We start from the raw sequence: 72,089 nt of genomic DNA, 5'->3' as shown, positions 1-72,089 counted from the left end.
ATGGCAACCGGGACTGCAGTAGCATCCTGGTTGCCATGGTTACTGATCAGAGCCCCAGCAATTAAACTGGGACTCCGATCGGTACTCTCCACTGCCACCAATGATAGGGGGGGAGATTTTAATTAGGAGGGGGAGGGAGGGGAGAGGGCCCACAGGCCACCAACGAGTTAACTACAGGGGAGGGAGGGGGGGCTGGCCACCAACGAGTTAACTACAGGGGAGGGAGGGGGGGGCCCACTGGCCACCAATGAGTTAACTACAGGGGAGGGAGGGGGGGGCTGGCCACCAACGAGTTAACTACAGGGGAGGGAGGGGGGGGCCCACTGGCTACCAACGAGTTAACTACAGGGGAGGGAGGGGGGGGCTGGCTACCAACGAGTTAACTACAGGGGAGGGGGGGGCCCACTGGCTACCAATGAGTTAACTACAGGGGAGGGAGGGGGGGTGGCCACCAACGAGTTAACTACAGGGGAGGGAGGGGGGGGCCCACTGGCTACCAATGAGTTAACTACAGGGGAGGGAGGGGGGGGGGCGGCCGCACTGGCCACCAATGTGTTAACTACGGGGGGGAGGGGGGTGTCTGCCCCCTGCTGCCTGGCAGCACCTGCCAGGCAGCAGGGGGCAGTCATGTACACAGTTCTTTTAGTATATTCTAACCTGAAGCGTCCCCATCACTATGGGAACGCCTCTGTGTTAGAATATACTGTCGGATCTGAGTTTTCACGAAGTAACCTACGGCCACGTATCACGGACACGGATGCCAATCTTGTGTGCATCTGTGTTCTTTCACGGACCCTTAATACAGGTTATATTAATCGCATTGCGATTACAACTTAGAGCTGGGTTCCTAATGGTTATATTGATAGAATATAACGAAGATTGAGAATATAGTGCTATATTCGTTGTCAATTCTAGCAATACAACCATTAGAAACTCAGATCTAAGTTGTAATCGCAATGCGAATAATGCAGGTTATATTAATCGCATTGGGAATTCAAGCTAGCGAATGCAAGCTAAGTTCCTAATGGTTGTATTGCTAGAATTGACGAATATAACGAATATAGCACTATATTCTCAATCTTCGTTATATTCTAGCAATACAACCATTAGGAACCCAGCAGCTCTAAGTTGAATTTGCAATGCAATTAATATAACCTGCATTAATCGCATTGCGATTACAACTTTCTCAAATCCAACAGTACATTCTAGCATGGAGCCGTTCCCATGGTGATGGGGACGCTCCATGAGCACGGAAGTCGGCAGAAGCTCTAAGTTGAAATCGCAACGCGATTAATAAAAGTTCTATAAATCGCATTGCGATTTCAACAGAACTTCTGCTGACTTCCGTGCTCATGGAGCATCCCCATCACCATGGGAACGACTCCATGCTAGAATGTACTGTCGGATTTGAGAAAGTTGAAATCGCAATGTGATTAATTCAAGTTCTATAAATCGCATTGCGATTTCAACTTACCACACTCTGCGTCAACCACGTAATTTTCCATGGGAGTTTTGCCATGGATCCCCCTCTGGCATGCCACAGTCCAGGTGTTAGTCCCCTTGAAACAACTTTTCCATCACTATTGTGGCCACAAAGAGTACCTGTGGGTTTTCAAATTCGCCTTCCTATTGAAGTCTATTGCGGTTCGCCCGGTTCGCAGATTCACGAACATTTGCGGAAATTTGCGTTCGCCGTTCACGAACGGAAAATTTTATGTTTGCGACATCACTACTGACTGACTGCTACCGCTGCTAGTTCCGTGAACCCCTGCACCACTACTTCCCGGGTAGGTAGGCTGCTTGCTTTCAACACATATAACCGCCGCCGATGTGAACTGACAATTTATTTTTTCTGTTTGTACTGAAATAGGCCACTAAACGCTTTCAACACATCTAACCGCCGCCGACGTGAACTGAGAATGCATTTTTCTGTTTGTACTGAAATAGGCCACTAAACGCTTTCAACACATCTGACTGCCGACGCCGGGAACTGAGAATGTATTTCTTTGTTTGTTTGGAAATAGACCACTAAACGCTTTCAACACATATAACCGCCGCTGACGTGAACTGACAATTAATTTTTCTGTTTGTACTGAAATAGGCCACTAAACGCTTTCAACACATCTAACTGTCGCCAACGTGAACTGACAATGCATTTTTCTGTTTGTACTGAAATAGGCCACTAAAAGCTTTCAACACATCTAACCACCGCCGACGTGAACTGAGAATTAGGGATGAGCGAACTCGAACTGTATAGTTCGGGTTCGTACCGAATTTTGGGGTGTCCGTGACACGGACCCGAACCCGGACATTTTCGTAAAAGTCCGGGTTCGGGTTCGGTGTTCGTCGCTTTCTTCGCGCTTTTGTGACGCTTTCTTGGCGCTTTTTGAAAGGCTGCAAAGCAGCCAATCAACAAGCGTCATACTACTTGCCCCAAGAGGCCATCACAGCCATGCCTACTATTGGCATGGCTGTGATTGGCCAGAGCACCATGTGACCCAGCCTCTATTTAAGCTGGAGTCACATAGCGCCGCCCGTCACTCTGCTCTGATTAGCGTAGGGAGAGGTTGCGGCTGCGACAGTAGGGCGAGATTAGGCAGATTAACTCCTCCAAAGGACTTGATTAACTGATCGATCTGCAGCTGTGGATCATTGAGCTGCTGATCCTCAATTGCTCACTGTTTTTAGGCTGCACAGACCGTTTGTCAGTCTCATTTTTCTGGGGTGATCGGCGGCCATTTTGTGTCTTGTGGTGCGCCAGCACAAGCTGCGACCAAGTGCATTTAACCCTCAATGGTGTGGTTGTTTTTTGGCTAAAGCCTACATCAGGGTGAAGCTGTCACACCAAGTGCATTTAACCAGCAATAGTCTGTTCATTTTTTGGCCATATACAAAATCAGGGGCAAGCTGCGCCTGTCACCAAGTGCATTTAACCCTCAATGGTGTGGTTGTTTTTTGGCTAAAGCCTACATCAGGGTGAAGCTGTCACACCAAGTGCATTTAACCAGCAATAGTCTGTTCATTTTTTGGCCATATACAAAATCAGGGGCAAGCTGCGCCTGTCACCAAGTGCATTTAACCCTCAATGGTGTGGTTGTTTTTTGGCTAAAGCCTACATCAGGGTGAAGCTGTCACACCAAGTGCATTTAACCAGCAATAGTCTGTTCATTTTTTGGCCATATACAAAATCAGGGGCAAGCTGCGCCTGTCACCAAGTGCATTTAACCCTCAATGGTGTGGTTGTTTTTTGGCTAAAGCCTACATCAGGGTGAAGCTGTCACACCAAGTGCATTTAACCAGCAATAGTCTGTTCATTTTTTGGCCATATACAAAATCAGGGGCAAGCTGCGCCTGTCACCAAGTGCATTTAACCCTCAATGGTGTGGTTGTTTTTTGGCTAAAGCCTACATCAGGGTGAAGCTGTCACACCAAGTGCATTTAACCAGCAATAGTCTGTTCATTTTTTGGCCATATCCCAGTCTAATTCTGTCACTAAATCCATACCGGTCACCCAGCGCCTAAATACTAGGCCTCAAATTTATATCCAGCTAAATCTGTCCCTAGTGCTGTAGCTGGGCGAGTTATTTAGTGTCCGTTCAAGCACATTTCTTGTTCTGGGTTGAAATACAATTCCCAATTTAGCAATTTCATAATTTAGTGGTTCCTGCTATATCAGAGCTCTTTGAAATCTATCCCAAAAAGGGTATATAATATTGAAGGTGCACATAGGGTCATTCAGAGTAACTTCACACACACCCGCTACTGTGTATTTCCAAGTCTAATTCTGTCACTAAATCCATACCGGTGACCCAGCGCCTAAATACTAGGCCTCAAATTTAATTCCCTCTAAATCTCTCGTTACCCACCGCTGTACTGTTGTTGCTGGGCAAGATATTTAGTGTCCGTCAAAGCACATTTTTTGTTCTGGGTTGAAGTACAATTCCCAATTTAGCAATTTCATAATTTAGTGGTTTCTGCTATATCAGAGCTATTTGAAATCTATCCCAAAAAGGGTATATAATATTGAAGGTGCACATAGGGTCATTCAGAATAACTTCACACACACCCGCTACTGTGTATTTCCAAGTCTAATTCTGTCACTAAACCCATACCTGTCACCCAGCGCCTAAATACTAGGCCTCAAATTTAAATCCCTCTAAATCTCTCGTTACCGTTGTCCTGTTGTAGCTGGGAAAGTTATTTAGTGCCCGTCAAAGCACATTTTTTGTTCTGGGTTGAAGTACAATTCCCAATTTAGCAATTTCATAATTTAGTGGTTCCTGCTATATCAGAGCTATTTGAAATCTATCCCAAAAAGGGTATATAATATTGAAGGTGCACATAGGGTCATTCAGAATAACTTCACACACACCCGCTACTGTGTATTTCCAAGTCTAATTCTGTCACTAAATCCATACCGGTGACCCAGCGCCTAAATACTAGGCCTCAAATTTAATTCCCTCTAAATCTCTCGTTACCCACCGCTGTACTGTTGTTGCTGGGCAAGATATTTAGTGTCCGTCAAAGCACATTTTTTGTTCTGGGTTGAAGTACAATTCCCAATTTAGCAATTTCATAATTTAGTGGTTTCTGCTATATCAGAGCTATTTGAAATCTATCCCTAAAAGGGTATATAATATTGAAGGTGCACATAGGGTCATTCAGAATAACTTCACACACACCCGCTACTGTGTATTTCCAAGTCTAATTCTGTCACTAAACCCATACCTGTCACCCAGCGCCTAAATACTAGGCCTCAAATTTATATCCAGCTAAATCTGTCCCTAGTGCTGTAGCTGGGCGAGTTATTTAGTGTCCGTTCAAGCACATTTCTTGTTCTGGGTTGAAATACAATTCTCAATTTAGCAATTTCATAATTTAGTGGTTCCTGCTATATCAGAGCTCTTTGAAATCTATCCCAAAAAGGGTATATAATATTGAAGGTGCACATAGGGTCATTCAGAGTAACTTCACACACACCCGCTACTGTGTATTTCCAAGTCTAATTCTGTCACTAAATCCATACCGGTGACCCAGCGCCTAAATACTAGGCCTCAAATTTAATTCCCTCTAAATCTCTCGTTACCCACCGCTGTACTGTTGTTGCTGGGCAAGATATTTAGTGTCCGTCAAAGCACATTTTTTGTTCTGGGTTGAAGTACAATTCCCAATTTAGCAATTTCATAATTTAGTGGTTTCTGCTATATCAGAGCTATTTGAAATCTATCCCAAAAAGGGTATATAATATTGAAGGTGCACATAGGGTCATTCAGAATAACTTCACACACACCCGCTACTGTGTATTTCCAAGTCTAATTCTGTCACTAAACCCATACCTGTCACCCAGCGCCTAAATACTAGGCCTCAAATTTAAATCCCTCTAAATCTCTCGTTACCGTTGTCCTGTTGTAGCTGGGAAAGTTATTTAGTGCCCGTCAAAGCACATTTTTTGTTCTGGGTTGAAGTACAATTCCCAATTTAGCAATTTCATAATTTAGTGGTTTCTGCTATATCAGAGCTATTTGAAATCTATCCCTAAAAGGGTATATAATATTGAAGGTGCACATAGGGTCATTCAGAATAACTTCACACACACCCGCTACTGTGTATTTCCAAGTCTAATTCTGTCACTAAATCCATACCGGTGACCCAGCGCCTAAATACTAGGCCTCAAATTTAATTCCCTCTAAATCTCTCGTTACCCACCGGTGTACTGTTGTTGCTGGGCAAGATATTTAGTGTCCGTCAAAGCACATTTTTTGTTCTGGGTTGAAGTACAATTCCCAATTTAGCAATTTCATAATTTAGTGGTTTCTGCTATATCAGAGCTATTTGAAATCTATCCCTAAAAGGGTATATAATATTGAAGGTGCACATAGGGTCATTCAGAATAACTTCACACACACCCGCTACTGTGTATTTCCAAGTCTAATTCTGTCACTAAACCCATACCTGTCACCCAGCGCCTAAATACTAGGCCTCAAATTTAAATCCCTCTAAATCTCTCGTTACCGTTGTCCTGTTGTAGCTGGGAAAGTTATTTAGTGCCCGTCAAAGCACATTTTTTGTTCTGGGTTGAAGTACAATTCCCAATTTAGCAATTTCATAATTTAGTGGTTCCTGCTATATCAGAGCTATTTGAAATCTATCCCAAAAAGGGTATATAATATTGAAGGTGCACATAGGGTCATTCAGAATAACTTCACACACACGCTTCTGTGCATTTCCAAGTCTAATTCTGTCACTAAATCCATACCGGTGACCCAGCGCCTAAATACTAGGCCTCAAATTTAATTCCCTCTAAATCTCTCGTTACCCACCGCTGTACTGTTGTTGCTGGGCAAGATATTTAGTGTCCGTCAAAGCACATTTTTTGTTCTGGGTTGAAGTACAATTCCCAATTTAGCAATTTCATAATTTAGTGGTTTCTGCTATATCAGAGCTATTTGAAATCTATCCCTAAAAGGGTATATAATATTGAAGGTGCACATAGGGTCATTCAGAATAACTTCACACACACCCGCTTCTGTGCATTTCCAAGTCTAATTCTGTCACTAAATCCATACCGGTGACCCAGCGCCTAAATACTAGGCCTCAAATTTAAATCCCTCTAAATCTCTCGTTACCCACCACTGTACTGTTGTTGCTGGGCAAGATATTTAGTGTCCGTCAAAGCACATTTTTTGTTCTGGGTTGAAGTACAATTCCCAATTTAGCAATTTCATAATTTAGTGGTTTCTGCTATATCAGAGCTATTTGAAATCTATCCCTAAAAGGGTATATAATATTGAAGGTGCACATAGGGTCATTCAGAATAACTTCACACACACGCTTCTGTGCATTTCCAAGTCTAATTCTGTCACTAAATCCATACCGGTGACCCAGCGCCTAAATACTAGGCCTCAAATTTAAATCCCTCTAAATCTCTCGTTACCCACCGCTGTACTGTTGTTGCTGGGCAAGATATTTAGTGTCCGTCAAAGCACATTTTTTGTTCTGGGTTGAAGTACAATTCCCAATTTAGCAATTTCATAATTTAGTGGTTTCTGCTATATCAGAGCTATTTGAAATCTATCCCTAAAAGGGTATATAATATTGAAGGTGCACATAGGGTCATTCAGAATAACTTCACACACACGCTTCTGTGCATTTCCAAGTCTAATTCTGTCACTAAATCCATACCGGTGACCCAGCGCCTAAATACTAGGCCTCAAATTTAAATCCCTCTAAATCTCTCGTTACCCACCGCTGTACTGTTGTTGCTGGGCAAGATATTTAGTGTCCGTCAAAGCACATTTTTTGTTCTGGGTTGAAGTACAATTCCCAATTTAGCAATTTCATAATTTAGTGGTTTCTGCTATATCAGAGCTATTTGAAATCTATCCCTAAAAGGGTATATAATATTGAAGGTGCACATAGGGTCATTCAGAATAACTTCACACACACGCTTCTGTGCATTTCCAAGTCTAATTCTGTCACTAAATCCATACCGGTGACCCAGCGCCTAAATACTAGGCCTCAAATTTAAATCCCTCTAAATCTCTCGTTACCCACCGCTGTACTGTTGTTGCTGGGCAAGATATTTAGTGTCCGTCAAAGCACATTTTTTGTTCTGGGTTGAAGTACAATTCCCAATTTAGCAATTTCATAATTTAGTGGTTCCTGCTATATCAGAGCTATTTGAAATCTATCCCAAAAAGGGTATATAATATTGAAGGTGCACATTGGGTCATTCAGAATAACTTCACACACACCCGCTACTGTGTATTTTCAAGTCTAATTCTGTCACTAAACCCATACCTGTCACCCAGCGCCTAAATACTAGGCCTCAAATTTAAATCCCTCTAAATCTCTCGTTACCCACCGCTGTACTGTTGTTGCTGGGCAAGATATTTAGTGTCCGTCAAAGCACATTTTTTGTTCTGGGTTGAAGTACAATTCCCAATTTAGCAATTTCATAATTTAGTGGTTTCTGCTATATCAGAGCTATTTGAAATCTATCCCTAAAAGGGTATATAATATTGAAGGTGCACATAGGGTCATTCAGAATAACTTCACACACACGCTTCTGTGCATTTCCAAGTCTAATTCTGTCACTAAATCCATACCGGTGACCCAGCGCCTAAATACTAGGCCTCAAATTTAAATCCCTCTAAATCTCTCGTTACCCACCGCTGTACTGTTGTTGCTGGGCAAGATATTTAGTGTCCGTCAAAGCACATTTTTTGTTCTGGGTTGAAGTACAATTCCCAATTTAGCAATTTCATAATTTAGTGGTTTCTGCTATATCAGAGCTATTTGAAATCTATCCCTAAAAGGGTATATAATATTGAAGGTGCACATAGGGTCATTCAGAATAACTTCACACACACGCTTCTGTGCATTTCCAAGTCTAATTCTGTCACTAAATCCATACCGGTCACCCAGCGCCTAAATACTAGGCCTCAAATTTATATCCCGCTGAATTTGAATACAATACATTGGGCCAAATAATATATTTGTTGTTGTGGTGAACCATAACAATGAGAAAAACATCTAGTAAGGGACGCGGACGTGGACATGGTCGTGGTGGTGTTAGTGGACCCTCTGGTGCTGGGAGAGGACGTGGCCGTTCTGCCACATCCACACGTCCTAGTGTACCAACTACCTCAGGTCCCAGTAGCCGCCAGAATTTACAGCGATATATGGTGGGGCCCAATGCCGTTCTAAGGATGGTAAGGCCTGAGCAGGTACAGGCATTAGTCAATTGGGTGGCCGACAGTGGATCCAGCACGTTCACATTATCTCCCACCCAGTCTTCTGCAGAAAGCGCACAGATGGCGCCTGAAAACCAACCCCATCAGTCTGTCACATCACCCCCATGCATACCAGGGAAACTGTCTCAGCCTCAAGTTATGCAGCAGTCTCTTATGCTGTTTGAAGACTCCGCTGGCAGGGTTTCCCAAGGGCATCCACCTAGCCCTTCCCCAGCGGTGAAAGACATAGAATGCACTGACGCACAACCACTTATGTTTCCTGATGATGAGGACATGGGAATACCACCTCAGCATGTCTCTGATGATGACGAAACACAGGTGCCAACTGCTGCGTCTTTCTGCAGTGTGCAGACTGAACAGGAGGTCAGGGATCAAGACTGGGTGGAAGACGATGCAGGGGACGATGAGGTCCTAGACCCCACATGGAATGAAGGTCGTGCCACTGACTTTCACAGTTCGGAGGAAGAGGCAGTGGTGAGACCGAGCCAACAGCGTAGCAAAAGAGGGAGCAGTGGGCAAAAGCAGAACACCCGCCGCCAAGAGACTCCGCCTGCTACTGACCGCCGCCATCTGGGACCGAGCACCCCAAAGGCAGCTTCAAGGAGTTCCCTGGCATGGCACTTCTTCAAACAATGTGCTGACGACAAGACCCGAGTGGTTTGCACGCTGTGCCATCAGAGCCTGAAGCGAGGCATTAACGTTCTGAACCTGAGCACAACCTGCATGACCAGGCACCTGCATGCAAAGCATGAACTGCAGTGGAGTAAACACCTTAAAACCAAGGAAGTCACTCAGGCTCCCCCTGCTACCTCTTCTGCTGCTGCCGCCTCGGCCTATTCTGCTGCTGCCGCCTCGGCCTCTTCCTCCGCCTCTGGAGGAACGTTGGCACCTGCCGCCCAGCAAACAGGGGATGTACCACCAACACCACCACCACCACCTCCGTCACCAAGCGTCTCAACCATGTCACACGCCAGCGTTCAGCTCTCCATCTCACAAACATTTGATAGAAAGCGTAAATTCCCACCTAGCCACCCTCGATCCCTGGCCCTGAATGCCAGCATTTCTAAACTACTGGCCTATGAAATGCTGTCATTTAGGCTGGTGGACACAGACAGCTTCAAACAGCTCATGTCGCTTGCTGTCCCACAGTATGTTGTTCCCAGCCGGCACTACTTCTCCAAGAGAGCCGTGCCTTCCCTGCACAACCAAGTATCCGATAAAATCAAGTGTGCACTGCGCAACGCCATCTGTAGCAAGGTCCACCTAACCACAGATACGTGGACCAGTAAGCACGGCCAGGGACGCTATATCTCCCTAACTGCACACTGGGTAAATGTAGTGGCAGCTGGGCCCCAGGCGGAGAGCTGTTTGGCGCACGTCCTGCCGCCGCCAAGGATCGCAGGGCAACATTCTTTGCCTCCTGTTGCCACCTCCTCCTTCTCGGCTTCCTCCTCCTCTTCTTCCACCTGCTCATCCAGTCAGCCACACACCTTCACCACCAACTTCAGCACAGCCCGGGGTAAACGTCAGCAGGCCATTCTGAAACTCATATGTTTGGGGGACAGGCCCCACACCGCACAGGAGTTGTGGCGGGGTATTGAACAACAGACCGACGAGTGGTTGCTGCCGGTGAGCCTCAAGCCCGGCCTGGTGGTGTGTGATAATGGGCGAAATCTCGTTGCAGCTCTGGGACTAGCCAATTTGACGCACATCCCTTGCTTGGCGCATGTGCTGAATTTGGTGGTGCAGAAGTTCATTCACAACTACCCCGACATGTCAGAGCTGCTGCATAAAGTGCGGGCCGTCTGTTCGCGCTTCCGGCGTTCACATCCTGCCGCTGCTCGCCTGTCTGCGCTACAGCGTAACTTCGGCCTTCCCGCTCACCGCCTCATATGCGACGTGCCCACCAGGTGGAACTCCACCTTGCACATGCTGGACAGACTGTGCGAGCAGCAGCAGGCCATAGTGGAGTTTCAGCTGCAGCACGCACGGGTCAGTCGCACTACAGAACAGCACCACTTCACCACCAATGACTGGGCCTCCATGCGAGACCTGTGTGCCCTGTTGCGCTGTTTCGAGTACTCCACCAACATGGCCAGTGGCGATGACACCGTTATCAGCGTTACAATACCACTTCTATGTCTCCTTGAGAAAACACTTAGGGCGATGATGGAACAGGAGGTGGCCCAGGAGGAGGAGGAGGAGGATGAGGAAGAGGGGTCATTTTTAGCACTTTCAGGCCAGTCTCTTCGAAGTGACTCAGAGGGAGGTTTTTTGCAACAGCAGAGGCCAGGTACAAATGTGGCCAGCCAGGGCCCACTACTGGAGGACGAGGAGGACGAGGATGAGGAGGAGGTGGAGGAGGATGAGGATGAAGCATGGTCACAGCGGGGTGGCACCCAACGCAGCTCGGGTCCATCACTGGTGCGTGGCTGGGGGGAAAGGCAGGACGATGACGATACGCCTCCCACAGAGGACAGCTTGTCCTTACCCCTGGGCAGCCTGGCACACATGAGCGACTACATGCTGCAGTGCCTGCGCAACGACAGCAGAGTTGCCCACATTTTAACCTGTGCGGACTACTGGGTTGCCACCCTGCTGGATCCACGCTACAAAGACAATGTGCCCACCTTACTTCCTGCACTGGAGCGTGATAGGAAGATGCGCGAGTACAAGCGCACGTTGGTAGACGCGCTACTGAGAGCATTCCCAAATGTCACAGGGGAACAAGTGGAAGCCCAAGGCCAAGGCAGAGGAGGAGCAAGAGGTCGCCAAGGCAGCTGTGTCACGGCCAGCTCCTCTGAGGGCAGGGTTAGCATGGCAGAGATGTGGAAAACTTTTGTCAACACGCCACAGCTAACTGCACCACCACCTGATACGCAACGTGTTAGCAGGAGGCAACATTTCACTAACATGGTGGAACAGTACGTGTGCACACCCCTCCACGTACTGACTGATGGTTCGGCCCCATTCAACTTCTGGGTCTCTAAATTGTCCACGTGGCCAGAGCTAGCCTTTTATGCCTTGGAGGTGCTGGCCTGCCCGGCAGCCAGCGTTTTGTCTGAACGTGTATTCAGCACGGCAGGGGGCGTCATTACAGACAAACGCAGCCGCCTGTCTACAGCCAATGTGGACAAGCTGACGTTCATAAAAATGAACCAGGCATGGATCCCACAGGACCTGTCCGTCCCTTGTCCAGATTAGACATTAACTACCTCCCCATAACCATATATTATTGGACTCCAGGGCACTTCCTCATTCAATCCTATTTTTATTTTCATTTTACCATTATATTGCGATGCTACCCAAAGTTGAATGAACCTCTCCTCTGCCTGTGTGCTAGGCCTAAATATATGCCAATGGACTGTTGCAGTGGTGGCTGACATGAAGCCTGATTCTCTGCTATGACATGCAGACTAATTCTCTGCTGACATGAAGCCAGATTGTCTGTTACGGGACCTCTCTCCTCTGCCTGGGTGCTGGGCCTAAATTTATGACCATGGACTGTTGCAGTGGTGGCTGACGTGAAGCCTGATTCTCTGCTATGACATGCAGACTGATTCTCTGCTGACATGAAGCCAGATCGTCTGTTACGGGACCTCTCTGCTCTGCCTGTGTGCTAGGCCTAAATATATGCCAATGGACTGTTGCAGTGGTGGGTGACGTGAAGCCTCATTCTCTGCTATGACATGCAGACTGATTCTCTGCTGACATGAAGCCAGATTGTCTGTTACGGGACCTCTCTGCTCTGCCTGTGTGCTAGGCCTAAATATATGCCAATGGACTGTTGCAGTGGTGGGTGACGTGAAGCCTCATTCTCTGCTATGACATGCAGACTGATTCTCTGCTGTCATGAAGCCAGATTGTCTGTTACGGGACCTCTCTGCTCTGCCTGTGTGCTAGGCCTAAATATATGCCAATGGACTGTTGCAGTGGTGGGTGACGTGAAGCCTCATTCTCTGCTATGACATGCAGACTGATTCTCTGCTGACATGAAGCCAGATTGTCTGTTACGGGACCTCTCTGCTCTGCCTGTGTGCTAGGCCTAAATATATGCCAATGGACTGTTGCAGTGGTGGGTGACGTGAAGCCTCATTCTCTGCTATGACATGCAGACTGATTCTCTGCTGTCATGAAGCCAGATTGTCTGTTACGGGACCTCTCTGCTCTGCCTGTGTGCTAGGCCTAAATATATGCCAATGGACTGTTGCAGTGGTGGGTGACGTGAAGCCTCATTCTCTGCTATGACATGCAGACTGATTCTCTGCTGACATGAAGCCAGATTCTCTGTTACGGGACCTCTCTCCTCTGCCTGTGTGTGTGCTGGGCCTAAATATATGCCAATGGACTGTTGCAGTGGTGGCTGACGTGAAGCCTCATTCTCTGCTATGACATGCAGACTGATTCTCTGCTGACATGAAGCCAGATTCTCTGTTACGGGACCTCTCTCCTCTGCCTGTGTGTGTGCTGGGCCTAAATATATGCCAATGGACTGTTGCAGTGGTGGCTGACGTGAAGCCTCATTCTCTGCTATGACATGCAGACTAATTCTCTGCTGACATGAAGACAGATTCTCTGTTACGGGACCTCCCTCCTCTGCCTGGGTGCTGGGCCTAAATATATGCCAATGGACTGTTGCAGTGGTGGCTGACGTGAAGCCTCATTCTCTGCTATGACATGCAGACTAATTCTCTGCTGACATGAAGACAGATTCTCTGTTACGGGACCTCTCTCCTCTGCCTGGGTGCCGGGGCCTAAATATCTGAGAATGGACTGTTCCAGTGGTGGGTGACGGGAAGCCAGATTCTCTGCTATGGAACCTCTCTCCAATTGATTTTGGTTAATTTTTATTTATTTAATTTTTATTTTAATTCATTTCCCTATCCACATTTGTTTGCAGGGGATTTACCTACATGTTGCTGCCTTTTGCAGCCCTCTAGCTCTTTCCTGGGCTGTTTTACAGCCTTTTTAGTGCCGAAAAGTTCGGGTCCCCATTGACTTCAATGGGGTTCGGGTTCGGGACGAAGTTCGGATCGGGTTCGGATCCCGAACCCGAACATTTCCGGGATGTTCGGCCGAACTTCTCGAACCCGAACATCCAGGTGTTCGCTCAACTCTACTGAGAATGCATTTTTCTGTTTGTACGGAAATAGGCCACTAAACGCTTTCAACACATCTGACTGCCGACGCCAGGAACTGAGAATGTATTTTTTTGTTTGTAATTAATTAGGCCACTAAACGCTTTTAACACATATAACCGCCGGCGACGTAAGCTGAGAATGCATTTTTCTGTTTGTACTGAAATAGGTCACTAAACGCTTTCAACACATCTGACCGCCGCAGACGGGAACTGAAATGGAGTTTTTCTGTTTGTACTGAAATAGACCACTAAACGCTTTCAACACATATAACCACGGCTGATTTAAACTGAGAATGCATTTTTCTATTTGTACTGAAATAGGCCACTGAACACTTTTTCCACAAATAAGTGCACCAGTGAAATGCCTATAGATTTTTCTTTTTTTACTGTAATACGCCCCTATACGCTTTCAACAGAAATAACTGCAGAATTGAACTGAGCATACATTTTTCTTGTTGGACTAAAATAGGCCACTATACACTTTCACCAGAATTAACTGCAGAAATGCACTGAGAATATATTTTTCTTTTTTTACTGTAATACGCCCCTATACGCTTTCACCAGAAATAACTGCAACAGTGCAGTACGTATATATATTTTTCTTATTTTACTGAAATATGCTCCTATCTGCTTTGACCAGAAATAACTGCAACAGTGCAGTGTGTATATATTTTTCTTGTTGTACTGTAGTACGCCCCTATACGCTTTAAACAGACATAACTGTAGAAGTAAAATGCGTATATACTTTTCTTGTCGTACTGAAAAGGATACTAAGATATAAGCCACTAAAGGCTTTCCAACATAACACTTGCAGACCAATAACAAAAAGCTGCAATGATAGAGATGTCTAATGACTATTTGGATCCCCAAATAATCGTTCCCTGCACTTGTAAATCACTTTCCTATCAATGTCCCTAGCACCTCCTGATGTCTCTCCCTGCACTAAGATGCTGTGAAATGATTCCTCCCTACCTTTCCCTGCACTTATAAATCTTTTTTTCAGTTTTTTTTAAACATAGAGGTTTTTCCAATAGCTGTCCCTAGCGCCTTTACACGTCTGTCCCTGCACTCTGAACTCTGGAAAATGGCAGAATCTAAAATGGCTTCTATATTTTTAGGGCTGTGGCATCACAGGGCTGGCTGGCTGCCGATTGGCTGCATGCAGGCATGTCAATCTGGGTGATCCCGCCTTCCCAGAGTTCCTTTGCCCATGTCCTCAGTCCTCACACGTGTAGTCGCCATTTTAGGAAAATTGTGATTCATTACCACGAAGCACAAGGAAATTTGCATTAGTTGCGAATCAAAGTTTTCCTGAAATTCTGATCAAATTCCACTTCGTCAGCTTCGATTCGCTCATCTCTAACCACCCGCCTCAAAAAAAATCACAGACACATCTATTTTTTGTAAAAAAAAAGTTGCCTATTTTTACGAACTGTCCAGATATTTCTAGATGGTTGGCAACCCTGGTTATGACCCTATTGCATTGAGTGTGTGTTCCTTTTTTGCCATAGTGGCCCCTTGATGAACCCGTTTTGGGGAGAAAAACATTGGGGTGGTAATTCTGCACATTTCATCAGCGTAGGGTAAACTAAGGCTAATTAGGGGCAGTTTCCTGTGCTTTGTGCACCCACCATCAGGGTGTTACTCCATGGCTACGGTAGTTAGAGGTATAGGTAGGGACAGGATTCCTTGCTCCCTTCTGTCTTTTCCTACCTCTTGCCCTATTTTACAGTAGGTTGTTTTTGTTCTTTTAGGGACCCTATTTTTAATAATGTGATTAATTATGGTCCAATGTGACCTTTTTTATCTGATATTTATTAAATGTTATGTTTTATACTGCACAATTTCAGTGATATGTGTTCTTCAAGCATTGTCTCAAAAGCCACATGTAGCACTCAGGCCGCTAACATGTGGCTCCTCAGCTGCAGATTCTATTGTACTAGTGTCACCGTGGAGGTTAAAGTATAGCTAGAACTACAGTATATTACTGGATACAGCACTAGGGTAAGAGCCATTACTCTGTCATAATCTTAAATATGTTTTTTGATTATTTTAATAGTCAGTGTGGGTCAACATTTCCTTTTGTATTGTAAAGTGGCTGTCGATTTACAGCAGGTTGGGGATATTTACCGCAACGGCTACAGGGCTTCAAGGGAACCTGCTGGCAGGCACTGTGCTCTTCCAATGGGCACTCCATCACATCTTTAGCACCTTACAAGCTAAATGCAGACCCACAGGTAATTCCCTTTAATAAATATTGTACAAGGGATATGAGAACTATTTCTCAATAGGGATTTTTACAATTCTACAAATGAAATATCGTATTTACTGTTGCGAACCTTACTAATTTTATATTCTAGTGTTGTAGGGCACATATAGTCCTGCTGTTATATTTACACTTTTTAGAAGCAGTTTTTAGGAAGTTACATCTGTTGTCTCAGTGGATATATTTATACACAGGCAACGTCCTGGGAGTTGAAAGAGAAAATTGAACTTTCCTATCAGTTCACACTGTAGGGTTTATTATCATTTAAATACATGGTCTAATACATTTAGAGTTTTGTGCTACATTTAACAAGATTAAGCGATCACACACTGTTTCATCTCAACCCTTTTGGAAATCAGACGACAGGCTTCATTCCAATGAAAGCATCCTCCTGCGGTTTCTATTCCTATCTTAATCGTGTATCAGATCACCCGGGCGGAAATAAAGTATTGGAATGAAATGTGAAGATAGATAATACAGTATGTAGAGATAAAAGCAGAAAGAAATAGGGCGATTGATAAATAGATAGACAGACAGATATGATAGATAGATAGATAGATAGATAGATAGATAGATTAAATTAGATACTCTATGTGCACCTTTTTGATCAAAAATGCATCAGGCCCATTTACCAGCAACAAGATAGTTTCCAACAGACGGGACCTACACTAACGGACTTACCTCTCTTGGGCTTTTGGCCAACAAATTTTAGGGCAATGTATAATTCAGATATGTGATACTCTGATTAGAAGCACTAGGCAGATGGGCAGGAGTGCACAGTCTATGTAGGGGAATCCACTCCCCCAAATGAACAATGCAAAAAATAGTTAAACCAGCACCTCCAAAGTAAGGCAAGTCCAAGAAAGGCAAGTCTTTTAGGACTTACATAGGATTAGAACTCAGCATAACATTAAATTCTAACAGTTATCTGCTGGGTCACCACAAATACTAAAAATAATAATAATAATAATAATAATAATAATAATAAATAAGCCAGCTCGATAGCCGGGTAGAGGAAAGTAGAAGATGGAAGTGGTAGTTGTGACCAGGAGAGTGGTTGTTGTGCTCGTAAATCACAGTGGCTCATTCTGGGGTCATGCAGTGATAGAAGTGTGCACCTTTCTTCCCTTGGTGCATGGCCTGATGTTGGAGCTCCTGTCTGGAGGTAGTTGGGGTGCCTTAGTGTTAAGTGTTGTTCTGAGTGCAAGGCAGGAGGGCAAGTGAAATGGCTGGCAAATGGCAGAGTCATTAACCAGGGCAGTTGGTGTAAGTAAAGAAGTCCCTCTTTACTAAAGTGCAGAATCGGAGCAGTAGCACATCTAACAATGACAGGGCATTGTCAGGAAGTAGATCACAGTGCAAATCCTTCCCAAATACAGATGTATGGATGACAGCAATGAAGGGGGTTATAGTACTCACCAGGCATGGACCCAGGTCCATCTCCTGGCATCTTAAGGGGATGGGCCAAGGACTTAACCCTTAGCTGTACATTGTCACGGACGTACCGAGACATACGGACGTTCCCGCGACAGGTGGCAGGAGGTCTGTTAGACTGGCAACACGTGGTTTGATCTGACATGTTTTCCTTTTGGATCAAATGACGTCTGTGTTGTTTCTGGTGCTTGCCAGACCTTCTTTCCCCAGGTGTGGGGAACCTTCTCTATTTATTGTTGTTTCTTCCACTATGCTATGCGATTTATAGCTTCTGTTGGACTTGTGGTTAGCTTGTGTTTGGTTCTCGGCTGAGTTCCTGGTGCTACCAAAGCTTCATTGAAGATAAGTATTTCCTTTCTCTTTTGTATTTTTTTTTATATGTGTGTGTGTGTGTGTGTGTTGCCTTTCCCTGTTGTTTGTCATTAGGCCTGAGGGAGACTCCTGTTCATCCTTCCCTTTGGAGGAACAGGTAGACTCCTATATAGCCATCAATGAACACAATGGGCAATCTAATGATTGGCAGTTATTGTCACCCAAGGTGACTTAAAAAAAACACGTTTTTACAAATATAAAAATAAATTAAAAAAAACATAAGTTTAAAATCACCCCCCTTTCCTTAAAATAAAAATACTTAACCAATAAAAAAAAATATATCACGGGCATCGCCGCGTGCGAAAATGCCCATTTTATTAATATATAACAATATTAAGGGCTCACGACAAATGGTGTAATGGGAAAAAAATGTAAAACAGCCAATTTGCCATTTTTTGTCACTTCAACTACCCAATAATTTTTTTATAAAGAGTGATCAAAAAGTCGCACACACTTCAAGTTGGTATAACTGAAAAGAACAGATTGTCCGCAAAAAATGACACACAGCCCGGTACACATAACTCCAAAAAGTTATAGGGGTCAGAATATGGTTATAAAATGTATAATTTTTTTTCCTCAAACTTTTAAATGTTTTTTTCAGTATTAAAACGCAAGAAAAATTATACAAATGTGGTATTGTTGGAACCGTACTGACCTGGAGAATGAAGATAACAGGTCAAATTTACCGCATAGTGAACAGTGTAATAAAAAAAAAAAAAAACCTTTATCAGAATTGTGTTTTCTCCCAATTCTACCTCATTTGGAATTTATTTTCCGCTTACCACTACATGGTATGCAATCGTAAATGGCGGCATTAGAAAGTACAACTTGTCCCTCAAAAATAAGCCCTCATAAGGCTATGTGAATGGAAAAATAAAAAAGTTAGGACTATGGGAAGACGGGGAGTGGAAAACGAAAACGCAAAATGAAAAATGGCTCGGGCCTGAAAGGGTTAATGGATGTGTTCCTGGAGGTAATGGTAAACTGGTTAAAGTGTAAATGTCATGTTTTCCCAAAAAATTATCTATTTTAGCTTATGTTACTGCTGCAGCATTATGCATAAAGCAATGAGTAGTTTCTTCACATACCATATATGCTTGGAAGTTTGGATGTAGAAGCCCTCTACAGCAACATTTCCCATGATTTGGGATGTAGAGCTATGGAAACAACATAACCAGCCTTGCAACCGTACAACACTCAAACAAATCATAGTCACACCCTTTTTCCAATGGGATTACAATAATTAGAAAATTCCTTATCGTGCAATCCCCAAACACTACAACATGTTTAAAAGGTCACTAAGGTGGTCACTTATTCACACCAGAGTTTTAGATGCAGGCCTTAATAACGTCTATAGCTGGTGGTGGATCGGCCGAAGTTATGAAAAGGCGTAGGCCTCTACATAACTTTGGCGCATCCAGCACCAGTCTAAATGTAAGACAGGTTCCTAGCTGTCTTACATTTAGACCATTTTCTACACCTAAAACAGGCATAGAAAATGATGAATTAGATAGGCTTGCCTGCCTGTCCTCATCAGCACCCACCCGCTCCCACTTTCTTTGACCTGGCGTGAGCGGGGAAAAGTTGCACTGCAATCTGCGCCATAAATATGCTTAATATAGGCGTATTTCTGGATAATAAATGATGCCCTAAGTTCTCAGAAAACTTTTGATATGTCATCATAAAGACAAAAGTTTTTATCTGTGGGGGTCTGAGTGCTGAGACCCCCACTAATCACGAGAATAAACTTCACTGCAGGAAACGTAATTGAGGCAGTCCCATAAACTGTCTTGCTTCCTCTCCTGCAGCAAGTTGAGAGAGAGAGCACGTTATGCGCGTGCTTCTCTTTCCTCGTTCTAGCGATCAGTGGGGGTCTCAGCACCTAGACCCGACCGAACAAAACGTTTGCTATGTCTCTATGATCATACCAAGTTTTCTGAAAACTCAGTGACCTTTTTAAAATGGCTCCAAACCAGAGCCTCCCTCTAGCAAATAGTAGTTACAGTACTATGATTAGACTGGATAGATGTCATTTTGCTGATATTCCGAGTATTAAATTCTAGGTTGTGGTATGCCGGCGTGTGTCCCATCAGAAGGAGATATACAGGAGAAAGGCAAACGACAAAAGCAAATGACATTTATGTTGTGGAATCAATCCGGAAAGTTGGCCTTCCAGTAATAACTATTAAGCAATAAATGTCAGATGGCTTTGAAGTCTCACAGTGGGATTACTGAATACTACACAGATGATTAAATCCAATCACTATAAATGCAGAGTGATACAGAGATTCTGCAAGAAAATTTACAAAATTACCTTCCCATCTTGTTCTCAGTACCCTGAACGTGTAACAAAGTGCCCATATCAATCGCAGAATTAAAGTATCAGCTCCACCAAATGCCACTGACAATTGCTCATGAGATGTTATGCTGGATGAAGAAACTAGTGTGCAAGGGTTCTTCTAGTATTATAGGAGGCCCCCTTAGTGTTCACGCACATGGACGCATTACGGCTTCAAGTCTTCAAACCTCAGAGTTGTGCAAAGCTGTAATATATACCACCAATAGCAGTCTATGCACCACATAGTACCCGCATACATATGCCTTTCATATGAATCTGAAAAAAAAATCTACACTAGAGATAGGCAAATTGATTCTAAGTTTCAGAAATTTTCATAATTTTTTTTTCTCCAAGTTAATCTGAAGTTTTTCAAATTCACTTTGGACAAATCACGTGAAAACAGCGCCAAGCTCCATTTTACTATGAAAGTTGGCAGGGAAAACCAGGAGGGAGGAAGAAGGTAAGAGATCACATGGCACTGGGAGGAATTGGGGGGAGAGCTTGTCCTGATTGTCTCAGAGACTGAAAGATAGCCTGATTAACCAATCAGGAGGCTGTAGGCAGGAAGATCCTTCTAAAGGGATATAAGAATTCAGCCTGGTACATCAACGACATTTTCATCATCTGGAATAATACTAAGGTGGCATTTGCTGAGTTTGTGGACAGGCTGAACTGTAATGCAATAGGCCTGAGGTTCACCCATGAGATAGAACGGAGGTCATTACCATTTTTAGACATCTGCATTTCCAGGGGTGAATCAGAAGAACTAAAAACTACAATATACAGAAATCAGTACTTCACTGGTCCAGCGGACACCCTACATCACTGAAGATGGGTATTCCCGGTGGACAGTATTTACGCCTGCGCCGAAATTGCTCTGACCACAAAGAGTTTGTGAGGCAGGCCAAGGACCTCAGACAGAGGTTTCTTTCAAGAGGTTATCCCGATAAAGTACTGCGACAGGGCTATCAAAAAGCTTTGGCATTGCCTCGTGCTAATCTTCTGTCACCAAAGGCAAAAACTGTTGGAGATCAGAAGATTTGCCTCATTGCCACCTTTGATAGGATGTCAAACAGTGTTAGAGAAGTTCTATATAAACATTGGTCCATTCTTCTTAAGGACCTGGACATCCGAGACACTGTACACGAGTACCCTCAGATCACGTTTAGAAGAGGACAGAGTCTGAGGGATACTCTGGTCCACAGTCACCTCCCTTTGGCACCAGCATCAGGCACCTGGTTAAATCGTAGGCCATTAGGTTGCTTTAGGTGTGGCGGTGGCTGCGTGGCATGTGGCACACTTAGACCCTGCAAGACTTTTGAGAGCACAAACCTACAGCGCTCATTCGAAATCCGTGACTTCATTAATTGCCGCAGCGTTGGCGTAATTTACCAGCTAACATGCATATGCAAAATGGAGTACATAGGAAAAACTAAAAGGGAGTTGCGTAGACGCATAGGCGAACACCTGGGAGACATAGCAAATAAGAGAGACACAGCAGTCTCCAGGCTTATACACGAGGTTCACAACGGGAATCCCAAATGCCTGAGTGCCACAGGGATAGAACTGGTGAAACAACCAATAAGAGGAGGCGATTGGGACCGCATACTTTTGCAGCACGAGACCCGATGGATCTTTAGGCTGCGTACAGTATCACCTACCGGTCTGAACGAGCAACTTAATTTTAGTTGTTTAGTTTAAAATGTTCCAGTCAATCCCACAAAACTGAACAGCATGTTGAACCATGCCTCAAAAATGAGGCATATAAAAAGATGAGGCAATATAAAGCACGTATTATTATTCTACATATCTCTTATTTACACTAGAAGTGCTAATATGTCATTATCCCAGTCAATCCCACAAATAAAATTGAAATGCATTTTTGAATCATGCCTCAAAATTGAGGCATCAAAAATAAGGCATCATAATGCACGTATCATTATCCTACATACCCTTTATTTACAGTAGACGTACTTATATGGTATTATCCCCCTTGATAAATGGATAATATATTGTGCGATTATAATTTATATCTAGAAGTGCTATGTTACTGTGCCCCAATTTAGGCTCTGCCCTCCCTAGGATCTGAGCTTTTAACACCGGATCTTAATCCTTTTTTTAATCAAAATGCTATAAATGCCTTTTCCTCAGTATGGTCTATATCATAAGACCATCTAGCGACTGGTTGCTGGGGACACGCCCGGACTCCTGGTAACCAGAGTCAGCTGACCGCTCACGTCATCTAGTTTGAGCGGCGTCCCTAGTGATCCCTGCCGAGCGGGGGGGGGGGGGGGGGTCAGAGCACATGCGCCAAGTGGCCGGAGCGTGCGTGCACGAGCACCTAGACAGTGAGCATGCGCATAGGTCTTAGCTTCGTCATATGCATCGAATAGATGACGCGGCACGCCGGACAGGTGACAGTCTCATCTGGCATTTAAATACTGGCGCGAAACTGAGCGCGGGTGCGATCTATTGCCTGCGGCTTATCTGAGGATGCCCGTACTAAGGAAGAGGAGCATTATCCAGTACTCCATCCAGTAGTCCATTGACGATTATTTGGGTGTGTTATATTTGATATCACCCGATCGTCTCAAGTAAATGAGTCCTAGCTATATATCTCCCCTGATGATGATTTTTGCTGAAACGTGCATGTAGGGAGCGGGACTAGATTAGGGCCTCATAGGGCCAGGTCACAGGGAGAGGTTCCGGACGAGGTCGCCCTTATAAGGACGAGTGCCCTGTGGTTAGGCTGCTATCCCTTATAAGTAACAGGGCAAGCCTTAGACCACTTAACAGGGCCAAATTAGGGTTGAACTTGAACCCCGCCGTCCCTAGCAGCTGAGCGTCCGCTATTGGAGTCAATCACCTTGGTGTCATCTGGACGCATCCTGCACCCTGGACGCAGACGACAGAGCGGTAGGAGTACAGGTTTCTTTTTCAGTGCCGCCGAGTACCTTTTTTCATTGTTTGGGTGCCGCCGTGCACATTGACCTGTTATACCGCCGCCCTGACTATTCAATTTATTTATGTATTTTGGGCCTATTTATTTTAAATTCTTTAGTAAAAGTTATGTTTTACTACAACCAAAAAATCACTAATCCTGTAGTTATTGATATAAGAATCCCCATTCTGTGTTCAATTTGTGCTAGAGATGGCCTTGCGGTCGTTACGCAGCAAACTTTGCTCGTTCGCGGTTCGCCAAACGGGCGAACATATGGCTATGTCCGCCGGGCCATATTCTTTTACATTGTGAAGAACTTTGACCCATTACACATACATCAGGTGGTATAGGACAGCCAATTGAGACATTTCAGCACATGGACATACCGCCTACCTTATAAATAAACCTGATCTGGCCGCCATTTTAAATTCAGTCTTTTACCAGTGTAGGGAGAGGTGGCTGTGTGGAGCAGGGACAGACTGTTAGGGGCATCAAACGCTAGCTAATAGGGACACAAAAGTCCTTTTAAGGACTGGTATAGGTGTGCTATCGATAGGTGGGATATACTGAGGGGTGTAATACACTTATAATATACTTTCTAACATAGAAAGTATATTATAGTGCATTTGTATTGTGCAGCAGTTGTGTGCGGTTCTGTTGAAATACTGCAGCTACACAAAGTAACAAACGCTATTGGAACAAATAATTTCTACTGGTGTGATATACCAGTTGCCCCCCAAAAAATGGGATTGAAGCAGGGGTGTTATATACCAATAATCTGCTTTCTATATAGTGCATTTGGGTAGTGCAGCATTTGTTTGCGGTTTTGCTGCATTATCACAGCTACAGATAGTGACAAACGACATTGGAACAAATAATTTGAACTGGTGTGATATACCAGTTGCCCCCCCCCCCCCAAAAAAAAAAAAAGTCATTGAGGCAGGGGTGTTATATACCAATAATATACTTTCTACAGTATATAGTGCATTTGGTAAGTGCAGCATTTGTTTGCGGTTTTGCTGCTGTAAAATTGATATCCAATGACCATGTAATCTATCTCCAGCCACATACTTACTTGTTCTTTTCTGTACGGTGAATGCCTAATAGTTGGGGCCTCGGAGTAATTCAACACCAGTGACGACCATGTGTTTTCGAATTTCAACTATTATCATTAGGTTTTTTTTCAAGGGGGGGATTTAGTTACCCATGTTTTTAATCCAATTTTATATTTTTAGTTCTTTTAAACATGTATTTGACCTGTATTTGTACTGGCCTGCAGTAAAATTGATAACCATTGAATATGTAATATACCTCCGGCCACATAATCACTTGATCTTTTCTGTCCGGTGAATGGCTAATGTTTGGGGCCTGTAGTCCAGTGGCCTACAGTAAAAATGTTATCTATTGACCGCATAATGTACCTCGAGCCACATAATCTGAATTTTTTTATGTCAGGTTAATGCCTAATTTTTAAGGCCCGTACTCCTGTGGCCTAAAATAAAAAATTGCTAGGCTCCAACAGGGCACATTTCAGAGAATTTCTCTTTAAGACGCATAAAAATGTCCCCTGATTAAGATAAATATTTTTTGTTGGAATTTTTGTCATTGATCCCCCTCTAATATGTCACTGTCCATGTTGTGGGACTATTTGAGCACTTCTACTAAGTATTTGTTGGCTGCAAATATGAGCTGAAGGTTTTTCAAGTTCGCTTGCCATTAAAGTGAATGGGGCCTGCCGCGAACATGCCTGCGGTTCGCGAACATTTGATCGCGTTCGCAAACCGTCCTGGCCAATGTTAGTCCATCACTACTTGTGACCTGGAAGGATGTCTTGTGGCAGTGTCTGATAAAAAGCTATTACAGACACAAACCACTAATGTTGTGTGATAGGAACACTATAGGGAGACTATAGGGAGATATGATATTTTGGGCACAGGTTAAAAACGTGCCACACCTCAGCCAAGTCCGACTACCGCTAACTCTCAGATGAGTGTGCAAGTATCTCCCATCTGGCAGTTTTTCTCCACACTGCTGGAAGACAAAAGCACTGCCATATCACTTGGCGGATTCTGCTGCCTTTAGGAAGCTGATGTCGTGCACTATGCCTCACTGTTAGGGCTCATGCACACGAACGTGTGCTGCCCGTTGCCGTATTGTGGACCGCATTTGCGGATCCGAAATACACGGGCTCCATTCCGTGTGCATTCCGCATCACGAATGCGGACCCATTCACTTTAATGGGTCCGTAAATCCAGAGAAGCGGAAAGGAATCATGGAACGGAACACTACGGAAGCACTACGGAGTGCTTCCGTGGGGTTCTATTCCGTACTTCCATTCCGCAAAAAGATAGAACTTGCTCTATCTTTTTGCAGAATGGATGAATGCAGACCCATTACAGTTGAATGGGTTTGGACTCATCCCGGCAGCCGTGCGGAGGTTGCCCGAGCATTGGGGACTGCAAATTGCGGTCCCCAATACACGGAACGGCCCACCTACGGCCATGTGAATGAGCTCTTAGATACATAGCCGTCATTATTTCTCCATAAAAGCCATCCTTGCCTTGTCCTGTTATGTGGTTGCAGAATCTCCTTGCAATACTCGCTGTGTGGCAAGGTGCACTCCACCGTGGACACCTGGAGCAGCTGTTACAGGTGACAACAGTACTTTCACAGCCTACTGGGTCAATGTTTTTGTGGCAGCGGCAAGGTAACACCACAAGAACATTTGTGTTGGTCTAGTTCCCACACCAGGGATTCACCTTCTCCACATCTTCCTCCATGGAGATCCTTCTGTCCCCAACAGAAACAGAAGTAGGGCAGACTAGGGAGTCTGCCGTCACTTGTACTTCTTCTCCCTCCTATCATATGTTTAAAGTTAAGCGATGCAATGCGATGTTAGAGCTGATTGGCCTAGGCGAGAGTACCCACACAGCCCATCAGTTGCTAAAGTGTATCAAGCAGCATACATTCCACTGGCTGTCTCTACACCAACTCCAATTGGACAAGGTGGTCAGCGACAATGGCAGATACCTTATGGCCATGCTGGATTTGGGTGAAATAACACATGCTCCCTGCATGGTGCATGTGACAGGTTTAGGCCCCTTTCACACGGGTGAGTATTCCGCGCGGATGCGATGCGTGAGTTGAACGCATTGCACCCGCACTGAATACCGACCCATTCATTTCTATGGGCTGTTCACATGAGCAGTGATTTTCACGCATCACTTGTGCGTTGCGTGAAAATCGCTGCATGCTCTATATTCTGCGTTTTTCACGTAGCGCAGGCCCCATAGAAGTGAATAGGGTCGCGTGAAAATCGCAAGCATCCGCAAGCAAGTGCGGATGCGGTGCGATTTTCACGCATGGTTGCTAGGAGACGATCGGGATGGAGACCCGATCATTATTATTTTCCCTTATAACATGGTTATAAGGGAAAATAATAGCATTCTGAATACAGAATGCATAGTAAAATAGCGCTGGAGGGGTTAAAAAATAAAATAAAAATTTAACTCACCTTAGTCCAGTTGATCGCGCAGCCCGGCTTCTCGTCTGTCTCCTTTGCTGAACAGGACCTGTGGTGACGTCACTCCGGTCATCACATGATCCATCACATGATCTTTTACCATGGTGATGGATCATGTGATGACCGGAGTGACGTCACCACAGGTCCTGTTCCTGCAATGAATGCTCACCACAGGTCCTGTTCAGCAAAGGAGACAGACGAGAAGCCGGGCTGCGCGATCAACTGGACTAAGGTGAGTTACATTTTTTATTATATTTTTTTAACCCCTCCAGCGCTATTTTACTATGCATTCTGTATTCAGAATGCTATTATTTTCCCTTATAACCATGTTATAAGGGAAAATAATACAATCTACAGAACACCGATCCCAAGCCCGAACTTCTGTGAAGAAGTTCGGGTTTGGGTACCAAACATGCGCGATTTTTCTCACGCGAGTACAATGTTTTGCACTCGCGCGGAAAAATTGCGCGTGTTTCCGCAACGCACCCGCACATTTTCCCTCAACGCCCGTCTGAAAGAGGCCTTAGTGTTTTGAAATAGTACACTTGCTTGCAGACTGTGCTAGCAATGTACAGGAGACTGTCCTCGCATTTCCTGAACTTGCAGTGACAGAACAGTCTACCATTGTACTGCTTGATCCGCTATATTTCAACTCACTGGAATTCCAGCTTGCATATGCTAGATTGTCCGTACTAGCAGCTAAAAGCGGTGAATTGTTTCATCATGCACTAGATCCTCAACAGAGGTCAGGCAGTGGCAGTTCATTACAGATATGTGTCACATACTTAGGTCCTTCGAAAAGGCCCACAGATTTTTCAGTAGGGAAAGCTGTGGCATCAACAATGTTATGCCCCTAATATTTATCTTAGAGCAGACACTCATGCTTACGCAACAAAGGATGGCAGAAGAAGAATTAGGCTACTTTCACACTGGCGTTTTGGCTTTCCGTTTCTGAGATCAGTTCAAGGCTCTCACAAGCGATCCAAAAGAGATCAGTTTTGCCCTAATGCATTCTGAATGGAGAAGGATCCACTCAGAATGCATCAGTTTGCCTCCGTTCCGTCTCTATTCTGCTTTGGAGGAGGACACCAAATGCTGCTGAGCCACATAATGTAAGTCAATGGGGACGGATCCGTTTTCACTGACACAATCTGACACAATAGAAAACGGATTGACTTTCAATGGTATTCAAGACTGATCCGTCTTGGCTATGTTAAACATAAAACAAACGGATCCGTACTAAACAGATGCAGACGTTTGTATTATCTGAACTGATTCATCTGTGCTGATCCATGACGGATCCGCACCAAACGCGAGTGTGAAAGTAGCCTTACTTCCACAGTTTGCTGGCCATCCTGCAGCTTTTGGGAACCCACACGGAGAAAGTCCCATGGAGGAGGAAGTGGAGGATGAGGAGCTATCACTGAAGGAGGAGTCACTTGTGCAGGAGCAGAAGGCTGATGGTGATGATGACAACACCACCAGCCATGATGACTAAGCAACTCAGTGGGGGACACTGCCAGAAAGAACAGGGTCCTTGGGCACGCTGGTGAGAATGGCAAGTTGTATGCTTGCTTTTTTATGTACTGACAGGTGTATCCTTACCATCAATCATGGTGATTACTGGATAGCCATGCTTTTAGGCCCTCCCTTAAAGCAAAATGGGGTAACATTTTCCTGTTGCCAAAAGTGTGGCCAAATAGCTTCATTACCAGGTACACTATGTAGGCAGCTTGTCAAATCTTTTGGCAAGCAGACCCTTGCCACCCGTGTGTCTAACAAAGAGGCCCCTCTCTGCCACCCACCTCACACCATCTCTACTACCACAAACAGCCAGTACAGTATCATCAACATGATGGAGCAGTTTTCCCATGTACCCAATAGCTACTACTGCCACCATCATGCCACTGCCGCTGTCAGCCTGCCTACCATCATGTTCCATTCCGTATGGCTGATGCTGCTGCCGACACTGTGCTACTCCCTGCTGCTAATCCCCCTAATGCCACTAAATTAATCGCTACATAGCCTCCACTACTATTACCCCAACACAGCTACACACACATCTACTTGATGCCATGTCTATTCTATGCTTTGCTGCTACTATTGGTGCTACTATTACCCCTACACACATCCACACTGTACTTCTGCTGCTCCCAAATAAAAGTGAGAATTTTTCCAGGCTTGTTTATCTTCAGAACAAGCCACTGATATGATAGGGACGTGTCTGCCACATATCTGCCAGACACTAATTACAGACACAAGCCAGCCATCTTAGGTAGCGATGAGCGAATTTTAAAAAAAATTGATTCGACCGGTTCGCAGAATTAGAATTTTTTTTGGGTTTGATCCGAATTTATTTGCAGCGAAATGTGTTAAAAAACTGTTATTTCCGGGCTGCAGAGAGCCTGTATAGTGGCGTAGAACACTGTGCCTTGCAGTAATACGCATAGGGAGTCTGCTGTGGTAGTGAAATAATAGTGTGAGTCAGTATGACATGCAGATGACAGGCGTCGCTCTTAGAATCAGTGCACACTTCACTAATTTGGGCAGTCACGGGGCCAAAACTGACCAAATAACTGAAGTATGAACTCAGCCTTACAGGTCGATCTTAGCGTTCAATGTTTACACCGTCGTCATCTGATTCCACATAAATGTCTACAGAACCTGTTCTATTAAACGCTTAACCTGTTCCGGACATAGGGCGTACTGGTATGCCCTGATTTCCCGATCCTTAAAGACACAGGGCGTATCGGTACGTCATATGTATTTCCGATCACCGCCGCTCGGCCGGCAGTGATCGGAACCCGGTGCCTGCTGAAATCAATCAGCAGGCACCCAGGGTCAATGCCCAGGGGGGTCCTATGACCCCCCTGTATCGGCGATCGCTGCAAACCACAGGTCAATTCAGACCTGCGGTTTGCAGTGCATTCGGGAGGTTTCTGTTCCTCGCAGTCTGTGACCGTGGGGATCAGAAACGTCAAAATGGGTTTATTCTATGTTTAACCCTCGGCCCCTGCAGCCCTCTGTGTTATGTGCCGGCGGGCGCAGCGGGGAAAAGGGTGGGGGCAGTGCGGCAGTGCTGGCGGGAGGGCCGCGATCATCAGGGCGGTGCTGGGGGGGCGGGCAGGCACGCGATCATCCTCCCACCCTCTCTCTCAGAAAGGCCGGGCGGTTTGCAGAGTATCAGCACATTCACTCTGCTCTGCTGTGGCAGCGAGTGATGGTTACCATGGCAACCAGACGCCTTCACAGGCGTAAGGCTGTCCATGGTGCTGATCAGAGGCTGTCCATGGTGCTGATTAATATGTTAAATTAATTGATTGCTGGTGCCAGCAAGGACTTGTTAGTCGTAATCAAGTAGTAGAAAATTGCAGCACACAGAATTTTTCTTTGCTTGTTAGATTTTAATCTTGTATCATCATATGATCATCATGATCCAGTGCAATTACAGGGTATATAGAGCAGGCATGTACAAAACAGTATGGCGTCCGGACGTTTCAGCCTGTCAGGGCCTTCTTCAGTGGTCTTAATCTTAATGTCTATACCCTGAAATTGCACTGGATCATGATGATCATATGATGATACAATATTAAAATCTAACAAGCAAAGAAAAATACTGTGTGCTGCAATTTTCTACTACATTGTGCTGATTAGACTTCTGCTAAAGGCAGAAGTCTAATCAGACTTTGTAAAGTGAAAATACAGTACAGTACCCTATATAGTGTACTGTACTGTATTATACAGACATCAGACCCACTGAATCTTCAAGAACCAAGTGGGTCTGGGTAAAAAAAAACACTTATCACTGATTAAAAATTAAAAAAATAAAATTCCCTACACATGTTTGATATCACGCGTCCGTAACAACCTGATCTATAAAATGGTCATGTTACTTTCCCCGCACGGTGAACGCCATAAAAAAATAAAAATAAAAACTATGATGAAATTGAAATTTTGCCTACCTTACTTCCCAAAAAAGGTAATAAAAGTGATCAAAAAAGTCGTATGTACTCCAAAATAGTACCAATCAAACCGTCATCTCATCCCGCAAAAAATTAGCCCCTACATGAGACAATGGCTTAAAAAATAAAAAAAAATATGGCTCTCAGACTATGGAGACACTTTTGTTTCAAAAATGATATTGTTGTGTAAAACTTACATAAATAAAAAAAAGTATACATATTAGGTATCGCCGTGTCCGTAATAACTTGCTCTATAAAAATATCACATGACCTAACCCCACAGGTGAATGCAGTAAAAAAAATAGAAATAAAAAAATAACGGTGTAACGTATTTTTTGTCACCTTACATCATAAAAAGTGTAATAGCAAGCGATCAAAAAGTCACACGCACCCCAAAATAGTGCAGATCAAACTGTCATCTCATACCGCAAAAATCATATCTTACCCAAAATAATCGCCCAAAAACTGAAAAAACTATGGCTCTCAGACTATGGAAACACTAAAACATGATTTTTTGGGTTTAAAAAATGAAATCATTGTGTAAAACTTACATAAATAAAAAAGTATACATATTAGGTATCTCCGCATCCGTAATAACATGCTCTAAAAAAATATCACATGACCTAACCCCTCAGGTGAACACTGTAAAAGAAAAAGAAAACGGTGTAAAAAAAAGCCATTTTTTGTCATTTTACATCACAAAAAGTGTAATAGCAAGCGATCGAAAAGTCATATGCACCCCAAAATAGTGCCAATCAAACCATCATCTCATCCCACAAAAAATGAAACCCTACTTAAGATAATCGCCCAAAAACTGAAAAAAATATGGCTCTCAGACTATGCAGACACTAAAACATGATTATTTTTGTTTCAAAAATGAAATCATTGTGTAAAACTTACATAAATGAAAAAATAGCATACATATTAGGTATCGCCGCGTCCGTGGCAACCTGCTCTATAAAAATACCACATGATCTAACCTTTTAGATGAATGTTGTAAATAACAACAAAAAAAGATGGTGCCAAAACAGCTATTTCTTGTTACCTTGCCTCACAAACAGTGTAATATAGAACGACCAAAAATGATATGTACCCTAAACTAGTACCAACAAAACTGCCACCCTATCCTGTAGTTTCTAAAATGGGGTCACGTTTTTGAAGTTTCTACTCTAGGGGTGCATCAGGGGGGCTTCAAATGGGACATGGTGTCAAAAAAACAGTCCAGCAAAATCTGCCTTCCAAAAACCGTATGGCATTCCTTAAAAAATTATTAAAATGGAAAATCTGCCAAAAAAAAGTGAAATTTTGAAATTGTATCTCTATTTTCCATTAATTCTTATAGAACACCTAAAGGGTTAACAAAGTTTGTAAAATCAGTTTTTAATACTTGGAGGGGTGTAGTTTCTAGAATGGGGTCATTTTTGGGTGGTTTCTATTATGTAAGCCTCACAAAGTGACTTCAGACCTGAACTGGTCCTTAAAAAGTAGTTTTTTTGAAGATTTCTGAGAAATTTCAAGATTTGCTTCTAAACTTCTAAGCCTTGTAACGTCCCCCAAAAATAAAATGTCATTCCCAAAATGATCCTAACATGAAGTAGATATATGGGGAATGTAAAGTAATAACTATTTTTGTAGGTATTACTATGTATTATAGAAGTAGAGAAATTGAAACTTGGAAATTTGGCTAATTTTTGGCAAATTTGGTATTTTTTTATAAATAAAAAGGAATCTTTTTTACTCCATTTTACCAGTGTCATGAAGTACAATATGTGACGAAAAAACAATCTCAGAATGGCCTGGATAAGTAAAAGCGTTTTAAAGTTATCACCACTTAAAGTGACACTGGTCAGATTTGCAAAAAATGGCCTGGTCCTTAAGGTGAAATAAGGCTGTGTCCTTAAGGAGTTAAACAAGTAGAGCCCCCCGACAGAGTGGAGAGGGTGTCAGCAGTAAGTTTGTGTTGACGTCACTGATTATTTTGCCCTTTCTCTGATCCGTTAGAACAATAACCCCCAAAAACGAATCCTGTCTGTTGAGCATCTGCCTTCACTCGGTCAGCATTTGGTTAGTAATCTATCAGTATTGCTAATGCTAAAAAAACAGGAGTGGATACAAAACACAGAATATTTACATGTCTTCTGTGTTTATTACCCACTCCTGCTTTTGGCTAACAAAACAACCAATTCTGATGGGACCATACAGGCCTTACAAATGCTACACAGACAGGAACCGGTTGTGCGTCTCACTTTTCCTTCCTTCTGACAGATCAGAAGATGGGTCCAATAAATGATGATGTCAGCCAAGCTGAAAGGCAAAATAATGGCCCAGTCATTAAATGGGGAGGGTGGGAACAGCATGAGAAGTCCACAGAGTGGCCCTATGACATAGTGGTGAGGTGGAAGCAGCATGAGGAGACCACAGAGTGGCCTAACGACAGAGTCTGGAGGAGGAGCATCAGGAGGAGGCCACAGAGTGGCACAATGACAGAGTGGGGAGGTGACAGCAGCATCAGGAGACCACATAGTGGCAAGGTGACATAGTGTGGAGGTGGCAGAAATATCAGGAGACAGAGTGACCCAGTGACAAAGTGGTAAGGTGGGTGGCAAAACGAGTACCAGCAGAAGATGGTGGGTGAAAGAAGGAGCACTTGGCATCAGATGTGTGGCATCGAGAGGGTGACAGTATCAGAATAGTAGCTGAGGCAGGTAGCCAGAAGAAACTGGTCTCTTTTGTCAAAATGTCAGTGAGGCACCATGGATGATATAGTCTGATGCATCAGGCATTGGTGGGTGGAAATCCTGGCTGATTCACACCTGATTCATCTTTACAAAGGTCAGTCTCTCCATATTTTGGGTGGACAGGTGAGTTCTATATGAGGTAACTATGGCCCCCTTCTCTGATGCCACACTACTGGCCGCTGGGGCAGGACAGCTTTTCCAGGGCAAACTCTGCTACTTGCGGCCACAAATCCAGTTTAGCTGCCCAGTAGTCCAACGGATCTTCAATGTGGGGTGGCAGGGTACTGTCCAAGTATACCACCCCCTGCTGGTTCAGGTCCTGCTGTCCTGCTCCAGGTCTAGCTGCTGCTGCTGGTGAGTAGTTTCTTCACTAGGCGGGTGAAGAAAGCTGCTTATCAGCGACTCTAGAGTCAAGTTGCTGCTGATGGAGCACTGCTCCTACCCCCACCCTGCCACAGCAGCCATGGCAGAGAAACGTGAGCTCAGAGGCCCCCCCCCCCGTCAGATCAGCGAGAGGACGGACGATGGCGCGCCGGCCAACTGACTACATAGGATAGTAGTTCAATGTTAGCCCAGCGGTCCGTGCCAGCGCTGCTGCCCCTAACCACGGCCTGGCTTCCTCTTTCCCTGCCGCCATGCACCATGTTGACAAGCACGGCCACCAGATAGCTTAATTATGTTATCTGTGTTCCATGCCAGAGTTTCCTTCCTGCTTGAGACTTGGACTGGTGTTTCAGCTTGCGTGGGTGTGTCTCACGTCACCTATGAGGCAACGCATACACGCCCTCTGTCTTACCAGCCTATGGCTGGATTGCAGCAGGTATTTAAAGGCGCTGCCTACTACAAGAAGATGCCTTAGCAACCTCATGGTTTTAGCTTGTCTATCTCCAAGTGCTAAGGTGTCTCTCTTGTCTGCTTCGCTGTATACCGGACCTTGCTTATTGAACTCCTGGACTTTGCTGCCTGCCTCTAAACTTAGACTTAATTTATTAACTTTACCTGCCCTTGACCTCGGATCTCATCTATGGACTTTGTTTGTTTACCGCCTGCCTCTGACCTTGGACTTCGCTTACTGACTTTGATTGCCGCCTGTCCAGACACGGAACCTCATGGCCATGCAAGTCCCCTTGGGACTTGAACCGAGTACTCTGACCCCCCTAGTCAGCTGCCACTGACTCTGAGACTGCTCTGGAGTAGCCCCTGGCAACTACCCTAACTGCCCAAGCCAGTGGCATAGCGTGGGGGGGCCCGTTGCCCTGGGCGCCAAATTGCAGGGGGCGCCAGGCAGCAGAAATGTCCTGCCTATGGCTCCCGTTCCTTCCGTTATGCCTTATAGGCTTCAGGCTACTAGGCCTGAAGCCTATAAGGCAGTATAGCGATTACCTCACTGTGACCTCCTGCTACGGATCTCGAGAGATGACGCAATGCGCGGGAAGGCATAGTGAGGCGTTCGAGACCACCTGCGCCGGGATGCCATAAGCTGTGATAGAGAGAGAGGTAAGTATTATTATTATTTTTTATGAACCCTACCCTAATTGCAGAGGCACTGGGGGCACTATGGGGGTGGGGGAGGAGTGGCGAGGCAGCCATTACATTAATAACAAAGAGTGGGACATTACATTAATAATAAAGAGTGGGAGATTTTATAATTATAATAAAGAGGGGGCCAATATATTAATAATAAAGAGAGGGCCAATACATTATTATCAATATAATGGCCCCCTCTTTGTTATTAATGTAATGGCCCCCTCTTTGTCATTAAAGAGGGGCCATTACATTAATAATAAAGAGGGGTCCATTATATTAATAATAAAGAGGGGGCCAATACATCAATAACAGAGGGGCTATTACATTACTAATACAGAGGGGGCCATTATATGAATAATAAAGAGGGGGCCATTACATTAATAATAAAGAGGGGGCCATTACATTAATGCCGTTCTGCCGCTGCAGCTCAAGGTGGGTGTGCTTTGCGGTGTACGAGTGGCTGATGTGCATGCAAAGTTTCCTGGCCATTTTAAGGATGTCTTGCAGATGAGTGGAAGACTTCAGGAACCACTTGACAACCAGATTGAACAAGTGTGCCATTCAGGGTGCATGGCTCAGCATTCCTTGATGCAGCGCCGACACCATGTTCTTCCCGTTGTCCGATTTTCAGTTGTCGCTGTGAAAGCCAGGATTCGATTTCTTGATGAAGGACACAGAGCAGTTCCTCCCCTGTGTGACTCAGTTTCTCCCAGGCAAACAAGGTGCAGAACAGCGTGACACCGCCGTGCCCTGCACATGTGGTATGCTGGAGGGGAACTGTGAATTGTCCCTGCAGTGGAGGCTGAGGACACGGTGGAGGATGAGGAGGTAGAAGCAGATATTGTCACAGGACCAACTGCATGACAACGTGGAGGCGGAAGCGTCGTTATCTGGCCAAGTTGCTAGTGTGGCTGTGCAGGAACCACATTCACCCAGTGGGCCGTAAAGGACGTGTATTGTCCCTGACCGTAGTTACAGCACCACACATCTGGCCTGCCGTGCACTTTGGCAGACACTGACAGGCTCAGCACTGGCGCACCTTCTGTTTTACATGTGTGTGCAGGGCTGGTACTGCCTTTTTGGCAAAGAAATGACGGCTTGGGACTCTCCACCTTGGCTCGGCACAAGCCATCAGTTCTCTGAAAGGTGCAGAGTCCATCACTTGGAAAGGGATGGACTGCAGCACCAGCAACTTGGACAGGAGCACATTCAGCTTCCGCACCGTTGGATGAGTGCACGCATACTGTTGTCTTTTGGCAATCGCTTCAGTGATCTATTGCTGACGGAATGAGTGACGAGGAGGAGGAGCAGGAGCGTCAGGACCCGCAGATGATGGTAAGGACAGCTCCCTTTGGCTGAGGTTGTGGAGCCTTGACAGCCTAAGGCTCGGTGATACAGAGGTTTCTGCAGCACGCTGGACCACCACATCGGAGCCACGGTTCTCCCAGGCCACTTTATGGTGACGATGCATATGTCGAAGCAGGGCCGTGGTGCCAACATTGGCAACCTGGCCACGCTTCACCTTCTGCCCACAGATTCTACATATGGCCATGTTCACCTCCTCCTGCGGCTTAACAAAAAACTGCCACACCGCCAAGTAGGTGATTTTACCCCCAACACTATGCACTGACTGACTACTACCGCTGGTGCTTCCTTGAACCCATGTACCACTACTGTCACGACCATGTTTATGGCCGTGACTCCTTGGGAGCCGCATACAGTTGCCCGCGGTTTTTGGGTTGTTGTGTCAACCGCAGCTGGAGGCATTTTGCTGTTTGCCTCAGGTGCGGTTGCCGCGGACAACAGTTATGTGTGCGGCTCCCTTGGAGTTGTGTGCGTGTTTGTATGCACTTTCGTATGTCTGTGTGCACTCTGTGTTATGTGTGGTGTGCACTTACATCTTCCCCTCACTGTGGTTGCCCGTGGCAACGTTTGGTCGTTGTGTGTACATGTGGTGGCAGTGTCCCGGCCTTCGGGCGGACTCCCAGGACATGAGTGCCACCCATGTCGTTGCCTGCGGCAACAGCCACAGTGTGTTTCGTGTTTTGGACACTTCCCCTTTTAAGTTGTGTTTTCCCTTCCCTGGTGCTGGAAGGGTTAACTCCCTTCCCAGTATGTGTGTGTGTCACTGGGTGTGTCCGACTGTGGGGTGTGGCTTCTTGGCCCTATAAAGCCTCAGTTGTAGGCAGTAGCCAGAGAGGGTGCTTCAGCCATGCTGACTGGAGACATCCTCCTGGTTACTTACCAACTGCCAGTGGGGGCCATCCTGCTGATCATAGCAAATATAATGTTGTTTGGTGTCTTGAAGATGGGTTTGGTTTTATGCTTCTTTATTGCACCTATTGTCCTGGGTTCCCGTGTGTTGTGTGCTGAGTCCTGTTGTCTGTGGGCTGTACTTCCACATGGGTTCCAGGCTTTGTGTCTGTGGCAGGTGAGAGTTATGTTTGTGGCAAGTACCTGCCATTGCCATAGGTTGTACTTGTGCTCCCTTCCTTGCAGCTTGGCCAGTGAAACTCCTGTTCCTCCGTATCCTGAAGGAACAGGTTGTCTTACCCTGACTCCTAGTCCAGGGACCGGTCGGAGGGTGAGTTAGGGCTCCGAGGTTCCTGAGCATGGGTCCTCCTACCTTAAAGGTCGGCCCATGCAGCTAGGAGTTAGGGTCAGGTTAGGGACGCGATAGGAGGTGACCTGCTCCCTAATCCTGTTGTCCTGGTCAAGCAGCGACCATCTTCCACCATCGCATGGCTGAGGGTTTTCCCCATCCTCAGCCGTGACAACTACTTTCCGGGCAGGTAGGCTCCTGCGAAGCGGGTGGTCTACCCCAGGCATGTTTGGCTACCGACCTCCCACTGCTGCCACCCTGCTGACTCCCGGCCACGCTAGCGACTTGCTGGCTCTGCCGCTGCCTCACGTGCAAGCTGCTACCCTCTTCTCCCAATCAGCTACATTATCATCGAGTACTGTCTGCTCGTCACTGATGTCCTCCTCAACGGTCTCTGGGTCAGGAGCCTCACCGCTCGCAACAAAAGCTCCCACTCCACTCTTCTCATTACTACTTGCCCGCCTAGCGGAGGAAGCGACAGATGTTGCCTCCACATCTTGGCTGGCCAGTAACTGCTGACTGTCCTCTAGTAGCTCGCCCTCGCTGTATAGTGGCTCTGAGCCCACAGCATATAATACTTCTCTGGCTGAGGGAAAAGAAAAGGACAGAGGCAGGTTGAGGACAGGTGAGGGCACAGTGCCTGCTCCCGCGCCATGCCAACTAAGGGTTGTGTCTGAGGAACCCACTGACTCTTGGCTGGGGTGTGTGATGTCACTTTGGACAAAGTGGATGACTGAGTCAACCATTCAAGAACTGCTGGGTTGCTGGTTAAGACACGACCGCTAGATAACACCAGGAGCTCAGGCCTCTCGCTGCGACTCCTGCTGCCATGCCTCCTTACTCTGCTGCGACCTGTGCCTGCGCCAGAAACATTTTGGCCTCTGCCACTCCCCTGTGCAGGGCCTGGCACTTCTCTGTCTGACATACTGTTAGATCAAATAAATAAATAAAAAAGAAATTAAAACACCCCAAAAAAGTCTGTAATTTTCTCACTTCACCACACAATGGCTAATAAGCCCTTTTTTTCCACTAATACATGCCAAAAAGGGCTGTAACTTTCTCACTTCACCACACAAAGCAAAATACTTTTTTGTGCAACTAATACATGCAAAAAAGGGCTTTAAAACATATAACTGCACTGCTGAACAGCAAATATATTTTTCTTTTGCCACTAATACGTGACAAAAAGGGCTTTTGAACATATAACTGCACCGCTGAATGGCAAATAGGCCCTTATTTTTTTCCACTTATACACAACACAAAAGGCTTTAGAACATATAAACTGCACAGCTGAAGAGCAAATATATTTTTCCTTTTTCCACTTATACACTCCGCAAAAGGCTTTAGAACATATACGTAACTGCAACGCTGAACAGCAAATATATTTTTCTTTTGCCACTAATACACGACAAAAAAGGTTTTAGAACATATAACTGCACCCCTGAACGGCAAATACATTAAAAAGGGCTAATAAGCCCTTTTTTTCCACTAATACAATCCAAAAAGTGCTTTAGAACATATAACTGAACAGCACAAGGGCAAATAAGACATAGAAATATTTTCTTGTAATAAACCCTGTTAATGGCTGCATCAAACAACACTTGCACCCCAATAACAAGAACGGTTTGCTGGAGTTACAGAGCTGTATAATGGCAATTTGGATCCCCAGTCAGTGCAGCAAGGTGTAATCTGATGGCATTATGGGTGATCCCGCTTTCCCAGAGTCCCTTGCTCCATGTTCTCACACGTGCAGCAGCCATTTTAGGAAAAAATGTGATTTGTTACCATGAAGCGTGAGAAAATTCGAAATCGTTGTAAATCGTATAGTATATTTAGTTAGGTATATTGAATTACTAAGTAGAAAGTCAAGTTTTGTCTGTAGGGAGAGAATAGGGGCAATTAGTGTACCGTGTGTCTTACAGTAAAGACAGCTGTTAGAGCTCTTGATAACTTCATGTCTTGCACTGTGCAAAGTTCATTTAAAGAGACAGTTCTCTTTTTTCTGTGCATGATTCATCCTTTTTTGTACAAAATCCTGTTGCAAAGCTTCTACAGGTCATACGTGTTTTATAGGCACTTTCCCAGCAGCATATATTTTTCTGCATATTTTAGTTATTTTTTTATTTTCTCAAATTGTGCCTTTTTTTTTTCCAAACACCTGTTTTATTTTTTTACTGTTTATAAGTAGAGATGACCTTGCGGTTCGCCCGGCGGTCGGTTTGCGGCGAACTTTGCGCGTTCGCGATTCGCCAAACATGCGAACATATGGATATATTCGCGTCTGCCAGATTCTTTTACATTGTGAAGAACTTTGACCCATGACACATCCATCAGGGGGTACAGGACAGCCAATTAAGACATTTCAGCACATGAACATACCCCCTACCTTATAAATAAGCCTGATCTGGCCGCCATTTTACATTCAGTCTTTTGTCAGTGTAGGGGGAGGTTGCTGTGTGGAGCAGGGACAGACTGTTAGGGACACAAATTGCTAGCTAATAGGGCTACAAAAGTCCTTTTAAGGACTGCTATAGGTGTACTATTGATAGGTGTGACATACTGAGGGGTGTAATACACTTATAATATACTTTCTAACATAGAAAGCATATTATAGTGGATTTGTATTGTGCAGCAGTTGTGTGCGGTTCTGCAGCGATAATGCAGCTACACAGAGTGACAAACGCAATTAGAAAAAAAAATGATAGAAGCGGGGTGTATATACCAATAATATACTTTCTATATAGTGCATTTGGGTACTGCAGCATTTGTTTGCGGTTTTGATGCTACACACAGTGACAAATGGTAAGTATTTCTTGGCTGCAAATATGAGCTGAAGGTTTTTCAGGTTCGTCTGCCATTAAAATTAATAGGACCCGCCGCGAACTTGTGGATTGCAAACATTTGATCGCGTTCGCGAACCGTCCCGGCAGATGTTCGTCCATCACTATTTATAAGTGCACAAATAATCTTATTTTAGTGCATCAATTAGTGTCTTAGCAGGGCACATGTAATTGGGCCTGTAATTCTTACCCAAAAAACTGTTCATGTTCATAATGGTTGACCAACCCATATCCAGCTTCCTGGTTGTCAGTGGTCGGGGCACCACCTGGGGTCATGTCATTCTTTCTTTTTCTCCTCTCTGTTCTGTTTCCCTGGCTAGTGTGCTAAATTTTAAAAGTAAAATGGCAGGTGCTGTTTTGCGCAACTCATACAAAGCAAATCACCAAAACTTCACGTTCACTTAACAGAAGAATTTTTGTGAAATTTGTGATGGATCCGATTTGTTTACAGTCTCTAGTTATCACCTCATTAATTTTATACCTAACACATATAAAATCCACAGCAGTTTTTATTTATTCTGGCACACTATTATATGATGCAGAGGTCTGACAAAATTCTATTATCTTCGGCCAGCATGTTGCATCGAATGGTTCTTAACAACAAATAATTTCAGCATGTGATACCAGACAAAAAGGAGAACAGAACCCTTTAATTCGACCTGTGAAACATGTCACGAGCTATCGAGGTCACAATCTTCTGATACATATTATCGCATACAGTACAGGTAGTGATGGACGAACATCGGCCGGGACGGTTCGCGAATGCGCGTTCACGATCAAAAATTCGCAACTGCGCGTTCACGGCGGGCCCCATTGACTTTAATGGCGGGCGAACTTGAAAAACCTTCATGGTCATATTTGCAGCCACCAAATGCTTACTAGAAGTGCACAAATAGTCCCACAACATGGACAGTGACATACAAGAGGGGGATCATTGGCAAAAATTCTCACAAAAAAATACATATTTTAATCAGGGGCCATTTTTATGCGTCTTAAAGGGAAACTCTCAAAAATGTGCCCTGCTGGAGCCTAGAAAATTTTTATTTTAGGCCATGGGAGTGCAGGCCCCAAAAATTAGGCATTCACCTGACAGAAAAGAACTTGTGATGATGTGGCTGGAGGTATATTAGGCGGTCACTGGATACAAATTTTACTGTAGGCCAGTACAGGCCCCAAAAATTAGGCATTCACCTGACAGAAAAGGCCTTTATGCTGCGGTATATACGCAAGACAAGGTCCATTCTTTGTTCTGGGTTCTGGCGGATATGTGTGGGCTGGCATGAGGAAATTCAATTACATGTGGTCGTCACAGGTGTTAAATTCCTCTGAGATCCATGCCTCATTCATTTTTAGAAATGTGAGGTAGTCCACACTGTTGTGAGCTAGGCGAGTGCGATTATCGGTCACAATCCCCCCTGCTGTGCTGAACATCCTTTTGGACAGGACACTTGACGAGGGGCAAGCCAAGAGTTCCATGGCAAATTGAGCCAGCTCTGGCCACAGGTCAAGCCTGCACACCCAGTAGTCCAGGGATTCCTCCTTCTCAGAGCATGCACATTGGCCATTAACCCGATGTAGTCGGACACCTGTCGGTCTAGGCGTTCCCTGAGGCTGGATCTGGAGGGCGGCTGTCGATGGGTTGGCTGCAAGAATGATCTTATATCCGAAGTGACCAACACATCTTCAAACTGCCCTCTTCTTGCAGGCGAGATAGGATTGGTACCCACACCTGTTTTGCTGTGGGTGGAAATTTCTCTGCCAGCGTCCGCAACAGCATCTCTCGCAGCAAGGCCTGGAAATTCTGCAATTTGCCAGCCCTCTGTGATAATGGTAACATGTCCACCATTTTGTGTTTGAACCGGGGATCTAAGTACGTTGCCACCCAGTACTGGTCCTTGCCCTTTATGCTTTTTATACGGGGGGTCCCTCTTCGAACACTGGAGCATAAAGGCCCCCATTTGCACTAAATTGGAAGAGGTGGAGCGCTCTAGCTCCTGCTCATCGGCCAGGAGAATGTCGTCCTTGGTCTCCCCCCCCCAGCCACGGATAACACCAGGGATCCCAGAAAGGTTTAAAGTCCCCTTCAAAGCCTGCTCCTCTTGCTCCTCCTCCTCCCCCTAGCCACCAACCTCTTCTGACTCCTCTTCAGACATGGAGTAGCCCCACTGGGAATTCATTCAGCATTGCGACTTCCTCATCTTCCTGCTCCTCGATGGTTTGATCAATGACTTAATGCAATGCACGCTCCAGAAAGAAGGCGTAAGGTACGATGTCACTGATAGCGCCCTGATCGCGCCCCTGGCTGCGACTGACCAGTTTGGTGATCTCATCAAATGGCTGCAGAAGTCTGCATGCGTCGCACATGAGCAGCCACTGGCACGGTGAAAAGAAACCAAGCTCCCCAGAACCTGTCCTGCTGTAGAGTTCGTACAGGTAGTTGTTAATGGCACGTTGCTGCTGGAGCAGCCTATCAAGCATATACAAGGTGGAGTTCCAGCGCGTCAGGCTGTCACTTATCAGACGTCTGACGGGCAAGTGGTGTCGCCCCTGAACATCAGCAAGGCGAGCCATGCCATGTAAGATCTTCTAAAATGGCCAGAGATTTTCCTGGCCTGCCGCAAGATATCCTGGACCCTGTGGTATTTGGCAACGAATCGCTGCACGATTAAGTTCAGGACGTGTGCCATGCATGGCACGTGTTTAATTTTGCCCTGTTTCAACGTGCTCTGCAGATTGGCACCGTTGTCGCACACCACTTTACCAACTGTCAAATTGAGTGGGGTTAGCCACTGATTGGCCTGTGACCGCAGAGCTGAAAGCAGTGTAGGACCGGTGTGGCTCTTGGCTTCCAGGCACAACAGCCGTAGCACAGCATGGCAACGTCTCACCTGGGACATCGAATAGGTTCTGGGGAGCTTGGGGGGCACAACGGAAGAGGCGGTAGCAGTGGAAAAGGATGAGTCAGCCGAGGAGGAGACGGAGGATGGAGTAGGAGAAGAAGAGGCAGGCCTGCATGCAATCCTTGACAGTAACACCAAATCCACATGGGAGCCACGGGTTACATGCTTTACGACCGTCAGAAGGTTCACCCAGTGGGCAGTAAAAGTTATGTACCTTCCCTGCCCGTGTTTGCTAGACCACATGTCTGTGGCCAGATGTATCTTGGCATCGACACTGCGTGCCAGAGATATTTTCACTTGCCACTGAACGTGGCCATATAGCTCTGGGATGCCCTTCTGGGGGAAATATTTCCTTCCGGGGACCTTCAATTGCAGTGTGCCAATGGCCACAAATTTTCTATTGGCATCCGAGTCCACCAGTTTATATGGCAGCAGTTGCGGGCTAGCAGTTCCGACAAGCCAGCGGTCAGCCATTGGGCAAGAGGGTTATCCGGTGTTATCAATTTTTTACGTTCGAACATTTGGGCCATGGAAGCCGGCCTTCTGCCAGATGAATGCGACAACGGCGCGGTGGAAGGTGGAGTGGAGGAGAAATGGGAGGAGAGAGGAGAAGGAGAAGAGGCAGGATGTGGAGCGTCAAGAGTGTGGCTTTGTGGGTTCTGACGGCGTTGCTCCCACTGGGCTCGGTGATGGGAGGCCAGGTGCCTTCTTAAGGCTGTCGTCCCTAGGTGAGTGTTGGGCTTACTGCGACTTATGCGTTCACAGCACAAGCTGCAGATGGCAACACTATTGTCAGCCGTTGACACATTTAAAAAATTCCACACTGCGGAGCCATGTGCCGGCGTCCTGGGAGCACCAGAATTGACATGGTGGATGGCTCGTTCCAGATACATTTGCAGTCTGCTTTTTGCCTACTGAGCCCTGTGAGCTCTGCCTGCTTCTCCTCCTTCTCCTCCCTCTCTGCTGCTCCGTTTCTTCCTCTGAACTTCCTTCCTCTTCCTCTCTTGTGGGCACCCACGTGACATCCATCGACACGTCATCATCATCACCTTCACCACCACTGACATTTGAGATCTCGTAGTAGGCAGCAACAGCGGGGACCTCCCTCCTTAGGCTGATCTGGGTACTGTTGTCAGACCGCTGGGTGGTGACCGTTGCTACCTCCTCTTCCTCATCCCATATCAAGAATGGCTGCGCATTGGTAAGGTCTGGGAATGGATGGGAAAATAGTTCCTCTGACTCGAGTGGAGGGGCTATGGTGGTGGTGGTGTATTTGTGGGAGCACACAGCAGAGAATGATGAGGGTGCAGATACAGATGCTGAGGAGGGTGCTTAAGCGGAAGGCTGAGTGAGCAACTCAACCAACTCTGGTACGGCCTTTGACGTAATCGCACGCACCTTCTGCAACTTCCCACTTAGGCTCCAGCCTGGTGCACCTGCCCACCCTTACGACCCCTGCGTAACGGCCAGCCTCTTCCTCTGCCTGTCATTTTCAAAATGACCCCGTGCCTAAGTCACTAGAGAAGAGCAGCATTTCTGGAAGCAAGTATATCGCAGGCCTCAATCAATATTTGGTGGAAACAGGTATATCAAACCCCTTAATCAGTATTTTGTGGAGGCAGGTATATTGCAGCCCTCAATCAGTATTTTCTGGAAGCAGGTATATCAAACCCCTTAATCAGTATTTTGTGGAAGCAGGTATATCGCAGGCCTCAATTAGTATTTTGTGGAAGCAGGTATATCGCAGGCCTCAATCAATATTTGGTGGAATCAGGTATATCGAACCCCTTAATCTGTATTTTGTAGAAACAGGTATATCGCTCCCCTTAATCAGTATTTTGTGGAAGCAGGTATATCAAACCCCTTAATCAGTAATTTGTGGAAGCAGGTATATCGCAGCCCTCAATCAGCATTTTGTGGTAGCAGGTATATCAAACCCCTTAATCAGTATTTTGTGGAAGCAGGTATATCAAACCCCTTAATCAGTATTTTGTGAAAGCAGGTATATCGCAACCCTCAATTAGTATTTTGTGGAAGCAGGTATATCAAACCCCTTAATCAGTATTCTGTGGAAGCAGGTATATCGCAGCCCTCAATCAGTATTTTGTGGTAGCAAGTATATCAAACCCCTTAATCAGTATTTTGTGGACGCAGGTATATCAAACCCCTTAATCAGTATTTTGTGGAAGCAGGTATATATCGCAGCCCTCAATCAATATTTGGTGGAAACAGGTATATCGAACCCCTTAATCAGTATTTTGTGGAAGCAGGTATATCGCAGCCCTTAATCAGTATTTTGTGGAAGCAGGTATATCAAACCCCATAATTTGTATTTTGTGGAAGCAGGAATATTGCAGCCCTCAATCAGTATTTTGTGGATGCAGGTATATCAAACCCCTTAATCAGTATTTTGTGGAAGCAGGTATATCGCACCCCTCCATCAATATTTTGTGTAAGCAGGTATATCGAACCCCTCAATCAGTATTTTGTGGAAGCAGGTATATCACACCCCTCAATTATTTTTTTGGCCTCAACGGTTATATCACACCACCCTGTTTATTTGGGGAAACAGGTATATCACAGCCCTCAATCAGTATTTTGTGGAAGAAGGTATATGACAACCTTTTAATCAGTTTTTTTGGGGGCAACAGGTATAAAACACCCATTGCAAATAGTTGTCCCAATAGCGCTTGTCCCTCTATATAGCTGCGGTATTGCAGCAGAACCGCACACAACTGCTGCACAATACAAATGCACTATATATTTTCTATGTTAGAAAGTATATTATAGGTATATCACATCCCTCAATCAGTTTTTTTTATCACACCAGTAGAAATTATTTGTTCCAATAGCGTTTGTCCCTCTATATAGCTGCTGTATCGCAACAGAACCGCACACAACTGCTGCACAATACAAATGCACTATAATATACTTTATATGTTAGAAAGTATATTATAATTATATCACACCCCTCAGTATATCACACCTATCGATAGCACACCTATACCAGCCCTTAAAAGGACTATTGTGGCCCTATTAGCTAGCATTTGGTGTCCCTAACAGCCTGTCCCTGCTCCACAAAGCAACCTCTTCTTACACTGGCAAAACACATAATGTAAAATGGCTGCCAGATTGGGTTCTTCGATACGGTGGGGTGGGTCCATGTGCTGAAATGTTTCAATTGGCTGTGCTGTCCCACCTGATGGATGTGTCATGGGTCAAAGTTCGGCGCAATGCAAAAGAATATGGCGCTGGCGGACATTGCTATATGTTCGCATGTTCAGCCAATTTGCGAACGCGCAAAGTTCGCCGCTAAACGATTGCCGGGCGAACCGCAAGGCCATCTCTAAGTACAGGATGTTCCCACTATGCTTCACATGAAAGGACCATATAAGAGTCCTCTTATTGTAGTGCTTCAGCCTCCGAAGTTTTAATTTTTTTGTATGATGAGCCCGTAAAAGGTTTGTCAGTGTCTTTCTAAAAGTGAAATGCAGAAGAGATTTGTGAGATATTCTCAACGTTGGATAACGGAGCACCACATGGTCTACAGGAAACCTGGGCTATTACAAGGAATCTCCTCTCTTTGGGGAATGATCATTGGCAATCAAATTGAATTACTAAGCACTTTGGAAAAATAGTTGTTAAAAATATAGATTTTCGCTGTCAGGGAGATCAAAAGCCGAGATATAGTAAGAAATATCATCAACAAAGAGCACATCTGTCTTTCATCAAGCTTTAATTTTGACTTTTTAAGAGCAAAAAAGTGGTTCTAAAACGCAATAAATTAAACACCGATATGGTCTGTGCTGTGATCCAGGTCCTTCCGAGTTATGTAATCCTCTTAATCATGTCAAGAAGAGAACAATGGAAAATTCAAAGGAAAAATGTCCTTACAGCAAATCACACAGATGATACTGCAGTGCAAAGTTTAAAGGGGTTTTCTGGTACTTACATTTTTAATGGCTTATCTTCAAAATAAGTCATCAATATAAAATTGATGGGGATACGACACCCCACACTCCCACCAATCAGCTGCTCTGAATGCTCCATTCACAGTGTCGTGGCCATGTCACGGTACAGGCCAAGGTATGCCAGGGTATGGAACCTTCCATACACTGTAGTTTTCCACATTGGCAGATGCCCAAAACAGCTGATCAGTGGGAATGTGGGGTGTTGGAACGCCACTGATCTGAAACTAATGACCTATCCTGGGGACAGGCCTTCAAAATCTAAGTACTAGAAAAACACTTTAATATAATTTTGGAAATGGTGAACATTTATCAAAATAGCACATGTAACATTATAAATGTGGAGCAGCTAGTTAGTCTTGTTCAGCGCCAGCCTCAGTGCTGGGTTATATGACCGCCTCTGCTGGCACTACAGGATGAGTACAAAAACACTCCTTGATTTCAAGTAGTTATAAAATCAAAACTTTAACAGGTAGGGTGCACATCGAGTGTGTGATACTGTAGCCACCAATGTGTAAGAATATTCCAATACATATACGTTCTATATCTGTTGGAAATCAAGAACGTATTTTTTTGCTCACCCTGTATAGCAATATTAGACACTGTACAACTCTGTTATTGGACTACTTTATGTAGGTGTCACGGTCCCGCCCGTGACAGGGACTAGATCGATGAGATGGATGCACATGATTGACACGTGCTGTTGCTGGGGATGACCACACCTCTGGTCTCAGGTGTAGCTTAAGTGGTCATTCCTCCTCCTCTGTTTAGTCTGGTCTCATCCATCATGCTATGCGGTTGATAGCTCCTTGTTTGGAGAAGTCCTGGTGTTGGTTCTCTCTAAGTTCCTGCTCATCCACATACTTTTGGAAGTTAAGTTTATCTTCTTTGCTGTTTGTTGTTCTCCCCTACCTGCTGATATTAGGCCTGAGGGGGTCACCTATTCCTTTATCTGGGAAGGAATAGGCCATCCATTGTCCTGTCACTATCTGCAGGACCCTGTTAGGGTGAGATGGGGCTTAGGTTCCTGCGTATGAACATTCCTACCTTCCAGGTCTGTTCATACTGATAGCAGTCAGGACTCGGCGTAGGGACTCAGTAGTTGGTGACCATCCCCCATCCCTAGTTTTCAGGCCTAGTACCTTTTCCCTTCCCTTCTGTGTTCGGTGTGGAGCTTATTCCCCACACTGAGCCGTGACAGTAGGTAGTTAATTGGTCACAGTTAGTAATGATCGAGCACCCCGATGCTCAGGTGCTCTGCCCGAGCACACCGGGGTGCTCAGGTGCTCTAACAATCACCTGAACCCTATAGAAGTCAATGGGAGGACCCGAGCATTAAACCAGGCACCCCCTGCTCTGAAGAGGGGAGGGTGCCTGGTTCATAGGAAAAGGTCAGAAATTGATGGAAACACTACCAAAATGGGTCGGGAACAGCATGGGGAGAATGTCTGGATGCATCTTGGACTACAATGTCGCTGCTGGTAACGATGTTGCCCGAGTTGCACGCCACTTTTACAGACTGACCATAAAACTTACAAAGCCGAAGATAAAATCGATTTTAGATGAAAAATTGTTAGGAAACATTCTTTCCTGTATATTTACTTTTATATAAAGAGCAAGTTCAGACAAAAATTTTCGGGATTTTCGGAACTGGGGCCATGACTAAGAGGGACGGCCGGTGGTTTTGATTGTGTTGACCGGACTCTTGGACGATCAAACTGAACTCATTGGAAGAGGAATGGCCGGTGGCATCCGTATTGTACCTGTAGAGGTGAAATTCTTGTACCGGCGCAAGCCAAACCACAGCCGAAACCTTTGTTGCCACGAACGTTTTCATTAATCAACAACTTAAGTTGGAGGTTCGAAGACGATCCCCGGCAGCGTTATTCCCATTTCCCGACGAGCATTTTCTGGGAAACTAAAGTCTTTGGGTTCCGGGGGGGAGTATGGTTGCAAAGCTGAAACTTAAACTAATTGATGGAAGGGCACCACCAAGAGTGGAGCCTGCGGCTTAATTTGACTACGCACGGGAAGCCTCACCCGGCCCGGATACAGAAAGGATTGACAGATTGATACCTATTTTGCGATTCTGTGGGTGGTGGTGCATGGCCGTTTTGAGCGTGTGGATCGAGTCGATTTGTGTGGTTCATTCCAATAACCAAAGACACTCCTCCATGCTAATTAGTTACGTTACCCCCGGTGATTACGATTGTGTTGACCAGACTATCATCTGATGATAATGAACTTGGAAGAGGAACGGACGTTGAGCTGACCATGTAAAAAATTGTAGGTGAGGGTCTGCTACCGCTTTGTTAACTCTAGATAACTTATAAGCTGATCGCACGTCCACGTGATGTTGACGATCTATTCAGATGTCTGCTCTATCAACTTTCGATGTTATTTTTTGCACCTACCATGGTGACCACGGGTAATGGGGAATCAGGGTTCGCTTCCAGAGAGGGAGCCTGAGGGATGGCCACGGCTACCACTTCCAAGAAAGGCAGGCGGGGGCGCGCAAATTTCTCAGTACCGACTCAGGGAGGTAGTGACGATAAATAACAATACAGGACTCTTAAGAGAGCCTGTCATTGGAACGAGTACCAAAAAATTACATGGAATGTCATATGTGTTTAGGATGAGGAAACATTATACAGGAGAGGTAAAGTATGATTGATAGCCTGCTGTTGACCCACTAAAACATTAGGGGTGAGGGTCTTCAGCTGAGCTGACCATCTAAAACATTATGGGTGAGGGCCTGCTGGTGAGCTGACCATCTAAAACATTATGGGTGAGGGCCTGCTGGTGAGCTGACCATCTAAAACATTATGGGTGAGGGCCTGCTAATGAGCTGACCATCTAAAACATTATGGGTGAGGGCCTGCTGGTGAGCTGACCATCCCAAAAATTATATGAGAAGGCATATACGTGATGGACGAGGAGGAGGAGGATGAGAAAAAGAAGACACATTTAAAGTGCCTTTATGTTCAGTCGTGGCTTTCCTCTGGTGGAGTGGAGAAGTCAGGGGCAATCCATTTTTATGACTCAACCTGTCAGCATTTTCAGTTGACAGCTGGATACGCTTATCTGTTATAATGCCACCAGCAGCACTAAATACCTGCTTAGACAAAACGCTGGCGGCATGGCAGGCCAGCACCTCCAAGGCGTAGAGCGCCAGTTCGTGCCACGTGTCCAAATTGGACATCCAGTAGTTGTAAGGCACTGAGGGATCACTGAGGACGCTGACACAGTCTGCTACGTGCTCCTTTACCATCTTCCAAAACTTTTCCCTCCTTGTGACACCAGGACGTACATCATGTTGAGGGTGCTGGCGGGGTGTCATAAAACTGTCCCAGACCTTGGAGAGTTTTGCTCTGCCTTTGCTGGAAGTGCTGTGTCTTCCCCTTGTCTCCCCACCTCGGTTGCCCAAGGAAGTACGGACTCTGCTGCCAGCGCTGTCAGATGGAAATTTTTGCAGCAATCTGTCAACAAGGAACTTCTGGTATAGCACCATTTTGCTCGTCCTCTCCACCAGAGGAATGAGAGATGAGAAGTTCTCTTTGTAGCGGGGGTCCAGAAGGGTGAACACCCAGTAATCTGTGTTATCTAAAATGCGTATAACACGGGGGTCACGGGAAAGGCAGCCTAACATGAAGTCAGCCATGTGTGCCAGAGTACCAGTGGGCAAGACTTCGCTGTCGTCATCAGGAGGATGACTGTCCATCTCCTCGTCCTCTTCCTCCTCTTCTGTCCACCCACGCTGAACAGATGGAATTAAAGTTCCATGGCTACTACCCTGTGTAGCGGAGGCAACCGTCCCCTGCTCCTCCTCCAATACTGAGAAGACAAACTGAGGGTGTTCTGGCTATCACCCAGAGTCATGTCTTCTTCCCCCATTTTCAACTCTTCCCCACGAACAGCGTCGGCCTTAATTGTGAGCAGCGAGCTGAGTAGACACAGAAGTGGGATGGTTACACTGACAATAGTGTTATCGCCGCTCACCATCTGTGTCGATTCCTCAAAGTTTCTTAACACCTCACAGAGGTCAGACATCCATGCCCACTCCTCGCTTGTGAAGAGCGGAAGCTGACTGGAAAGGCGACGACCGTGCTGCAGCTGGTATTCCATTACTGCCCTTTGCTGCTGTCATGGAACCATGAACCAGACGTACAACAAGAGATAAGTGGAAATAAGAAGGCTTTATTGAAAATCAAGCTGTAAGGCAAAAGTCCAAACGGATGGCTAAACCGAAGCAGGGTCTTGCGAAGCCAGAGGTCAGGAACCAGAAGGGTAGTCAGACGAAGCCTGGATCAGGAACCAGCAGGGTAGTCAGACGAAGCCTGGATCAGGAACCAGCAGGGTAGTCAGACGAAGCCAGGATCAGGAACCAGAAGCAGCAGCAGTCTTAGAAGCATGTGAACACAGGAGGACCAAGCAAGGAACTGAAGCCACAGACCTCCTATATATCTGAGCTAGGCATCCAGCTCCTCCCAGTGGGAAGGAGAAGCCGCAGGGTGGGAGGCTACAAGAAACCCAGAAACCAAGATGGCCGCCAGCACATGTCAAACGAAGGAGAACAGCAAGAAGGTAAGACCATGACAGTACCTCCCCCTCAAGGGCCCCTCCTCCGCGGAGTAAAGAACGGTTTCTGAGGGAAGCGTGCGTGGAAGGCTCGGAGCAAGGCAGGAGCATGGACATCTGCGGAGGGAACCCAGGAACGCTCCTCTGGACCATAACCACGCCAATGGACCAAAAACTGCACCCGACCGCGGACCAGGCGTGAGTCCAGGATATTGCTCACCTCATACTCCTCACGATTGCCCACTTGGACCGGACGAGGCCGAGGAACCGAGGAAGTGAAACGATTACACACCAGTGGCTTCAACAGGGAGACATGAAACACGTTGGAGATCCGCATGCCAGGAGGAAGCGCAAGGGCATAGGCTACCGGGTTTACCCTGCGAAGCACTCGGAAGGGACCAACAAAGCGAGGCGCCAGCTTGGGAGTGGGCACTCGAAGGTTGAGGTTGCGGGTGGACAACCATACGCGGTCTCCAACCTGGTAGGAAGGAGCGGGCGCTCGTCTGCGATCAGCCTGGAGTCTCTGGCGCTGCGCAGAGACCTCAAGGGACCTCTGGATCTGTACCCAAGAAGCACGTAGGACGGAAAGGTGATCCTCCACAGCCGGAATATCCTGGGGAGAGAATACCTCCGGTAACACGGCAGGTTGGAACCCATAATTGGCCATGAAGGGAGACGTCCCAGAGGAAGAGTTGTCTTGGTGATCGGAGACATAGCAACGAAGGAATTGCTCCAAGGCCTGATTGGATCGTTCTGCGGCCCCATTGGACTGAGGGTGGTAGGCCGAGGAGAAAGAGAGATGAATCCCCAACTGGGAGCAAAAGGCTCGCCAGAACCTGGACACAAACTGACTCCCCCGATCCGACACAATCTCCTTGGGCAAACCGTGCAACCGGAAGACCTCCCTGGCAAAAATCGTGGCCAACTCTTGTGCAGAGGGTAACTTCTTGAGAGGAACACAGTGGCACATTTTGGAAAACCGATCCACAATCATGAGAATGACCATATGGCCTCGGGATGCAGGGAGGTCCACAATGAAATCCATCCCCAGGTGTGACCATGGACGCTCCCCGGTGGCTATGGGTTGCAAAAGGCCCAACGGAAGGTGCCGAGGGGACTTACTCTGGGCACAAACGGAGCATGCCGCTACATATGCGGCGATGTCGGAACGTAGAGAAGGCCACCAGAACAGACGTGAAACAGCCCAGGACAGCTGATTCTTTCCAGGATGCCCCGCGGCCTTGGAGTTATGGTAGGTTCGCAACAACCGAGTGCGCAACTCCTCAGGCACAAAACATCTGCCGTTGGGTCTCCCAGAGGGAGCACCAGATTGAGCCGCCAAAATCTGCTCACCCAGGGGAGAGGTCAGGCTGGTGCGAATGGCGGCCAGGATCTGATTCGGAGGTATGACCGAAGTCGGAATCGACTCCTCCCCGGACAGCTCGGAGTACTGCCGTGATAAGGCATCCGCTCTGATGTTCTTGGAACTGGGTAGGTAGGAGACCACGTAATTAAAACGTGACAAGAACAGAGCCCATCTGGCCTGACGTGGTGTCAATCTCTTGGCCTCAGAGAGGTAGGTCAGATTCTTGTGGTCCGTCAGGATGAGAACCGGAACCACCGAGCCCTCGAGCAAGTGCCTCCATTCTTTAAGGGCCTGCACGATGGTCAATAACTCCCTGTCACCAATCTGATAGTTGCACTCCGCGGAAGACAGTTTCCGGGAGTAAAACCCACAAGGAAGCAGAGGACCCTCTGGTGTTCTAAGCTGAGACAGAAGGGCGCCTACTCCCGTCTCAGACGCGTCCACCTCGAGGACAAAAGGCAACCCAGGGTTGGGATGCGACAGAATCGGAGCCGACACAAAGGCGGACTTTAGAGCCTCAAAAGCTCGGATGGCCTCGAGCGGCCAGACCTGGGGATTACTGCCCTTCCTGGTCAGATCCGTGAGGGGCTTGGCTAGCATGGAAAAGTCCCTGATGAACTTCCGATAATAATTGGCGAAGCCCAAAAAGCGCTGCAGGGCACGAAGACCACTGGGCTGGGGCCACTGTAAGACAGCCGAAACCTTCTCAGGATCCATGGAGAACCCCTCAGCGGAAATGATGTAACCTAAGAAGGTTACCTGGGATCGGTGAAATTCGCATTTCTCAAGCTTACCGAACAGCTTGTTCTCTCGTAACCGTTGCAACACTCGTCTGACATCCAGAATGTGGGCCTCCATGGATTCAGAATATACCAAGATGTCATCCAAATAGACCACCACACACTGCTGCAACAGGTCACGGAAAACATCGTTGATGAATTCCTGGAAGACTGCGGGCGCATTGCACAACCCAAAGGGCATAACCAAGGATTCATAATGACCGGTCCTGGTGTTAAACGCGGTCTTCCACTCATCGCCCGCCTTGATCCTTACCAGGTTATATGCCGCCCTCAGGTCGAGTTTGGTAAAGACCGTGGCCCCTTTGAGGCGATCGAACAGCTCGGAAATCAAGGGTATCGGGTAAGCGTTCTTGATCGCGATGCGATTGAGACCCCTGTAATCGATGCAAGGCCTCAACTCACCGCCCTTCTTTTTCACAAAGAAAAATCCAGCCCCTGCCGGGGACGAGGATTTGCGAATGTGTCCGCGTGAAAGCGCCTCCCTCACGTACTCCTCCATGGCCTCATTCTCCACTACCGACAGTGGATAGACTTTGCCACGAGGAGGAACGGCACCAGATTGTAACTCTATGGCACAATCGTATGGGCGGTGCGGAGGTAGGGCAACCGCACGCACCTTATCGAATACATCCCGGTACTCCTCGTATTCAGGAGGCAACAGAGAGTACACAGCAACTTGACAGGCCCATGGATGCAACTAGCCCCACACTGCGGTGACCACGAGAGGATCTCGGCCGATCTCCAATCGAAAGTCGGATTATGCTTCTGGAGCCAGGGGTACCCCAAGACCACCGAGTAGTGTGGAGACGAAATAACCTGGAGACAGACCGACTCTCTGTGAACGGCACCAATGGCCATCCCCACTGGAAGGGTCTCATGAGTCACGTGTGGCGGCAGAAGGGGTCTGCCGTCTATCGCCTCAAGAGCCAGTGGGGAACCTCGAGGCTGCAGAGGAATGGAATTGGCGGCAGCGAACACACTATCAATGAACAAACCACCAGCACCAGAGTCCACCAACGCCTGGGTCGTCACCGAGCCCCCGACCCAGGAGAGGACAACAGTAATCAGTGGTTTGTCAACACGGGAAACCGGGGACGAGGAGACTCCACCCAAGATCTGCCCCCGACAGGATCTCAGGTGCGAGCGTTTCCCGGACGGTTCGGGCATGCCAACCGAAAATGCCCACCGAGACCACAGTACATGCATCGGCCCTCGCGTCTCCGGAGTACCCTCTCCCCCTCGGACAGGCGAGCAAACCCCAGCTGCATGGGTTCACCCCCAGACAAGTCATCCCCAGGAGGCGTGGGAGGAGAGGGAGGCACGGGTGGGACAGCAAACGTAGGCGCCAATCTGTTAGAAGACCTCCGCAGGCTCTCCTTAAAGGAAGGTCTCTCCCTGAGTCTGGTGTCAAATCAAAATCAGGAAAGAAATAAGAGACTCGAGCTCCACTGGTAGGTCCTTAGCTGCAACCTCATCCTTCAAGGCATCCGAGAGACCATGAGAGAAAGCAGCGACCAGAGCCTCATTATTCCAGCCCACCTCTGCTGCCAGGGTACGAAACTCAATGGCGTATTCAGCTACGGATCGTGAACCCTGTCTGATGGACATAAGGAGCTTCGCAGCAGAGGCAGCACGAGCCGGCACATCGAATACCTTCCGAAGAGAAGCAACAAAACCGGAAAACTCGGCAACCACCGGATTGTTGTTCTCCCATAAAGGGCTGGCCAAGGCCTTGTCCGAGAGCAGCGAGATCAAGAAGCCCACCTTTGATCTCTCAGTAGGAAAGGCATGTGGCAGCAACTCAAAATAAATGCCCACCTGGTTAAGGAAACCTCGGCACTGAGTTGGCTCTCCCCCAAAGCGCTGTGGAAGGGGGGCAGAACCGGTCATACCCCGAAACACCGCAGGCGCAGCAACAGGTGTCGGGGTAGACTCTGGCGCAACAACCGGAGCGGCAGTAGGAGCGGGCCCAGGAGCGACAACCGACCCATCGGCAACGGAAGCTAAATGAGCCGTGCGTTCAAGCAGGGTTTGCAACGCCACAGCGAACCGACCCAACAGGTGATCCTGCTGATCAAGTCTGGCAACCAGCGTAGGTAGCGAGGATGGCCCTGTACCGTCAGAATTCATTGCTTGGTCCTAATGTCATGGAACCATGAACCAGACGTACAACAAGAGATAAGTGGAAATAAGAAGGCTTTATTGAAAATCAAGCTGTAAGGCAAAAGTCCAAATGGATGGCTAAACCGAAGCAGGGTCTTGCGAAGCCAGAGGTCAGGAACCAGAAGGGTAGTCAGATGAAGCCTGGATCAGGAACCAGCAGGGTAGTCAGACGAAGCCTGGATCAGGAACCAGCAGGGTAGCCAGACGAAGCCAGGATCAGGAACCAGAAGCAGCAGCAGTCTTAGAAGCATGTGAACACAGGAGGACCAAGCAAGGAACTGAAGCCACAGACCTCCTATATATCTGAGCTAGGCATCCAGCTCCTCCCAGTGGGAAGGAGAAGCCGCAGGGTGGGAGGCTACAAGAAACCCAGAAACCAAGATGGCCGCCAGCACATGTCAAACGAAGGAGAACAGCAAGAAGGTAAGACCATGACAGCTGCTCACAAAGCCTGGCCAACATGTGAAACGTGGAGTTCCAGCATGTGCTTACGTCGCACAACAGCCGGTGAGCTGGCAATTTCAAGCGCTGCTGCAGCGTCAACAGACCAGCTGAAGCTGTTGATGACTTGCGGAAATGTGCACACACTTGGCGCACCTTCGCCAGTAGCTCGGGCAAATTGGGGTAGGTTTTCAGAAACCGCTGAACCACTAAGTTAAAGACGTGGGCTAGGCATGGTTGCAGGTTGAGTGGCGAGAGCCACAGCTCAGTCTGGTCTCTTATCCCCTGCCACAGCTCTGCGGCGGTGCACTGTTTATCCCCTAACCATATCATCTTCAACACGGCCTGTTGACGCATCCCCACAGCAGTGCTACGCTGCTTCCAGCTACCAGCTGACTGGTGCTGCACGTGGAGAATTCGGAGGTGGAAGTGGAGGAGGAGGCGGAGGAGGAGGAGCCACTTACATAGGTGCTGGCTGTAACTCTGATGAAAGTAGGGCCCGCAATCCTGGGCATCGGTAGCACCTGTGCCATCCTAGGGTACAAGTTGCTCCCAGTCTTCACTACGTTCACCCAGGGTAGTAGTAGTCCCTGGCCACAAGCACTTGTCCATGTGTCAGTCATTAGGTGGACCTTAGCAGCAACTGCGTTGGTCAGGGCACGGGTGATGTTAGCAGACACATGCTGGTGTAAGGCGGGGACGGCACACTGGGAAAAATAGTGGCGGCTGGGAACTGAATACCGAGGGACGGCTGCCGACATCAGGCCGAGAACGGCCTCGGTGTCCACAAGCCTAAATGGCAACATTTCAACCGCCAGTAACTTAGAAAGTTGGGCGGTTAGTGACATGGCCTGTGGGTGGGTGGCTGGGTATTTGCGCTTGCGTTCAAATGCCTGGGGTAAAGACATTTGAACGCTGCGCTGGCACAGGGAAGTGGATGTGGTCACTGATGGTGCTTGCGACTGTACAGGTGCAGCGTGGGAGGCATTCGGGCCTGCACCTTGAAACAGGCGATTGGTCGTCACCCAACATAGGGGAAGAGGAGGCAGTGGTGTGACCCGCGGACACAGATTGTGGACCCAGGCGTTCCTCCCACTTATTGCGGTGCTTGGCTGCCATGTGGTGGATCATGCTGGTGGTGGTGAGGTTGCTACTGTTCACACCTCGGCTCATTTTTGTGTGGCACAGGTTGCAAACTACTATTCTTTTGTCGTCTGCACTTTCCACAAAAAAGCGCCAGACTGCGGAACACCTACCCCTTGGCAAGGGAGATTGCCGCAAGGGGATGCTCTGGGGAACATTTGCGAGCCTGTTTGGCATGGCCCGCCTTCTCCCTGTTGCCACCCCACTGCCTCTTCCAGCCTGTTGCGGTGCTGAAGATCACTCCCCCTCGGAACTGCTGTCCTCACTCGTGTTTCCGCCTTCCCATGTTGGGTCAGTGACCTCATAGTCCACCAAGTCCTCTTGAACTTCCCCACTCCGATCATCCTCCTCATTTGCTGACCCCAACACAACTTCAGTGATTGACAACGGTATATCATCCTCTTCATCAACCTCTGCAGACAGTAATTGTGGTTGACTTGATGGCAACTGTGTCTCGTCATCATCCACCTCCTTAAACACATCACCTTGTGAGTGTGAAGGCTCTAGAGGTTGAGAATCAGGGAATAAGATCTAATATCCCTCTTCATAAGTGCTTGGGGAGAGGGACAAATTAAGTGATGGGGATGAAAATAGCTCCTCGGAACATCCAAGTACCGGATAGCTTGTTTGGCCAGACTCTACATGGTGGGAGGAAGGATGATCAGGGTGAGGATTGTGTTATTGACCAGACTGTTGGCTACTGAGACTGGACTTGAGACTGGACTTGGTGGAAGACAGGGTGGTGCTTAACCCAGTGGAAGCATTATCTGCTGCAATCCAACCGACCACCTGGTCGCACTGGTCTGACTTCAAGAGTATTGTCTTGCGACGCCCTGCAAACTGGGACATGAAGCTAGGTATCGTGGATGACTCTTTTCCTTGTGCTCTGGCAGCAGGCACAGTTGCAACGAGCCCTGAGCCATGGCCTCTGCGTGAACCATCAGAATCACGTCCACTTCCCCGTCTCTTAATACTCGCCTTCTTCATATTGACACTGGATGTCACTGATATTTGGATTAAATATAGGCCTCACACACTGTCTAGAAATAAGTGTATATTTGCTTCTCACTGGTCACAGCAAGCAGAGTTTGAACAATACAGAAACTGACTGTAACTGCTATTTGGATTAAATATAGGCGTCACACACGGCCTAGATATCAGTGCTGATTTGCTTCTCACTGGTCACAGCAAGCAGAGTTTGTATAATACAGAAACTGACTTTAACTGCAATTTGGATTAAATATAGGTGTCACACACGGCCTAGATATCAGTGCTGATTTGCTTCTCACTGGTCACAGCAAGCAGAGTTTGTATAATACAGAAACTGACTGTAACTGCAATTTGGATTAAATATAGGCGTCACACACGGCCTAGATATCAGGGCTGATTTGCTTCTCACTGGTCATAGCAAGCAGCGTTTGTAGAATGCAGAAAGTGAATGTCACTAACGGTCGCCCTGACACAAAAAAATAATTCCCCCAAAATAAATTTTTCTGCCACCTCTAACAATAGTCCTTAAAAAGACTTTTGGGTCTCTGAAAGGTTTGAGATCAAATTCGCTCTACACTCGCTCTGTCCCTTCCTAACATCAGCTCTCCCTGACTCGCAATGAGCCGTACCCCCGTGACCGGGTGCTATAAAGCACCCGATGACGTGTTCCGGCCAGCCAATCACTGTAATGCCAGTAGAAAACATGTCTAATGGCATTACAGTGATGGCAATACTTACCAGCATGTTTATTGGCTGCTTAGAAGGCGCCAAACGTCCGGGGAGCTCGAGCACATGTGGTACTCAGCAGAGCGCTCGGATCTGCAAAGCATAGCGATGCTCAAGCCGAACCGGTACATGGCCGAGCATGCTCGATCATCACTAGTCACAGTATGTTGGTATGCTTTTAGCACTGTACAGTGGTTTTACTTAAGTATTGTGTGACACTACTACTTAAGGAGCCTCTGTCAGCATGATCAACCCTTTTAAACCAGGCATACTGCTTAATAGTGTTGATCATTTGATAAAAATGATACCTTTCATTTGTCTACATTTTTATTCACATGTAAATTAGCATGTTGGAGCACCAGGAGGTGGGGATAAATCCTTGGAGCACTGCTTTTGTAACATTCCTGTGTCCTGCACACTCCCCCCCTTTGATTGACAGGGCTAGCTATCAGCATGCTGAGGGCAGAACTGTCTCCTAGACAGTATTGGACTGGGGTGCCTTGGGCCCACCAGTAAAATAAATTCTGGGGGCCCACTGAAAAGCTGCATGCATATACTACCTGCCCACACTATCCAGTTTTTTATATGGACATAGGCAATGAACTGTGTAACATATCAGCCAGCCTATCTATATGTCAGTCTACTGTGCCATGTGCCACTTGTGCAAGGGGTGGGGGACTAGGGGTCCATTGGGAGATTCACCTGTTCCTGTCTGGTAGAAGCAGTCAGGCTGTGTAGTTGGAAAACATGCCCCGGCCGGCAGCACGTTTCCTATTAAAAAAAGCTTGCGCTTCAAATCAGAGCGCCGGTGAGGTATTTCAGTGTATAGTTCAAATTCCCTAAGGGGACTAAAAAATAAGCTTTAGCTTTAAAAATTCTAAAATATAAAAATGTATAAACCATTTTCAAGTTTCTTATTTATATAAAAAAGATAAACATAGTTGGAATAGATACACCCGTGACAACCTGACCTATTAAATTATCTCATTGTTTACCACGTGCAGTGAACATCGTAAAAAAAAAATCCCAGTATGCTTTCAAAAATAAAACATCATTTTTACCGTGCAGTGAACACCGTTAAAATTAAACCCTAAAAACAGAATTGTGCCCTTTTTTGTGCAATCGCCAAAAATGCAATACATTAGATGTACCTCTAAATGGTGCCATTAAAAAAATCAATCATAAACCTAGAAAAAATTACGGAGACATTAGGTTGCGTGGGTTAGATTAAAATGTGCGAGTTCTGCCTAATTTGCAGTGGATAGGACGTCCTGCAAGTCCTAAACTCTGCAGCATGTGAATAGGATATTGTAAGACACATTCAGCATCACAGGCAGCATGGTGGCTCAGCGGTAAGCCCTGGTGCCTTGCAGTGCTGGGTAAGGGTACAAATCAGATTAAGGGCAACATCTTGTTCTTCCCAAGTTTCTGTCAATTCCCTCTGAGCGCCCCATTTTCCTTCCATACACCAGTAGGACATACTTCTAGGGAATCTAGATTATTAGCCCCAATGGGAGTCATTCATTAAAGACTGGTGTTTTATGCCAGTCATTGATACCCCTTGCCAGAATATGCACCTCATCATAAATTAGGCACATTCTGCACCAGTCTGTGCGCCTAGATTGAAATCTACCCCAGCCACTGACTGGACTAGCTTCAATCATCATCAACACAAGGAAAACGGAGTCAGTGAAAGTGAATTTGACGGGGCTGATGGCCTGACCCCTGGCATACCCCCATACCGCCACTCTCCAGTACGCCGAAATTAAGCAACACCGGCATTTAAAAAGTCTGCAACTTTTTTTCACCAAAAAAGTAGTATAAGGGGCAATGATGATTCACCCCCAGTGAATGATGCAGAATATGTCAGCCGCGCTGTATAAGCAAGGGAAATAAATATCACTGTGAAATGTTTTTTGGAATCAAAACCAAATATCTGCAGCATCTTAAAGGGGCTATCCCACAAGAGTGTCAGTCACAGATTAGTGCTGGCTCTCTATTCAGATCTATGGGGCCGCAGGAGAGCGCCAGAACAGTGTGAAAATGATCTGATTGAAAGTTTATAATAACTTTCTACTTTTTAAAACTAATAACCTATTCCCTTTATATGAAAAGTGATGCGTCCACAAAAAAATAAAAAAAATAACTTTGCAAGTAACTTCTGCTCCTCTTAAACTGCTGCCGATGCTGAAGTATTAAATGAAAAAGATGTAGAAACGTAGTGATTTGTAATTTCCCAGAAGAAGCCAAAGAGCTCAGCTATGAATTTTGATGCACTTCAGCTGTCCTCCGCGCTAAATGATTTCACAAATCAAACATCACTTCTCTTTCGCGCCTGCAAAAATGAAACAATATATCTCTTTTTTATCATTTACATAAGTCAACGAGAAGAAAAATCAGTAAAACCAAAAGTCGTGAACATGGCTCAGTGCTGGATGAAAGCACAGGGGGCTTAGGAAAGAGATAAGGGGTCATCCTAATGGGAAAACGGGGTACACTTACATGCATTGATGTTACGTCCCCGCTCCTGGGTCTCCCTCCTGCTCCTTGTGACCTTTCAACCACACATATAAGACAGTGGCCCCAGGGGCTTAGTTATAGGGGTGCAGTGGTAGCAGTTGAACCCAAGCTAAAGGCTTATGCAAGGCTGGTGCAAGAGTCCAGCCTGGGGCCCCCTTACCTCAGTGCTTTGTCACCAGGGAAAAACAGAGCCTTTGTGCTGCCTGAGGCAAAAACTGACCCCCCCCCCTTCCCCCAATGCCAAATTCTGGACATGACCCCTTCCCTCCAGCCAGAGGTGTAACTTGACCAGCGTGCACTTTCTATAATACCGGTGTTTTCTTATGTGGCACAAGGGTCTTTGGGTCCCCTCAGGCGAATGCTACCTCTGCAACCCCTATAGCTCTGCAAGCCTTTGATGTTTGGGGGCCTCTTACAGATTTTCCATTAAAGTCCAAGAGCTTCAAGTGGCTCTGAGTGGTCACAATCTACAAGAAGCCTTCCTTCTAAAAGGGACATAATTAGGGCTGAGCCTTCCTGCATAAAGTATAACGGCACATGAAAAGAGTTCACTTGCCACAGACGATGATAGCACATTGATGGGAAATGCCAAAAATGTGTGGTTGGTCATAGCTTGACTAGTAGAATCCCAAGATTGGGGCTCCTGGTACCCCATTACTGATGGGAGTTACCTTACCTGTACAGTAAGGCCTCATGCACACGACCGTTTTTTTTTTAAGGTCGGCAAAAACAGGGTCCGTAGGTCCGTGTTCTGTTTTTTTGTCCGTGGGTCTTCCTTGATTTTTGGAGGATCCACGGACATGAAAAAAAAGTCGTTTTGGTGTCCACCTGGCCGCGCGGAGCCAAACGGATCCGTCCTTAATTACAATGCAAGTCAATGGGGACGGATCCGTTTGACGTTGACACAATATGGTGCAATTGGAAACGGATCCGTCCCCATCGGATCCCTTTTATACCATCGGATTGGAGTTTTCTCCAATCCGATGGTATATTTTAACTTGAAGCGTCCCCATCACCATGGGAACGCCTCTATGTTAGAATATACCATCGGATTTGAGTTACATTGTGAAAACTCATATCCGACAGTATATTCTAACACAGAGGCGTTCCCATGGTGATGGGGACGCTTCTAGTTAGAATATACTACAAACTGTGTACATGACTGCACCCTGCTGCCTGACAGCACCCGATCTCTTAAAGGGGGCTATGATACGCACAATTAACCCCTTAGGTGCCACACCTGAAGGGGTTAATTGTACGTATCATATCCCCCTGTAAAAGATCAGGGGCTGCCAGGCAGCAGGGGGCAGACCCCCCTCCCTCCCCAGTTTGAATATCATTGGTGGCCAGTGCGGCCCCCCTCCCTCCCTCTATTGTATTATCATTGGTGGCACAGTGTGCGGGCCCCCCTGGCCACCCCTCCCTCCCTCTATTGTATTTATATCATTGATGGCACAGTGTGCGGCCCCCCCAGCCCCCCTCCCTCCCTCTATTGTATTTATATCATTGGTGGCCAGTGTGCGGCCCCCTCTCCCCCCCCCCACAATCATTGGTGGCAGCGGAGAGGTCCGATCGGAGTCCCAGTTTAATCGATGGGGCTCCAATCGGTAACCATGGCAACCAGGACGCTACTGCAGTGTGCGGCCCCCCCGTCCCCCCTCCCTCTATTGTATTAATATCATTGGTGGCACAGTGTGCGGCCCCCCTCCCTCCCTCTATTGTATTTATATCATTGGTGGCACAGTGTGCGTTCCCCCCCCCCCCCCCGATCATTGGTGGCAGCGGAGAGTTCCGATCGGAGTCCCAGTTTAATCGCAGTGGCTCCGATCGGTAACCATGGCAACCAGGACGCTACTGCAGTCCTGGTTGCCATGGTTACTTAGCAATATTAGAAGCATCATACTTACCTGCTGGCTGCTGCGCTGTCTGTGACCGGCCGGGAGATCATCCTACTGGTAAGTGACAGGTCTGTGCGGCGCATTGCTTAATGATCTGTCACTTACCAGTAGGAGGAGCTCCCGGCCGGTCACAGACAGTGAAAACTCAGCTCTGAAAAAGCTTTTATGCAGACGGATCTTCGGATCCGTCTGTATGAAAGTAACCAACGGCCACGGATCACGGACACGGATGCCAATCTTGTGTGCATCCGTCAGATCACATGCTCCAATCACATGGTCCATCACCATGTGATGGGAGCATGTGATCTGACGTCACCACAGGTCCTTTAGCCGACAGCTCATCAGAAGAGACCGGGAACTACGCGATCAAGAAGAGAAGGTGAGTTAATTTTTTTTTTTTTTTTAACCCTCAATTGACCACCTACTAAGCATTCTGTATTCAAAATGCTATTATTTTCCCTTATAACCATGTTATAAGGGAAAATAATAACATCTACACACCACCGAACCCAAACCTGAACTTCTGTGAAGAAGTTCGGGTCTGGGTACCACAGTCGGTTTTTTATCACGCGAGTGCAAAACACATTGCACCCACGCGATAAAAACTGAACATCGGAACGCAATCGCAGTCAAAACTGACTGCAATTGCGTACCTAATCGCGCGAGTTTGCCGCAATACACCGGGACGCATCCGGACCTAATCCGGACACGCCCGTGTGAACCCAGCCTTAAACTCCAACTTCACATCATAATACACAGTCCAGCTGCTGCAGAACCTCATAATACATACCTCACCTGCTGCAGAACCTTATAATGCACACCACAGCTGCTGCAGAACCTCATAATACACACCACAGCTGCTGCAGAGCCTTATAATGCACACCTCACCTGCTACAGAACTGTATAATACACACATCAGCTGCTGCAGAACCTCATGATACACACCTCAGCTGTTGCAGAACCTCGTAATATACACCCCAGCTGCTGCAGAACCTCACAATACAAACCTCATCTACTGAAGAACCTCATAATACACACCTCAGCTGCTGCAGAACGTCATAATACACACTTCAGTATTACACATTGGAACACAACAGAAGAAGATCCACATTTTGCTGTAACTGCTGATGCATGGACGTACAGAGCAAACACTGGGAGAAAAAATCCAGCATTGAGTGCCAGTATTAACATTTTGTAAACCTGTCTACAAAAACTTGGCTTCAAACCAAGCAGAAAATGCCAAAAATTCCCATAGTAATACATTACCCCCTTAATCTATGCCCCACTGGTGGGAGATGCACCTTAATTATTACGATGTACAGCCTTGCTAGAATTAAATAGTGCCTCAGCCAGGAGCTGGGGTAGATTTTGAGTATAATTTATATGTGCTTTCTGGTATAAAATATAATACGGTAAAAGTGCCCGGCCAGCTATGCCCAGACCTGCACTGATCACTACCAAAAAGTAGTGAAAATATGCAAATTTGTATGCAAATATGCATTTTTTGTGCCAGTAAACTAGTGTATTGGTATGGTAAATGTGGACCTATGTATATACACATTTACTTACCTTCCCTGCAGGTGTTAGAGCTAACAGGACCTGTCCTAGAAAAAGTAGTGGAGGGAGCCATGGCGATAAGATTGGGTGGGCACATGACTGGAGATTGCAGCTAGGGAGAGGAGCCCAGAGGACAGAGGATGCATGGCAGGGAAGTCAGACCCAGAGGAGAGAAGATGCATGGATTGGTGAGAGGGGCAGAGGATGCATGGCAGGGGAGTCAGACCCAGAGGAGAGAAGATGCAGGGATTGGTGAGAGGGGCAGAGGATGCATGGCAGGGGAGTCAGACCCAGAGGAGAGAAGATGCATGTATTGGTGGGGGGGGGGGGGGGGGGCAGAGGATGCATGACAGGGGAGTCAGACCCAGAGGAGAGAAGATGCATGGATTGGTGGGGGGGCAGAGGATGCATGGCAGGGGAGTCAGACCCAGAGGATAGAAGATGTATGTATTGGTGGGGGGGCAGAGGATGCATGGCAGGGGAGTCAGACCCAGAGGAGAGAAGATGCATGCATTGGTGAGAGGGGCAGAGAATGCATGGCAGGGGAGTCAGACCCAGAGGAGAGAAGATGCATGTATTGGTGTGGGGGGGGGGAGGCAGAGGATGCATGGCAGAGGAGTCAGACCCAGAGGAGAGAAGATGCATGGATTGGTGGGGGGGCAGAGGATGCATGGCAGGGGAGTCATCCCCAGAGGAAAGATGCATGGATTGGTAGGGGAGAGGGGCAGAGGATACATGGCAGGGGAGTCAGACCCAGGGGACAGAAGATGCATGGATGGGGGGGGGGGAGAAGATGCATGGCAGGGGAGTCAGACCGAGAGGAGAGAAGATGCATGGATTGGTTGGAGGGGGAAAGGGTGCATGGCAGGGGAGTCAGACCCAGAGGAGAGAAGATGCATTGATTGGTGGGGGGGGGGGCAGAGGATGCATGGCAGGGGAGTCAGCACCAGAGGAGAGAAGATGCATGGATTGGTGGGGGAGGGGGTAGAGGATACATGGCAGGGGAGTCAGACCCAGAGAAGAGAAGATGCATAAATTGGGGGGGGGGCAGAGGATGCATGGCAGGGGAGACAGACTCAGGGGAGAGAAGATGCATGAATAATCTGGGGGGGGGGCAGAGAATGCATGGCAGGGGAGTCAGACCCAGGGGAGAGAAGATGCATGAATTGGGGGGAAGGGGCCCAGAGAACACAAGATGGAGTACAGGAGACAGATGGCAGCTAGCTCTTCTTCCTGTAGTACTGTGTAGTTTCCCCTCCCTCCTCCTCTAGGTGCCGACTACAGTGCTGTCTCTTTAGCAGGAAGCTGTACTGTACAGGAGATTCTGCCTGTAGAACACAGCACAAAGCCCTGGCTGGACCAAGAGGCAGCCAAGCTGCCCCACACAAGGTCCATGCTGGTGGGAGGAGCTTATCTCCTTGCACTGCTCTGCTGACATTCTAATGCAGTACAGTGCAAGCAAAGTGGGTGAGGCATACCGGAGAATTCCTCTGTGGAAAACATAATGGGAGAATTTATTATCAGGGTAATATTAGAGGTCAGTTATTCTTAAAGGGGTATTCAGGTTTTTATTAATTTGTTTATATAATAGTAAATTATACAATCCTGTAATATAAAGTATTTAAAATTCTGCATACATACCTTACTTATATCAGACAGTTTACCCCTATATGCAGAAGAATGGTATAGCCCATGTATCAGTCCTGTGTAATGTATCCATCACTACACCCTGGCATTCAGTAAGTAGTGTTACATGACACTGGGTCAGCACACAGGATACATTCAATGTACTGTCATACATTTATACTTGTCAGGGTAACATGACCCACACCATGTCTGGTCCTCTTTAGCTCTTCCATGGAGGCATTTTACAGGACTAAAATGGACTGTACCATTTTTTTTTTTCTTTAGGGAGAGGCAAATACATGGATATAATAAAAATGGATGTAAATTAGAAAATTGTTCCACATAGTATACATAAATAAATTTGATCATTAGAACTGGAATACCTCTTTAATTATGCATTGGCCTACTTTGTGCCAAATTTCTCAAATGGCATTCATTGTTATATTTGGCTCATCTTCAAAGGGGTCCTGCAGGATTTATATATTGATGAACTATCCTCAGGATAGGTCATCAATATGAGATGGGCATGGGTCTGACTCCCAGGACCCAAACTGATCAGCTGTATGAGGAGACTGCAGCACTCGTGAGTGCTTAATGAGTGCTCTTCCTAGGCCATGTAACTTCATGTTCATCAGTCATATGGCCTAGGTGCAGCTCAGCGCAGCCGCTGTACAATGTATAGAGCTGTGTTTGGTAACCTGAGAGGCTGATCGGCGGTGGTGGTGGGAGTCAGTCTCCCACCCATCCTGAGGATACTGTAGGTCATCAATATGTAAATCCCAGAGAACACTTTTGTCTAGAAATTCTACTCTACTTTTCTGCACCCCCACCCAGTCATAAATATGTAGTGAACTCATTAACATAACTAACTACGCACACTTTTCCACCGACTTTTCAAAACTGGAGTTAGTGGTGGAAAAATTCAAAAAGTTGCAAAACTCTTGTGCAAGGGGCCTCACAAAGTCACAAGAACCCTATTTGTGACTTTTCGAAGACAGAATTATGGAGTGCAGGGTGGGATAAATTCCCCCCAATGTGTTGTGGATTTTGTGAGTTCCAATTCCTCCATAGATTTCAACGGGAAATCATAATTCACAATTAAATCTTCATCAAAGTCTGGATGAGCCTAAAAGTACACACCTGCAGATTTCACTGCCGACGTGTGAAGGCACCCCAACTCTCCATTGATGGTATGATAGGCTGGGGTTAGGACACCATGGCAATCGGGTCAACATGCTACCACATTGCAACTATTGATTCGTAACATAGTTGAGTTGCGGACCACAGATCTACTGGATTTCTGCTCGACCACATCCACCATCAGTAATTGTGATCGGCAGCCCAACTTTTTAGATCTTAATGTTGTCTGGCAACAAGTGGCCATGTGGCTCTAGACTAAGACATGGCGCAGGGTAGATATTGAAATGTAAGGACTTATTATAACACAGATCACAACACTGTGCTGTATGCGTGCTGTACGCCTTATAGACTCCACTACGGTAGCATACCATGGAATCCATGCGCTTTTTAACAACTGCAATTTGTGAATAAAACCTCATAGAATTCCATGCACCACAGCATAGAATATGACCTCTATGGTAATATATTGCAGTGATGTATGTGAATGAAGCCTAAACAAGTTTTCCTTATGGAAGAGCGATACATAGAGGCGGAAAAGTGCCTTATTCTTGTCTAATTTTCATTAATATACTTAAAAAAAAGAGAATAAAATAATAATATACTAACATAAAACGTAAAGGAGTTTTCAGCCTACAAGCTGCTTTCATGTGCATAGTATAAAAAGGTAATTAAGTGAAATAGAAGTTCATAAAATTCAAGATAAATATCTGTAGCGGAGCTAGCGCGAGCAAACAGCCGAGAAACGGGGTGTGTGACTGCAAGTTTTTTTTTTCCTGAGTGCAGCGAGTGTTTAAAATGATTATGTTCTTGAGAGCGATATTCATCAAAAGAAAGATAAATATGCCATACATCGGAAACTCAATTTGTAGGTGAATGATTAATGTCACTGAAGGACTGCAATTACAAGAGTTTGGATGTCACCCAGGGGGTTCGGGTTGTCATGGAGCAGGAGTACACATACATCTTCCCAATAAAACAGCAAAAGTTTGGAGAATGGGATTCAAGCTCCATCTATGGTTAGGTCGTATTATCTGAAAAATACTGGATTCACACATCTACAGAAATGTATTAATAATAGCCGACCTGAATTTTGGGTAGCCCCCTCCCCAAAAGAGAGAGAATTGAATCGGAGAACCAAATTGACCTTGAATCTAATTCGCTAATTTCTAATCCTTATCTTCATGAGATTGTAAGTGGAAGTACATATGGACTATTTGGGATCTTTTTTTTTTTTCATGTTTAACCCTTTTCATAAAAAGCATTTGTAGTACCCCAGACCTGGCTGTACAAACAAGGGAGGGGGAGGGGGGTCATTTATTAAAGGGGTTGGCCACTTTCTGGTTATCGTTGACCAATGTGGTTGTGAGATGATTATATGAAACTAATATAGTCTTTGTTGAAAATCTGCATCATTTTCTATATTTCATAAGGTACGCCCCCTTGTTTACAAAGTCTTTTCTGCTGACCACACAGAGGTCTTGTCCATAAAATGGCCGCTGATGGAGGGTCATGTGACCAGGCAAATCACCTCCATGTGATGTCTCCTCCATTCAAACACACCGCACCTGCAATAAATTCCCTACAGAACAAGTACAGATGACAGGTGCAGTGTGTTTGAATGAAATAGGCATCACATGGAGGTGATTTGCCTGGTCACATGACCCTCCACCAGCGGCCATTTTATGGATAGAACCTCTGTGTTGACAGCACAAAAGACTTTGTAAACATCTCACAAACACATTGGTCAACAATAACCAGAAGTGGCCAACCCCTTCTAAAACGCCGGTCTTAATAACTTCTATACCCCTATACCTTCCTTGCTGTCTCACGCTTAGACCTTTTTCTACGCCTGAAACAGGCATAGAAAATGGTAAATGAGATGGGCCTGCCGGCTTGTCCCCTTTACAGCCCACGCAAAGCCCACATTTTTAGACCTGGCGTAAGCGGGGAAGAGTCGCAGATTAGGCATTTAGTGGCGGCGCCATCTGCACCTGAAATACGCCAAATATAGGCATATTTCAGCTTCATAAATGACCCCAAACTGTTTATATTGTTGTGTGATATATTTTACTGTTTGCTTCTGGCCATAGTTACCAGCAAGTAAAGGTTGGAAAAAAAGGGTTAACCTACCTTCTTGGTAGAAGTTGGCTGGACCTGCTTCATGTCAGGAAGGGGAGTTCCTGTCTAAAGGAAGAGAGCACAGGAAGTAATTTGCAGTGCTCTGCTCCTGATACAGGATTCCTCAGGGAGAACTACTCCAAAAGTCTCAAGTAAAGCCTTGAGGACAAGACAGCAGAGTGAGCAGCTCTGATCAGCATCTACAGACACTGCTGTAAGGTGAGGGACTACAGCCAAGCCACCCATCACCAAACTACCACTAGACCAGTATTACCTAAGTGTTAAAGTACCACCAACCAACCTGCCTCAATATCCTTACTGGTGTCAGAGAAGAACTGCACTAAAAGCCTGCTGCTACTGAATGTATTTCAACTTTTTGTTACGTTTAACTCTTGCCTCCTTCTTCAGTACTATATTCCCACTGCACCGATCCCCAGGAAGTAACAGCCTCAGGGAGTACACTGTGACACTACACTACGTCAGGGCCACTACCACTCCTATCCTCTACACCAGCTCCTCAGGGGGTCACTGCATATTTCCCCAAAATACCTCTTTAAAGTGAATTAGCGATATGTATTGAATAGTTAATCCGGAAGGTCATTATATGTCATGTGTTATAGCCCAGGATAACAGCTATGTTTTTCTTCACTGGAGGATTCAGTTCACTTCCCTAGCCCAGTATCTAAATATCCTAGCCAAGATAGTGTGGCTTGTTGGCATACAAGTAGGGATGAGCGAACTCGAACTGTATAGTTCGGGTTCGTACCGAATTTTGGGGTGTCCGTGACACGGACCCGAACCCGGACATTTTCGTAAAAGTCCGGGTTCGGGTTCGGTGTTCGTCGCTTTCTTGGCGCTTTTGTGACGCTTTCTTGGCGCTTTTTGAAAGGCTGCAAAGCAGCCAATCAACAAGCGTCATACTACTTGCCCCAAGAGGCCATCACAGCCATGCCTACTATTGGCATGGCTGTGATTGGCCAGAGCACCATGTGACCCAGCCTCTATTTAAGCTGGAGTCACATAGCGCCGCCCGTCACTCTGCTCTGATTAGCGTAGGGAGAGGTTGCGGCTGCGACAGTAGGGCGAGATTAGGCAGATTAACTCCTCCAAAGGACTTGATTAACTGATCGATCTGCAGCTGTGGATCATTGAGCTGCTGATCCTCAATTGCTCACTGTTTTTAGGCTGCACAGACCGTTTGTCAGTCTCATTTTTCTGGGGTGATCGGCGGCCATTTTGTGTCTTGTGGTGCGCCAGCACAAGCTGCGACCAAGTGCATTTAACCCTCAATGGTGTGGTTGTTTTTTGGCTAAAGCCTACATCAGGGTGAAGCTGTCACACCAAGTGCATTTAACCAGCAATAGTCTGTTCATTTTTTGGCCATATACAAAATCAGGGGCAAGCTGCGCCTGTCACCAAGTGCATTTAACCCTCAATGGTGTGGTTGTTTTTTGGCTAAAGCCTACATCAGGGTGAAGCTGTGACACCAAGTGCATTTAACCAGCAATAGTCTGTTCATTTTTTGGCCATATACAAAATCAGGGGCAAGCTGCGCCTGTCACCAAGTGCATTTAACCCTCAATGGTGTGGTTGTTTTTTGGCTAAAGCCTACATCAGGGTGAAGCTGTCACACCAAGTGCATTTAACCAGCAATAGTCTGTTCATTTTTTGGCCATATACAAAATCAGGGGCAAGCTGCGCCTGTCACCAAGTGCA

The 72,089-nt window shown here is 46.3% G+C and overlaps 1 non-coding gene across 1 annotated transcript; it reads left to right on the top strand.

The window, feature by feature from the left end:
- The first annotated feature begins 32,787 nt into the window (after window positions 1-32,787).
- LOC122933536 lies at window positions 32,788-32,897 on the top strand. The gene has a single exon (XR_006388488.1). It is a non-coding gene; the product is annotated as a small nucleolar RNA SNORA14 (small nucleolar RNA).
- Window positions 32,898-72,089: the final 39,192 nt, after the last annotated feature.

This window comes from Bufo gargarizans, chromosome 3 (genome assembly GCF_014858855.1).
Source record: "Bufo gargarizans isolate SCDJY-AF-19 chromosome 3, ASM1485885v1, whole genome shotgun sequence".
NCBI lineage: Eukaryota > Metazoa > Chordata > Amphibia > Anura > Bufonidae > Bufo > Bufo gargarizans.
This window is presented reverse-complemented; position numbering and strand designations above follow the sequence as displayed.